Genomic DNA, 60,948 nt, shown 5'->3' on the forward strand with positions numbered 1-60,948 from the left:
AACTCTGTATGGTCCAGGTTGCAACCAACCAGTTTTTCTTTCGCAGAAAAGCAGGCGCAACCAAGCTCACCCCAGCCCCAAAAAGACGTTCGTAATCGCGGGGAGGGTGACAAGAGGGAAGGCTGCAGAGATCCTAACAGACCTCTGCCAAGAATATGGACTCCCCTCACTAAAACGCCTTCACAGGTGTTAAGCACTGAGAATGTCCAATTCAAAAGCCCCAAGCCACTACACTACAAGGGACCATTAGACAGTGGCAAGTACTGTGAGTTTCACAAGTCCACAGGACACAACACTGATGCATGCCACCACTTGAAGGATGCAATTGAAAAAGATGTGAAATCAGGCAAGCTGGCTCACCTGGTGAAAAACTCAAGACCAGGAAATGAACAACCAGGAGCCTCAGCCAGCAAAAAGTACAAAAGAATCTGTGTAGCCGAGGGAGGAACGCAAGGGCAAAGATCAAAAAATAGAAGCGCGCAAATCCAAGGAGATTGGCGCGAGCAGTAAGTAATCTTCCCAAGAATCAGGGGAGGCCCTTCAATCAGCAGTCCTCTTGTCATCACTACACACATTGCTCATTATGAAGTGTCAAAAGTCCTGGTGGACACTGGCAGCGAATCAGACATCATGTATGAGCAATGTTTCAGGAAACTGGATCCGGCAGACCAAGTAAGGCTTGAAATTTTGAATGCACCAATCTCTGGTGTTTCGAATGAAATCATTCATCCCCTAGGTCAAATACAATTTGAACTAACCATGGGGGATGAAAAACACAAGCGAGCAGAAGTTGTCAACTTCTTGGTCTTGCCCACCACTTCTTGCCACAATATGATCTTGGGTAGGGGAACGATTGCCCAATTCAACGCCATACCGTCGCCAGCGCACGGCGCGTTGGGGTTCCCAACACCAACAGGTGTAACTTTTGTATACCGAGATCATTTGTGTGCAGTGACAAGTACTCCGCGGGAAGGGAGAATGAAACTTCCAATGGCAGACAACGCGCCAGAGGAATGGATTCTCAACCCAAAATTCCCGGAGCAGACAATCACAATTGGCGATACGATATCAGACGACACGAGATTGAGAATGAAAAGATTGCTCACAGCATATATGTCGGTCTTCGCGTGGCAACACTCTGATATGACTGGGGTTCCGCTAGACCTGGCGCAACATTCTCTCAACACGTTCAAGTCTGTAGAGCCAATTGTTCAGAAGAAGAGAGTCATGGGGGATGAGAAGGCGAGGGCCATGAATGAGCAGGTTGAGGATCTATTGCGCACAAACATCATCCGCCCGATACGATACCAGACATGGGTAGCCAATCCTGTGATGGTAAAGAAAAGTAACGGGTCATGGAGGATGTGCATTGACTTCAAAGACCTCAACAAAGCATGCCCGAAAGATTGTTACCCCCTCCCAAACATCGACGCAAAGGTGGACTCTGTGGCGCCATTCAAGCTCAAATGTTTCCTGGATGCCTACAAGGGCTATCACCAGATTCAAATGGCACCACAAGACGAGGACAAGACCGCCTTCAGAACCGACAAGGGTGTTTTTTGTTACACAAAAATGCCCTTTGGTTTGAAGAATGCGGGAGCCGCCTATCAAAGACTTATGGATGCCGTTTTCAGCGAGCAAATTGGAAGAAACCTAGAAGTCTATGTGGATGATTTGGTGATCAAAAGTAGGGAGGAAAAGCAAATGCTCAAAGACATCGAAGAAACCCTTGGGCGCCTAAAGGAAGTTAACATGAAGCTCAATCCGAGCAAATGCACTTTCGGCGTACTAGAGGGAAAATTTCTAGGTGTAATGGTCACCAAGGATGGTTTCAAGGTGAACCCTGAGAAGGTGGAGGCCATCCTTGACATGCCCTCGCCATCCACCATGAAAGAAGTCCAGAAGCTGAATGGTAGATTGGTTTCAATCAACAGGTTCCTAGCGAACCATGCAAGCAAATCTACCCCATTTGTCAACACATTGAGGAATTGCTTAAAGAAAAGCCAATTCAAATGGACTCCTGAGGCCGAGCAAGCTTTCAGCGAGATAAAATAATGTTTGATAAATCTGCCCGCGCTCACAGCTCCACTTCCTGGTGAAACTTTGACATTGTACTTATCAGCAGGAGAGCGCGCCATCGGCGCAGTATTGTTGGTGGATCGCAAGGGAATCCAAACGCCAATATACTATGTGAGTCGGGTGCTGACAGATCCTGAGACGCGCTACTCCATCATGGAAAAGTTAGTTTTGTCACTAACACACGCGTCGCCCAAGCTTCATAGATATTTCAATGGTCATCCCATTGAAGTTCTGACTGGCTACAACATCCAGCAAATCTTGCGGCGTCCCGCGCTCTCAGGAAGGCTGACAAAATGGGCGCTGGAATTAGGAGAGCACACGATCGCCTATAAGCCCCGTCCAGCAATAAAGGGACAAGTCTTGGCTGATTTCGTTGCCGAAGTCCCCGAAGGAAAAATTGAAGAGGCTCAGCGCGAGGTAGACCCTCCGCGAGCCAATGATGAAGAAAATGTGTGGAGATTATTCACCGACGGAGCTTCAAACAACGAAGGATCAGGCGCAGGCCTCAAGCTGGTGGATCCAGAGAATCAGGAATATACTTACGCCATCAGGTTGGACTTCAAGAGCACTAACAATGAAGCTGAGTATGAAGCCCTGCTGGCTGGCCTGCGCATCGCGCACAAATTCGGAGTTAAAAAGCTGGAGGCCCATGTTGATTCATACTTAGTAGCAGCACAGGTCAATGGCCTTTATGATGCCAAGGAGAACACAATGCCTCTGTATCTAGAGCAGGCGAAAAAGCTCATCGAGCAATTCGACTGCTTCAGAATCATTCATATTCCGCGCAGTGAAAACAAATCTGCTGACGCGCTGAGCAAGATGGCATCAACCAGCTTCGATCACTTTGGCAAAGATGTCAGGGTAGAAGTAATGAGCAACCCGTCGGTGGGAGCGAAGTCTGTCCTTGTAACTCATACAACCCCTTCATCATGGATAACTCCAGTAATGGAATTCTTGAGGGAGGGAAAAGTACCGGACGATCGCGCACAGGCGAGGAAGATAAGACACAAGTCGCAGAACTATGAACTGCTTGATGGTACATTATATCGACGCTCTTATCTTGGACCACTCATGAAATGCCTAGATGCTGAGGAAGCAAGCTATGTGATCAGAGAGATACACGAAGGAATCTGTGGAATACATGCTGGCCCGCGCATGGTGGTTGCCAAGGCAATGAGCGCAGGTTACTATTGGCCAGTCATGTACTTGGACGCTTTAAAAGAGATCCAAAAATGCAAAGCATGTCAGAGCTATGCGCCAAACACCATGCGGCCAAAGAACAACTTGATTCCGGTGACCTCCGCATGGCCTTTCCACAAATGGGCAATCGATATTGTGGGTCCCCTACCGCAAGCGCAAGGGCGAGTAAAATTTTTGGTAGTGGCAGTAGACTATTTTACAAAATGGGTTGAAGCCAAGCCACTAGCAAAAATAACAGCCGAAGCGATGAAGCAGTTTATTTGGAGCCACATCATATGCCGTTTTGGCTTGCCCATGGAAATTGTGAGCGATAATGGCAAACAATTCACTGACAAGAAGATATCAAACTGGCTCAAGGAATTGCGCATCAACCAAATCTTCACTTCAGTATACCACCCTCAGGGGAATGGCCAAGTGGAGCGCGCGAATCAAAGCTTGTTAAATGGGCTGAAGAAAAGGTTGGAGGGAGAATCCCATTCTTGGGTCGAAGAGCTACCTAATGTCCTATGGGCACACAGGACATTAAGCAAAACCAGCAACGGCGAATCCCCGTTCAGCCTAACCTATGGAACGGAGGCAATGATTCCAGCAGAAATTGGATGCCCATCCCATAGAGTGCTCATGATGAGCAAGATTGATAACGAGCGCGAAAGAAGGTTGGATCTCAACTTACTTGAAGGGCGCAGAGAGGCGGCTATCATCAGTGAAGCCAAATACAAGAAAAAACTGGAAAAATATTACAACCAGCGTGTGAAAGAATGCCACTTCAAGAAAAATGATTTTGTCCTTCGAAACAATGAGGCTAGCCGCGCGATACCCCCGGGAAAAATGACCCCCAATTGGGAGGGACCTTATCAAGTCTCGGAAGAATTGGGAAAAGGCGCATACGCTTTAAAAGATTTGAATGGAAAGAAGATCCCGCGCGCATGGAACGCGGCACAGCTTAGAAAATGTTTCATGTAAAAAATCTCAAGTTTGTAATCAAGGCTTTTTAAGCCATTATGAATAATGATACGCGCTATCTTCTCTTAATGTGGATTCTATTACCTTTTGCATACATGTTTCACACTTCCCTTTATTAGTTTTGAGCAATATGGCAACATTGTATTGACATCAAAACGAAATAAAAACGAAGTAAAACATACATGCGCGAGCTTCAAGCTCAAACGCGTTAACGAGTCTTAACTCTAAAACGTCAGGGCCTTAGCCCAATTCTATTACCTTTTGCATACATGTTTCACACTTCCCTTTATTAATTTTGAGCAATATGACAACATTGTATTGACATCAAAACGAAATAAAACGAAGTAAAACATACATGCGCGAGCTTCAAGCTCAAACGCGTTAACGAGTCTTAACTCTAAAACGTCAGGGCCTTAGCCCAATAATGTGAGCCTTAGCTCAAATCACTCACAACATCCATCCTACATACTGCGCAGCCTGACCATAAAAATACCTAAACACAACTAAGGCAAAACAAATGCCAAAACATAGTTGTTAAGGTCTCAGGTCGAGGTCGCGCATGCAATTGTAATGGATATCTGAGCAACACATATTGATACGTAAAGGCTAAAAAACTCATAATTCCATATAATAAATGCGCGATAACGTCGCGCAAAAGAGGAATAATGAAAACGCCTAGGCACGTGTCAACATAATCAAGATATGGCAAAATCACTTACAATATGACAAGGACTAAGTATAATAATTTCCTTACAACCTTGTTCTTATTTCAACGTGCAAGCATATCTTATATTCAACAAGCAAACATGCAATATAAAGAGATGAATGGGGAATGCGCAAGATGCGAAGGAGGGAAAAACAAAATTTCATTCCAAAGCATTGAAATTTACAAGTTTACAAGATGATAAGATACAAACTACAAATAAAAATAAAAAACATGAAGGGCTTCTCAAGTCTCCACGTCGACGTCAGCCTCTTCATAGTCATCATCATCGCCCTCAGCACCTGGCGCAGCCCGCTCCTCGTCATCTCCAAACTGACCATAGTCAAGTTCTTCGTCTTGAATGGATTCTTCTATCACAATAGTGTCAGGAGCGGATCCTTTGGCCACGCCAGAGCCGCTAGCAACGCCAGCATTCCCCGCGCCATCATCTCCGCCGCCAGCCCCTTCGCACTCGTCAAGTAATTTCTTTAGCGCGCCGAGATCGGGCTGGTCAGCAAGCGCGGATATCTGCAAATCATAAGGAAAAATATGAGTACAAAAAGACTTGGAAAATAAGTCAAGGTAATCTCATTAAGGTTAAAATACCTGCGCAAGGATGGGAATTGGAGTATTCATATACTTCTCCCCCATCGCGGCCATGTCCGCGCAGGCAACGTCGCTCTGATAAGGGTACTCGGATGGGTTCTTCTTCAACATGCCATATTCATAGCCATCCGTAAACCCTTCAGCTCGACCCACCAAGCGCGCGGCAGCGTTGCAGTCCATCACAAGGGCCTGAAACTCGTCTGAGTATTTCATCGCGTAAGCGCAACGAGTCATGCCCGGTGAGATTAGCCATTGGCGATCCTGCGCGAGGGAAGCAACAGACGTCTCGAGGGCAGGAACCTGAGAGTTTAATAACTCAACAGTTTCCTTAGTCTGTTTCAGCTCCTCTTTGTCGGACGCTGCTGCCGCCAAGGTTTCTTCTTTTTCCGCTCGCGCAAGGTCGAGTGCTTCCTGGCTAGACGCTGCCGTCGCCAAGGCTTCGTCTTTTTCGGCCTGCGCGGCCGCCAGCTCCCTCTTCAGGCGCGCAACCTCACTCTCCAGCGATGATTTGTCAGTTATAGACTGGACAAGAGCTTGGTCACGCGCCTCCGCGTCCAGCTCCAAGTCGCGCACTCTACGTCCGTACTTGGCCGCGTCCGCCTCGGCTGCCTGAAGCTTCTCCCGCGCAGCCTGGAGCTCATGCCCGCGCTTCACAAAGGCGGTGTTGGCACTTGCCCTGTTCTCACTGAGCTCTGCTTGGAGCTTCTCAGCTCTCTCTCAAGCATCAGAAAGATGCCAAGCAGATACTTTAGCCTCTTGCTTGGCTTCCGCAAGAGCATCACGTACCTTTACGTAATCATAGCGAAGCTCTTGGGAGGCAGCAAAGAAAGCCGACCCAGCAAACAGATGATCTTTAAGCAAGTCATCGCGAGCGCGGGCCTCCTGAAACCTCCTTTCAGCTGAAGGCACAGAATGAGCCCAGAAGTCCTCACACACACCCATGGACTGAAATGAGCTGTCCTCAGTAATGTTCCATCTCGGGCGGTAGATGTGATCGGCTTCCTGCAAACACAAAGTAATGATCTAAGTCATCAAAAACTAATATGAAAGTTCGCGCAGCGGAGCAAAAACAAACTTATACCTGCGGAGACGAAGCAGAAAAGTCAGCGGCAGGCCCACGAGAAGACGGCGACGCGAAACCTCGTGGCGCTGCAGGGCTGGCGCGGCCGCCGTCGGAGTCTTCAGCATGAACCTCCTCATCCTCCTCTGAAATAGGCCTTTTCTCCTGCGACCTAGAATCAAAATCAGTCTCGCGAGGAGGGCTGTGCGCAGGAGGAAGTGAGGGAGGTCTCGACGCCGCCAGATCGGCGCGTAAAACGGCCTCCTGCTCCTTAGTAATCCCGATGAGGGGAGATTCATCGCTTGCAGGAGCAGGAGCAGAGCCAACGGCGCTGGCACCAGCGCCAGGAGTGCCGCCAGCAGCTTGTACGCCAGCTACGACTTCTATGAAAAAATCAACAAAAAGAAATGATTCATGACTTGATCTAAAAGAAAAAAGTCAGAAAATAAAAGCACAATACGTACCTTGGCGCAACTCCGTTCGCGAGGCAAACATCGCCATGAAGTCCATTCTACCCTTTTTCAAGGGTAAGACAGGGGACTTCGAAGCGACCTCCGGCGCTGCCTCGGCATCTTGTTGCGCTTGAGGTTGATCCACCAAGGTCGCCGGCTCTACAAACATTTGAGTGAGCAAAGATTCATCAGCAATTCTATCAGAATCGCGCTCAAAGAACAGTAAAAGATAAGCAAAGGATAAGCAAAGTATACCTGTCGAAGGCGCAACGCCTCTTCCCTTTTCCACCGCGTGAAGGGAGGAGGTAGTAGCACCATACCTCGTGTGGACAGGAGGTCTGCCCACTTTTTGAGGCAGGGAGGACAAGGAAAACTTGGGGGGAAATTCCTGGGTTTTCTCAAATCCCCTCGCCTGAGTAGGAGGATCCTGAGCAACAGGGGCAACATCTTTCTTCTGTTTCTTACAGGCCCCTGCGCCAGTTTTCCCCTTAGCTTTACGCTTTAGTTGGGGCGCCTCCTCCTCCTCCTCCTCTTCCGCGAGCTCCAGCTCGTAGTTTTCGAGCGCATCTACAATACACGCAACAGAAGTGTTAGCAAAATTTGGTATTATAAAAGAAAATGCATAAGTACAAAGGCTTACCAGGCGCATCGCTGTCGAAGACAAATCCCAGATCAACAGAGATGAACATGTCATCGAAGCGATCGGGGAAGCCAACCTCCCCAGCGCCCAGCGCGACGGAGCCACCCTCCATATGCTCATCATAAGCGGCGTGGACATACTCCTTGCTGACTGCACAAAAACAAGTCAAATGATATCAGCAAAAAGAATTATATTCGCGCATAAGTAATGCAATGAGATTAACTTACACAAGCCGTCAACTTGGATAACGGGCTCAGTCGCGCTGTCAGCCCACCTCCTGCTCATACCGACCCCCACCAGCGCCTCCTCACAAATTTTCTTGGCAGGGGATGGTTCGGCGGTCAACTTTTTAACCCAGGCGCCAGTTGGGTTCTTGAAGACACCCACATCCGCAGGCGCAGAAGAGATCGAGCGCATGGTCATGCGGATGGGGATCACACCAGCCCTGATGTAAAAAAACCTCTCAGACCAGTCATGAAGGCTCTTGAATGAAACAGTGGAGCACTTGACCTTCTGACTGCGAGGAATAAATGAGAACCAAGAATCTTGGATCTTGGGCTTATAAAAAAACTGAAAGCGCCGAGGGGTGGGCTCCTCGCGCTGAGATTTGCACATGAACTCAAAATGAGTCATGCGCACGAGTCCAAACGGACGGACTTGGGATATATGAATCCCATAAAACCTAAGCACCGCACCCACAAACCTTGTCATCGGAAGACGAAGGTTGCAGTGGGTGAAAAAATGGCAGTAAAGGGATATATGACCGGTAGGCGGGTCTGCCGCCGTTTGCCCGGCCCTAGGCAACATGCAGCCAAACTCAGGGAGAAAACCCTGAGAGGCGATAAGGCTGTCAAAATCGGCCTGCCTCAGTTTGCAGGGGATTTCATTCCACTTCTTCACGGCCTTGGTCCTCCCTACCTCCTCCGATGAGGCCTCAGCAGCCCTCTTCCCCTTGCCGGTCTTCTTCAATGTAGACATCACTAACGATTTCACACGGCGATGGATAGGGGAGGTTGTGTTGTCCGAGCTATCAGACATACAACTGTAAAACGGACAAAGGATGATCTGAAGAACAGAGACCTGGAAGCAGAAGACAGCTAATCGGAATAGAATGAAAGAAAGAAAAGCATTGAATAAACAAGAAGATGAAGAATAAAAACTCTAAGGGCTGGCTTTTATAGGCCCAGGAGAGAGAAAAATTGGTGCTGATCGGACTTCACGCGCCCCCACTCGCAGGTGTAAGCCAACGCGAGCGCGACACGTGTCCTTGACACTGTGTGAGGGGACACGAAAAGAAACTGTACAGCTGCTGCCAGAGTTCACGCGCCACCACTCGCACGAACAGACCAACGCGAGCGCGAAACGTGTCCCTGACACTATTTGAGGGGACACGAAAGGCAACTGTAGCACCTCGAGCACACGAAAGGTCTGACACGTCTCCATCACTGACGCATGTCAGCAACAACCAACCACGTACAGGGACGATTCGTTTTCAAACAAAAGGATAGAATTTCGCGCAACGATGAATAATAAGAAGAAAAAGACAAACCCCTACTAAAAGAGCAAACTATTAAGTCTAATATCTATCTTACCTCGCTCGCGCGAGACAAGACACACATTAGACTGGGGGGGCTTGAAGAGGTATGTACCCGCCTCAACACCGAGCGAGGCGGGTTAACCCACAAGATATGGACAAGAGGCTTGAAATCAAGACATTATGAAGGCACAAAGCCAAAACCTACGCGCATGGCGCATATCACATATGCTCACGCATATCACATATGCTCATGCATCACATGCTCAGGCATCATATGCTCAGGCACCACAGATGCTCAGGCATCACATATGCTCACGCATCACATATGCTCAGGCACCACAGATGCTCAGGCATCACATATGCTCACGCATCACATATGCTCAGGCACCACATATGCTCAGGCATCACATATGCTCACGCATCACATATGCTCACGCATCACATATGCTCACGCATCACATATGCTCACGCATATCACATATGCGCGTGGCGCATCTGCGCGTGGCGCATATCGCATGCTTGTGCATATCACATCTGCGCATGAAACATCTGCGCGTGAGAATAAAGAGAAGACCTCGCGCATCCTCAGGGTAGGCGCGTATCACGCATGCACGTAATCAACCTTGTCCTTATCCAAATCAGGATTAGGGCAACCTTGATTGTGCACGTCAGACAACCTTCCAGAAGGTATCTTTTTAAAGAATAAGAATATGCTGATGTTGACAGCTGCCAATGAAAGGTGGACAACTCAGCAAAACCCATGTGCTACCACGTGATTATAACCAATGAAAAAGCACCAGGTGTCCAGAGGACACGTGACGCAAAGCAATTGGAGGAGGCCAACAAGGCCCTAATTGGGTCTGAGCCCAATCATGGGAAACCCTAGCACTATAAATACAGCATCAACTCCACAAGGAGAGACACACAACAACACACAATACCATCCAATTACAGACAATTACACAGTATTCAGCTATTAAGCAATACATTCCAAATTCCTTACTCTCATATTATTATCTTCTCCTACAAATACTTATTCTCACACCGGAGGGTTACCCCAAAGAGGACCCCTCTGTCCCTTTCTGAGGGGTAAGTTCACGGTGCTGTTCATTTTGTAGGTGGAAGAACCCAGATCCAAGAGAACCATCGGTGAAATAGCATAATCACACTCGAGGAAAGTAGATCGTCTACCAGTGAGTCGATCCACGTTTCTTCAATCGGCTTGATAAGTAGCCTCGAATCTGCACCTCAAAATGATCCACCAAATCGTCCAAACATTCAAAAAGATCCTTGCATTTCGAATCATCCCACCAAGATCGACAACAAATTACTCGAGATTGTATTCTCGGGCAATTTAAGATTCAACCATGTCGAAACACCATTCCAAGTCAAAGATACAATGAAGCATTCCCTGAAAAGGTGATCAATTGATTCCAAATGGTTAGAACCATGGTTGTATAAATCGCGTTTACGCGCCAATTAATCGATATTTGGTCAAAAATCGGTCAAAGTTAAAAAGTTATATAGAAAAATTGGTGTATATATGTATACTTGAAAAGTTACATATAAATTTCAATCCAATTAGTCTTTACTTTTTAGTGCCTACCAAATCGTCCGACTAGTGCCTAGCGAGTTTTACAACACTGGTTGGAAAAAAATCACATATGTATATCGGTACCTTTGTTACAAAGATTTACTTTATTTGGCAAATGACTCAGTAAAAGTCTACGCACGCCATTATATTTACTTTCATGGATTTCCATTTGTTCCATCTAGTATGCGAATTTGCAGTAGGAAGAATGCATTGATCAATATGTTTGCTCACAAGTTTAACTTGGAAACCATCTTGTAAATCAAAATCCCAAACCCGCTCGTCTATCTTCCTAACCATTGAAATTTCTCCAACTTCATTAACGTTTTCGAATTTGAATAGTGTATGATTAAAAAAGCAACATTTTATTAGCATGATGATATAAAGTGTATCGTCTAGTTACACGGATGGACAGTTCATCCTTTGGAGTGTGATCATGTTGCAAAGTTTCTAGGTTGATACAAATTGACGAAAATCAAAAGGATGCAATATATCTTAAATATATATAAACGAAACCTTTAAAAGCTCTCGTTTTGCTTCATACATTCTCTCAAACCACCATATTGCTTTATTTGTGAATGAAGGTTTCTCATGCATTTAACCGGAATTCACGGGTATGGGTTTCACCAAACCCAGATAACTCTTAAATGGGTTATAACCTTTAAACGCTCTTAAATATGTTTGCAAACATATTCAATACATGATTAGCTTTAGGCTGATTAACATGTAATTTATTAATGTGCAGTATATAGGAACTTTTTTTTAAGAAAAATGGTATGGACCCAAGTAACATTACTTGTATCACAACAGCGTACTTTCTCGAACAACTTTCACAAATGGGGTTGTCACCCATGATACATGCAACGTATTGATCTTAGACTATCTCCGATGCAAGAGAAAAAGGAGGCCCTTAGTTGTCTTTGATGACGTGGCTTGATGACATGAATGAGAGAAAGTGGAAGAAGCCCTTAGTTAAGGGCATAGAACAAGTGAAAAAAAGGGTTTGTTGTGAGGAGAGATGGGGGACCCATATGTTATAAGATGCTTGTTACAAAAGAAGGGGGGAAAGTGTTGGGCAGATGAGGTGTCATAGGCAGGGGAGAAGGGCTTAAAATGTGTGATCGGCGAATGTCAGTTGTGAGGTGAAAGCGGAAATAAACTGCTGAAAGGGCGACAAACGTCTTGTTTTAAAGAGCATGCCCTGGTAGAGGCAATATCCTAAGGCGGTCAGATATATCTCCTTAAATGCGATGAACCCTAGCCAGGGACATGTAACGATCATTGAGAAGTCGCCCCTACTAAGGCTAATTTCTTAGTTTTTTTAGAATGATGAGACTTCACTAATATATCTTCAGATCTAGCCAAGTAAATGGTGAGTGATGACAGTCGGCTCCAAACTTATTTAGTAAGCATAGTAGCTCATAGGTCTAGCTTTGTGGACGAGTTATTTCAAAACAAAACAGATGTCGCATCTGTCATGGACGCTTTCTTTGCAACCTTTCATTTAACAATTGAGTTTACCATGTCATAGTTTTAAACTAATATAACATCCTGAACAAAAACGCCTTATGTAAAACACATTGAAGTACCCTTGTGAAACAAGGCACGTGCCCTACCCATTTTTATAAAAAAAAGTTTTAGATATATAGTCAACAAATTACATAATTAAACTTTGAATGATGGAAGCTTCAGGACTCTCAGCATCCATGGTGACTAATAACTGTGATAATCGTTCGCTAAGATCATCAACCTCCTTATGCAAGCTTCTCACATAGTTGCAAGTATCTTGTAGCACTTTTGAAGCAGATGCCTATAACAAAACTTTTATTGAGTTTATCTAATTTCCAAATCTATACAAATAAATAAACATTGAAGCATGCGGAAACACCATTCACACACACATATAAGGGTGGTCTAAAGTAAAAAGAGAGATGTTTTTAAGAAAAATAAGAATTGATTTAGGCCTTTGGATATGTGATTTAATGGCTGAGATCAATAGTTTCCAAAATATCAAATAGTTTCTTAGGGTATAGGATTTATGCTAAGTAGTTTCCTAGATAGGCTCACATATATAGTTTTCTAACTTCAAATTTAATGTCCTTTTTTTCCTGGAACGATCAACTAAGTAACGCCGGGTACTCCGTATGCGGCCCCCATTGGCTAAAGGTAGCCCGAGCTGGCCACGAGTCCAGACGGACAGAGCCCCTAGCGGTCCACCAATTGAGGGATTTCCCGGATAAAACCCGACTCCCACGCCCGCTAAACGGCACGACAGCGAGGAGCCGGTAAAACCGGGTGAGATCAGGACTTGAACCCTGACAAGCCAGGGTCATCCCTCATATCTCCCATATAAATTGGTGTCCTTTTCATTCTTAAGAAATCTCTTATTTTTATTTTTATTTAAACTTTTATAGACCAATTACATAACTTTTACAGTAATTAATTGTATTTTTTATTACTTACATCTACTTTCAGCTTTTATCAAATCACCTCTCTTTCTAAATTATCCATAACTTCTTTATATGTTAATATTGGATTTTCTTTTCTTAAGTTACATTATCTAGTCGAGCATTTTTATCTTTTATTTAAGTATAGTATTACTGTCTTAATAAAAAAAGTGATTAAATCAGCTTTTGAAGCGAGTGGGTACATGAATCATGAATGTACTATGGTTTAGTCTTTGTCTTCAATTCATGTGACTCAAAAATAGACAGCAGCGTAGTTGTTACAATCGACTATCACATGCACATTACTCTATTTACTAAATAACACGACAAGTCAAAAATATATAAATTAAATATCCATACTACTTGCTGTGTGTTAAGGTATTTTATTTTCCACTTGAACAATTCAATGGTGTACAAGAACAAAGAAAATAATAACTGCTTGTTCATTTTGCCAATTGATCAAATGCAGAGGTGGCAAATGTGATAGATTGAGTTGAATGAGTAAAGTATATATAATGGGTTAGAAATGGTCAAACTAAAAAAAATGATCAAAGCGGGTCAAAACGGGTTGACATTTCTTGAGAGGTTCTTTTTTTTTGTAACAAAACGGATGAAACTTTTTAGTTTTTTTAATTTTTGATTTATATTTCGAGTTATGATTTTTTTAATTATTTTTTTAATTTTTTAATAAGTGGTTTCTGAAATTTCAAAACATTTTTGATCCATTTCAAAAACCAATCATTAAAAAATGAAAAACAAAAATAATTAAAAATAATAACTCGAAATATAAATCAAAAACAAAAAAGGTAAGCAAAAAAAAAAATTCATCCGTTTTTCTCGTTCCATTTAAAAAAAAAACCCTTCGAATGTCAACCCATTTTGACCCGTTCAATTATTTTTTTTAGTTTAACCCATTCTGACCTATTATATACATTTTATTACAACTTACTCAACCCAATGAATCACATTTCCCACCCCTAATCACATGTAAAATGATTAACTTAATTGAGTACGTACAGTCTACATTATTTTGCACATCAAACAATATTAACGTTATAAAACAAACCATGACTCCTGTTTTACGTACATATATATGCATGATAGTAGTTTTCATGTGCAATTGACTATTAGTTTGATTGAACGGTTAATGAATAACTTGGTAAAGTAATTCTTTCTCATGTTGAGATCTCTTGTCCATAATATTATTTGAAGAAACACAAAAAGTTAAAAAGAGATGTCTATAACTTTTGTTTTCTTCTTCATTTCCATAGTCAAAAAACCGTTATATGTAAAATATCGTTTTTTTTAATATTATTGACAAATAAAATGATCCAATTACAGAGGCAGGTAACCTGCCAGTAAGCTGCGTCGCTACCCTCAATTAATGGTCAATCAAAATAACAAACAAGCAAACAAAGTGTTTTATGAATGATCTTTACCTTGTTAGAACGACGACGATTACGAACTTCAGGAAGAAGTTGTTGCAACTTCGAGATGAGTTCTACGATTTGCGCATCGGAGATCCTCCCGTTTGATGATTCTCCCGATCTTGTGCTTGACATTATGGTAGCGTTGAATGGGAAATTATAATTTTGCAAATGTGTTTGGTGATTGGGGACAATGGAGAATGAGGGTGGTAATGATGTACAAATAGAGATGTTTTGGCGAAATTATAGGCTTATAGGAGCTAGGCTCAACTAGAGTCTTATTCGACACAACAAAAATTCGATCACTCACGCAATAAAATCAAAGCTTATATGAGTGTGTGAAAGATGTTGAATATGAAGAAGACAAACCGTTAACGAAAGCAACTTGTCCACTATTTATATGGTCCCATTTGTGTATTTTATGTTGTTAATTCAATCAAAACATTAACAATTAACTTTTTTTATTTATTGTTCATAACTGTGATGAAAAGCTCTATTAAAGCGGTTTAAAGTTGTCATTCTTGAGATAGTAAGGTAGTGAAGATGTAAAATAGAGAGTCGCGGTTCAATTTTTGTACAGTGTAACATTTAGCGTTTTAAATTTAAATTTAAAATGGTTATATCAAAAACCGCTACAAAAACATGAAGAACCACTTCAAATCATGCGCATCTCGCTCCAATCAGACTTGATTTCTACAAATAACACTCATTTAAAGCGGGTTGATAAAACATGTTTTTTACAGTGGTTACCATAGAACTGTTTTTTTAACACGTATTTTATTACGATCCCAGAAAACCATTGTAGTTTCGTGAAGAATTTATAGTGTGTTATAAATACGTGTTAAGAAAAACAACTCGTACTAGAAATGAAGGCAATTAGAAAAGGAAGACATTTTTTTAGGATTGACCTTACTGAAACAGCTTGGAAGTTCAATAATGTGTGGATATTACGCATATTATGCAATAGTTTGTTGGGCTTATTAACATTTCTGGGAAAACTAATACGAGATTAATGTTCGTAAAGACATGATAGAAATGGGAATACGTGAAGAGCTTGCCCCACATGAGAAAGATAATCGTATTTATCCACCATATGCGTGCTATACCATGTATAAATTAGAAAAAACAAAGTTTTGTAAATGTCTACATGATATTGAAATTCCAACTAGCTATTCTACAAACATTAGAAGATTGGTGTCGGTAAAAGATTGCAAATTGATTGGCAATAAGTCTCATGATTGTCATGATGATGACGCATATGATTCCAGTTGCAGTTCACAAATTGCTACCAAAAGATATCTGACATTCAATCGGAAAAAAAAATTGTTTCTAACATGATTCACTCAAAATTTCTTGTTCCCGGTGTCTTGGATGAATGGCAAAAGGAAATTATCGTTACACTTAATGAACTAGAGATATACTTTCCACCATACCTTTTTAATATAATTGTTCACCTAGTATCACATATCATACAAGAGATCAAAGCTCGTAGTCATGTATTCCAACGTTACATGTACACTTTTGAAAGATATAATATACCTCCGAAGAGATGATTGAGTTATGCATAGGTAATAAGTATCATAACATAATTTAAATATTTTGTTAAATGTAATTTATATTGTAATAATTGATTTGCTCACAGGTTATTTGGAAGGTGTGAAAAGTATTGGTAAACCTAAAGCTTGTCATCTGGGTCGGCTTATCGGTATAGGAGTAGCTCTTACGAAATTAATTACCCCTGGTCATGATAATCTATAACTTGCAGGTTTTGTTGTTCTACAACATATGACATACCTTGCTTTGTATGTTAAAAAACATATTAAAATATTACGGTTGAAAATTTTGCACCAGCTAGAAAAATGATATACAACGAAACATAATGCGGAGTTTTCTAAATGGATGAAGTTGGAATTCACGCATTGAGGGCTTGTTCTGATTAGGTTGGACGTTGAACGTGGGCCTATTGTGGTATATTAAGTGCACCGTCTCTATCCTGTTTAATATGATAAGATTTATTTTGCCAGCCTGTCGTTGAACTAAACCGTAAACACATGCAGCCAATTAACCAACTCATAAAACATATACGAATCATTTGTTAAATAACAAAAACGGATTCACTAAATTAAATTGATTTATATAACAAAACAGTATCACACATATATGATACTAATAACTATAGGTTAAAATATACATCATATCTATATGAGATGTCTTTTTCAAATCTATTCAATAATTAGTAAGAATACACAAAACATTTAACAAGGTTGAATTAATTATACAACTCATAAGATTCAATGTATTAACAAAGTTAAACACATTTAACTTTGTGATGTCTTCTTGATGACTTGGCTGATCATTTAAGACCACTCAAAAAGATTCAATGTATTAAAACACACAAATGACAAGAAAAAAAGGACTTAATTGTAACTTTTAAGACGACATTTATACTTACTTTTTTTTTGTAACGTTTTAGAATTTTTTTGGACAACCGATAAATAAAGTCTGGCTATCTGGGGTAACCCAATAATAAAAGGTGAAACCCGTCGCCCAAATTCTTACTAAGGTGAAACCCGGTACGATCACAGATAACGCTGGATAACTCAAGCCCACCATCTTAAGTTTGGGAAACCCGTCACCCAAATTCTTACTAAAGTGAAACCCGGTTAGAATCGAATTCAAACTTACAACCTTACATCCTCTAACTTAACTTTTTACTCCCCCTTCAATACCAATCGAACTAAACTCATTTAGAGAATTAATATTGAGAGATGATTGTGTTGTAAAATTTATTTGGTCTTCTAGAGTATAAAATATCTGTTTTTGGGAATATAAAAAAAAGTTGAAACTAGAAAATTGATTTCAAATGGAAATCATCAACTTTCTCTAAACTTTATTAAGAAATTAATCAACCGACTTATTTATGATATTTGTCATTTGTGTCATAGTCATAATTTTTGAAAATGTCAATTAGTTTATGTAAACAGGAAATCAACTTTTCATAAAGGCTTAATATTATATTTTTTATTTTGGGTAACTTCACAAAACATTAACTAAGTTTTAAGTTTTAAAAGTATTCAAATTAGGTTACTCAATTAAGTTTTAAGTTTTAAAAGTATTCAAATTAGGTTACTCAATTAAGTTTTAAAACATTTAAATTAGGTTACTTAATTTTTAAAAGTGTTATAATTAGGTCAATTAATTTTTATATTTTATTTATATTATATGTTTTAACATGTATTTTTAACATTTTTTTTGTTTCAGTTAGGAAAACCTTTTTTTTTCTTTTTTTTATGATGATGTGGACTTGTGACTCCGATTTTAGATTTTCTTATTTTTTAATATTTACATATTTTTATTTTTTAGTGTAATTACGTATCTTAGAAATTCCAGGCCTTTGAATGTTCTCCTCCATTTCATTTTTGATACAAATATATTTCGATGATGGCTCGATCTAAATGTTTAGTGACCCAATTTGGGAGAGAAAAAAAATTACACAAGTGTCCTAATTGATTCAGATGAATGACACACATAATAAAATAGACTATTATAAGAGAATGAAGAAAAGTTAGTGTTTGGTTAGTGATGTATATATATTTACACATCTTTTCAGCACTATAATATCTCTAGGAGGCATAATATCAGCAATAATATTATAATAAATAACCACTAATTTTCATGATTTCTATTTCTAGGTAATAGGTAATTATAGCCTTAATGAATAAAATGAGTTGATATACGAAGAAAAATAGAGAAATCTGTGACAACCGACTTAACACATCCATATTGAAGCAAGGCATGGCCTATGTTGTAAGCATACAAGAAAAAGACAAAATTCAGAAGTCCCAACATAGCCTATGTTAATAGCGACACACCCCATGGTGAAAATACAAAAGGAAAAGACAAAAATTGATGAAAATACGGGCCATGTTGATCTCAACACGCCCCATGGTGATAGTACAAGAGAAAAGATAAAATGGAAGTCTCCGAAGCTCACCCTGGGTCGTGCCCAGACCCAACACAGACTGTTTTCTCTCACCTGCCGTATTTTCTGACAGCAAGCAATTAATATTATCCGACAAAATTCTCAACACGGGTCGTGTTCACTTAACACGGGTCGTGGTGAGACAACCTAATCAGCCTATAATTATCTTGTCATTCTTCATTGAATGCGTACACTTGATCACCATAAATACTCCATTAATTCACTTCACCCACTTCCTTCCACCACAATTAATAAGGGAATTATCTCATTCATCCATCTTTTAAAGATTAAGAAGATTAAGCTCTTGGAAAAATTAATTAGCATTAAAGATTAGCTATCCAAATTGATTAGATTGTTTCAATTTGATCATACTTGTATCTATTGCTTTGATGTATGACACTATGCTTATAAATAGCTAAACTTTCATAGTATCATTTTGGTTTATAATAAGTCTTAACCAAGGTTTAATAATATTATTTAAACATGTGAGTGGTTTATAAAAAGTAAAGATTATGTTATAATTATCACTTGATAAGGAATGTTATATCACCTTTAAAAGAGACACCAAGTGTCAATCTTGATGATAAGTCGATGAACTTCCATTCTTGTGAGGCCTTGGTTGAAAAAACATAAATTCTAATATGAACGTGGATCAAACGAAGTATTGGTAGTAATTAATCATCTTTACAATGGCAACGTTGACAATGATGTGAAAATAAGTTGTTAATGTTAATCCACTAAAATTGGCTGGTTACTTGTCAAGTGAGTGTACAACACAAACTATTTTAAACAGCTCTTTGGTGGTTATTACCAAGTTCTTAATTGTCCAAGAGTTTTGTAGGTTAATACTTGGTAATTCAAGGTTTATTATTCACAACTTAACTGATCTTAATTGGTATTTTAAGTATAACACAAAGGTTATTTTTACTAAAATATCAAGGACAATTCACTTAGTAATTTAAGGGATTGTCTTTTCTTTAAAGCAAGTTACCTCATAAATACTTAATATAAACCAACCTACTTACATAAAATGTTGTTTTTGTAAAGGTCATGAAGTTATGCATATCTCTTTCTTTAACTATCATGGAATAACATGACTTAGGAATGAGGTGTTTTCCCGCATTTAATTACCAAATCAAGTTTATATCACATGTTTACTAATTAATTGTTAAACCAAGTTAAGAGGAGTTTTAACGAAGATGGTACACTTTTATCCTTGATCATCTCTATAAAAATATAGAAATTCGAAAATATTGTCTTTAATTTATGTTTTTAAATTCCTTAAAACTTTACTTGTTAAATCAAAACCACTATGATGTTTACTCCCGGTTAAAATAAATACAACGATTTAGTAGTAAAAATCAAACAAATGTTTTCGTGAATCGATACTTGGTTCTTATCCATACTATACTACATAAATGATATATGCGCTTGTCTATTTGTATGCAGTCTAGTTAAGATAAAAATCATTTTATAATTTAAAAATCGACTTTGTGTGAAACAAACCTCTTTTGAAAAACTAACACTTTTTCTACACCTATAAGCACGCATCAGTTAGTTAATGGCATGAAATCGATTACCGATTACACTAAAAAATCTCATTCTCTAAAATCATTTATTTGCACCATCCTGCTTTCTAACATTCCATTCTTTCATTGCCACTGCAATTACATTGACATGTTTGATTAACCTTGTGTAATATATTTTTGTCAAAAAATTTTTTTATAGAAATAAGCACATAGTGACAAGTTAATTTTAAACAAAGTTTATATGGACGTAGATAACAATAAGTTAAAAGCTAGTTATAAAAAAACTAAAAAAGTAAATGTTGAGTAAATTTAAAAATAAAAGAAAAGTATCTAAGAAGAAATTAAAAAAACACACAAAATAAAGAGCAAACCTAACAAAAACTTCCGTGACTTTTCGCATATGGCTCGAGACTTGTACTCTATCACGCACAATTCTGTTTTGAATGAAATTTATGACGAAACATAGAAAAAAATAGCTATTTACTAAAATATGTGAGGTGAAAAAATTATTTTCTTAAATGGGTGATTTGAAAAGTATTTACCAAAGTGGGTGTTTTTTTCATTTATACCTTTACTAATCAAATATAACATCTCTTCTTTCTTTATTTTTATTTGATCCACCAATTATTATTATTTGCTTCTATTTTCTCATCAATCAGATCATATTAGACTTTATTTATTTGAACTAATTTGTTATATTTTTTTTATTTTTAATCACGCCCAGATAAAATAAAAACAAAATAATAAGCTAAATGAAGGTTACAAAAGAAATACACCTCCTAAAAGAAATACTTAACAAAACTTATAAATTAATGTAAATGTTTTAATGTTTTATTTGTCTCTCTTTAAACTAAGAAGTCAGAATAATCGACTTTTCATTTTAGCAAGCTAAGGTATAGTTTCTTTAGTTTATTTGAGATATAACTATTATTTAATCGTCTTTTTGCCTTATAATGTCTTTATTTTGTTCTTTTTTTAATATACCTAGTTGTATTATTGTTTTAGGATTAAATGCAAATCTAGTTCAGTAAAAATCAATTACAAATATTATGAATCAACATTTCATGAATATTCCTTCTAAATACTATTTATATCATGATATGGTTTTGAAAGAAAACTAAATTGGTCTTATTATTTAAGCACACGATTTTTTTTTCTTAGTTACGATAATGTTTAGTTCGGAAATAAGGTTTAAGGATATGTTATATGTAGGCTTTATAATTAAAATAAACAATCAGACAGAAATGTTCATTTTAAATGCGAAGGTGAAAATTTTTTCTACAGATTTCTAATGAAGTTTAATTATTAAGTTAAAAGAAAAGTCTAGAAGGAGTTGATTGAAGATAAAACAAAAGAAAATAACAATAATTGGTTGATTAAATTTAAAAAAAAGGTTAAATAAAGGATATTAGATGAGTTAAATAAAGGAATAAATGAAAAATATCTATTTTGGTAAATACTTTTTAAATCACCTATTTTGATAAATAATTTTTCCACCCCACTTATTTTGGTAAGAAAAACTCCAGAAAAAAAATAAGCACGTCACAACACTATATTTAGAGTTTTAAACATTATACTCTAAGGTTTAAGTTATCCTACGGAGTCTCCTAAATCAAGGAATGGTACAAAAACAAAATGAATCGCACAATATCACAAAATGGCGAGCAAAATATAACATAATGTTGAGTAATATAACACAATGCTGAGGAAAAAAAACACAATGACAAAAATAAACAAAAGACACAATGATAAATAAAATGCACAATGATCTGAACAAAAACTCTAAAATCTACAAGTTAGAAATCAAAAATCGAAAACCTAAAATCTAATATCGTAGAGTTTAACGAGATGGTTCCAGTATGACTAGTTTGAGTTAAATCGTAGTTCGTTTGATACCCTTCCTACAACTTCTTATTTTAGAAGGCTATGTATTTTAAACTTATGAGTAAAAAAAGGATCACAAAGAAAGAGAGAAGTAAAAGGTTGGTAGGGACATTTTTCATAACAAGTTGGTCCAAAAGAAAAGAAAATATACAAAAGTATAAGGCTTAAGTAGCAAGTCTTGTTAAATTCGACGGGTCATGTTGTAACTTCATTACGATCATAATATAACTTTAAAAAAACTCATCTTTAACTGACTTGTTAATTTATTATATTATGTTTAAACCACTTGCAAACTACTACTATTAGAAAGAAAAACAAAATAAACCTCATGTTTAAATATCTTATTAGATGACTCATAAACTACTATTCATACCAATATCATTTACAATCAATAGTGCATGTTTTTTCAAAAGTCAGGATTTATGTTTTTTAATAGACAGATTTTTAGCCTTGCTAAAAAAAGAATTTTTGTGATTGATAAACATTTATTTTTAACTTATCGAAGTTTTGAAAAGTCAATAAGTTTTTTTCAAACTTAATGATACTATAATAATTTGGGTAAGAGTAGCTATGTAGGTCACCGTTGTTATGGTATGGTTGATATATACTATATTGTTTCTGTGAGTAAACAAGGCCAAGTTGAGGGGTGTGTGACATGAAATACAGTCGTAGAAACAATTTTGAGTTTTGTACAGGGCCTTTCTAGTTTCTATTACACATCATCACGTGAGTCTTCAAATATATGTGACCCCCTTGGCCCCTTCTTTCTACTCTTCCCCACCACATGGCACTTTTATAAATTATCATACATAAATGACTCACCAAAAATATAATTCGTTAATTTAGTCCTAGACATTTCCGTAAAGCTTCATCACGGTTATATAGTTTCATGAAAGGCAACGATAGCCTAACATTCTAATTATGTCAAATGATTAGTGGTTGTTTTAGGTTAAACGTGTGAAATATACTTTAATTAACCAAATTTGACTTTTGTCCACAATGCTTACACCACCTCCGATCTAGTTTCTTTGGAACTCATCTTAGTCGCAAAATCAAATGTCATAGTTGTGTTTCTTACCGGACCAAATCACTAAATCTCATACGCTTTGGCTTCCAAAACTTCAATCAACGAACTAGGAGGTGATGATATAAGGTAATATTAGTACTACTCTATTTTCCTTGAACGGCTATATTGGTGCTACTAGACTTTCGTATTATCACACGAATGTATGGATTAAGAATTGATTACGATTTTTGGATTTTAAATTCTTTGTTTATATTAAGTTTTAGCATTATATTACGTTTATCATCAACAAGACAACAAATCCATGTTTTTTCAATCAATTTTATTCTTTAACAAATAGATATCACTCAAATATAGGAGTACAGGACAAATGTAGAACCAAATTGTTACACATGCTATTAGCATCCTCTTAGTATACAATCACTTTTTTTTTTCAAATTCTTTGTATCCATCTCTTTTGGACCATTTTTCAGTTGTGACACTTTAGACGTCTAGATAAGATAAAAAACTAACATAAAAGAAAACACGACAAGTTGATATCACTCGTCATACACAAATTGATCGTCAATGATTGATACCTTTCACGACAAACGTTTTTTTTTTCCAACCCTGTTTAACGGTGAATGGTGATATTTACATAATATTTTTATCTATCCTACGCTAATTCATTGTCGATATGAAAATGAATTACAAAATTGGCTCACCCCTCACACTAAAGAAAAACATATGAATAATCAAATTCTGAATTTAAGTATCAACAATGATTAACGAATTCTTGTTAAAATGATTCAGTCGTTTAGAGATTAATTACTGAGAAAATGTCGTATAAATTCTCTCTCAGAATTGATACATTGGTGGGTCCACAAAATGATTATAGTGTTAGAAATAACCTATTATGAGAACATAAAATAAAGATAAAGAGTTGATTGTATGTTTGGTCTATGAGGTTTCTAGATATTGCATATTTATCCATAGATTTAACTAATTACAAGCTTGATCCTATATATGGTCTTATGAATAAATTGAATTAAGTTTACCAATATGACAGCGGGTCCTCAGAAATTAATTGGTGAAAATAATTATAAATAATTAATACTTAATGAGACAATCTTGATTACCCTTAGATAAGTATTCATTGTGAAAGAGTTAAAGAGTTCGTAACTAATGATCAATAGGCATGAGGATGTATATTCAGGCATTTTAACTCCATATAGATTTTACATCACTCACTTTAACCAATTTCAGTCCACCTAACCCTAAAGAAATGGTTTAATCTGACTTTACCCCCTCTCAATTTAATTTTCTTATATTAAGAACCATTTTTAAGAAATCCATAAGCTTTTTTCTTCTAATGAATCATCATCCATCATATTAAGGTACCATAATCGGAATCAGACTTGGCATTATCCTTCTATATAAATATCACGATTCCCACAAGTAAGTCTTCGTAGTTTGATATCATGTTCATGTATGTGACTAAATAATTTTGCTTTTGGTTCGTATTCTAACCCATGCCTTAAGGACATAACTCAAATGTGGTATTAGAGTTATGTTGATTATATCATTCAATCATGAAATCTAATTTTGTTTCCTTGATAATGGTTGAATTTGCATGTAATTTTTCTGGCTAAAAACCAATTGTGATTTGAATGACACCACTTGTCAAATAAGATTAACACGACTCATTTTAATATCCTATGCAAATCCCACATCGAAAGTAGATAGGAGAGATTTCTTGGTTCTTAAGGAATGCTATGCCTCTTTAATCACAAGCATGTTTTGTGCTTACTTGGTTGTGGAGCATATGAAAATTTCATAATTAAGCATGCTCAGCTAAGAATATTACTAAGATGGTTGACCTATTGGGAAGTCTCCACTAGGGTAACCGAAAATATGTTTGTGAGTTCCTGAATGAGCAATCCATCGAGAGCAAAACAGACAATATTGGTTATACAAGGGCCGGATATTACAAATGGTATGAGAGCCACTCCTGTGCCATTCGGGAAGGTGGGGTAAATCTCATCGAGGACGATGAGTCCCTAACATAGGTATTTTTTAACGACACATAGAATATTAACAAAAACCATAGTAACACCCAAGGCAAATCTTACATCGGTCGTGAACATGAGAGATTTATTGGTTCATAAAGAATGTCATGCCTCTTAATCACCAATGTGTTTTGGTTTACTTGGTTGGAAATTAGATAAAAAAAATCCATAGTAAAGTGTGGTTGGATGCGGGTAATACTAGGATGTATGACCTCTTAGGAAGTTTCGACATGAGCAGACACTTCATCAGGGGCAAAAGAAGCAATATTAGTGATATAAGGGGCTGGATGTAACACCACTTAAATCTGTATTCAATTTCCTAGAAATTGATTTCATGAACAAATAAAAATCGGTAATTCACTTATATGATTATTCAATTTTGTAAATCTTTTGTTTTCTTGAAATCGATTCAAACCTTATGCCGCTTTTATGTGTGCGGCATTCATTGTGTGGCCTTAAATAAGACATGACTTATCATGGCCTAACAAATTGATAACTTTTATATACGGTGTCCATCAAATGAAAACAGTCCACAAGATCATTTTCAGATGGACTGCTATAGATTTGGAGAACCATTTATCACATATATAACTATTGGTGTGTTATATGAACAAATTCGGTCCATATTGATGCCAACATGTACCGATCCCGAATTTCTGAATTCCGATTTTCTTAAAAATCGGTAACTATACCGATATAAAATAAATGTTTGGTTCAATACCGGTATCGTTGGCAAAAAGTTCGATAATTAATTCGAGATGGTAGGAACTGAATACTCAATCTACATCCCAATTTAAATAATTGTTTTCGTGGGAATTATGGTTCCAATTTCGAGTGAGGCCCAAGGGAAATTTAAAGCCTATAAAATGATTCGTTTGGACTTGTATGGACTATGACCAAGTTAATTTGTCTAGGTAGTCCACCAAAACTAAAATTCCAGCAACACATGACTTGGAATTTATACTACAACCGAGCCGGTGAGGTGGTGACACATCCGAACAATATTAGTGAACAAAACCGTTTTTTATAACTAAACCGGTTTGGTTTTGCATATTCTAAACCGGTTTTGGTTAATCCGGTTCGGTTTAGAAACCAGTTTAAGCATAGAAGTAGCCAAACTAATCCAAATCGGTTTGGGTCGGTTTTAAACCGGTTTGATTGAAAAATACCTAAATGCTATACGACCTGACAGTTTGGTTCGGTTTCCGGTTAACCGATTCCAAACAGGTTTTTTTAACACCTCTACTTGGAATTATGTTTCATAAATTACTTTTCGTGTGGCTCACGACAATTGATTGATTTTGCATGCATCACTTCATATGAATTGAAGTACACATGCATCGTAATTTCACATGAACTTATTTTCGTGTGGTCTAAAATAACTTATTTTTATTTCGCATAGCCAAAGCTTTCGTAAGGATATTAACTTTCGAATGGCTGAACTTTCGTATAACTTAAACTTGTTGGGTGTCCAAAGCTTTCATCAAGGTCAGTTATGAGGCAGGGCCTAGTGATCAGCCGATCCCGGCTCAACACCCAGATAGGCCCGACTTTTTTTTAATATGCAGATAGATAGATAGATAGATAAAGGATCCGATACATTAATCCTTTATCGTTGCCGATCCCGGCTCAACACCCAGATAGGCCCGACTTTTTTTTAATATGCAGATAGATAGATAGATAGATAGATAGATAGATAGACAGATAGATAGATAAAGGATCCGATACATTAATTCTTTATCGTACAACAGGTGTGCGACACTGTAGAATGTTGATTTTTAGAAATCCTAGATCACAATTACACTCATCAACCCGTCCCTCTCCCTCAATCCATCTCCACCACCACTCGCCGGCATCAGCACACCTCCTTCACCATCACCGGAGTCGACAACGAGGGTCCGACAACTCGCCGGTAAAACACGAATGCCTCTCCCGTTGTTTCACAGGTTTTGTTTAGTTTTCGATAAGAATTGAAATTGAAGCTAATTGATCAGTTAATCTTTGAAATTGATTCAATTAATTATCAATTTGAAGCTTCAATCGATCAATTTTGAGTTTTGAGTGATGAGTTTTAACCTTGAATGTATCAGGATTTAAGCCTGGGCGTTTTAGGTTTTTAGCCTGAACGCTTTAAGGTTTAAGCCTGAACGTTTTAAGATTTAACCTTGAACGTATTTCGCATACCTAATGTACATTAAGCAATTATTGTACGCTAACGTACCCCTATATATATATATATATATATATATATTGAAAAAATATATATGTACTCTTAATGTTTAAACCCAATTACTCAACTAATTTAAGGCCCAATTTTTTTCACCTTCGACGCAAAAATGTTTCACGATTCTCGGAGACGGCTCTGGCGTTCGTATGGTTTACCTTTTGGATGGCCTAACTTTCGTATAAACTTGTGTACTCAGTACTCCACAACTTCGTATGAACTTATATTCGTATGGTTTACCTTTTGGATGGCCTAACTTTCGTATAAACTTGTGTACTCAGTACTCCACAACTGACGTTCGTATTGTTTACCTTTACTTAGTATGTATGTCCATAATATTTGAATTTTGGTCATAAACAATGCGAAGCTGAAGTTCAAGTAAGACCTTATATTCAAGGTATTTAGTGTTGTTTGCCTTAATTACTCATGAATTGGCTTAAAATAACTCTTCTGTGTATATCAATCCAACGTCCACTTTAATTCATAGCCTTGAAATTGAACTACTAACTATGGCAAACTTTACCGTATGAAGAGACTCGATTAAACTTGCTCTTGGAATGTTGGATCTTGATTATGCCTTGAGATATGACGCTCCTAGAGCTCTTACTGTTAAAGTTCAAGTAAAACCTTACTTTACTCCTTACATATGTTCATAAAATTTGAATTTTGGTCATAGCCAATGCGAAGCTAAATTTCAAGACCTTATATTCAAGGTATTTAGTGTTGTTTGAATTACTTGATTACTCGTAAATTTGTAACATTTCGGATTTTCTAAACCGTATTCGTCTACTCATAACCCGTACTGGGAATATTTTAGATCATTATAATTAATCAAGAATCCAATATTTAAGTTTCTAATGTTCACGTATTACCCCTCATGTTTTACATATTGTTTAAAACCTATTTAATTCATATAAAATTCAATAAATGACCAAAACATCAAACTATGGGGGCTAAACATGTAAATTTGAAACATGCACCCAAAATAGGCCGGAGCGCTGCGCGACCGCCATGGGTGGTGGCCGCCGCGCGGCGCTATGGCTTAGCTGATCGTTTCGTTAATTCTAGTTCGTTTCCTAACTCATTTATGGTATAAAATCGTTTATTTTAAGCATGTTTGAGTGAATTAAGGGCCAAGTAAACATCATATAACTAAAATATCATTCCTAATTCGTTTCCCTCTGCCCAAGATCCTCCTTACTAATATTTCATTGATTCTTTCCTTAAATCGTATATTCTTAACAAAACGAGCCAAAAGCCCATAATTAGTTCGTTTTATGTTTTTCTATATAAACAACCGTTAAACATATGTTGTAAAATTTAAACAAACCCTAAAGAACATCCTCCAGCCGTCCCTTACCTATGTTTATCCTCCAACCCTTCGGTTTTTGCATATTCGTCAAAGATTCAAGACTTGTTCGTTGACTTTGCAAACTCAAGGACATTTGACTTCCGTTTCTCATCATACCTTTCACTTTCCGGGTAAGTTGTACTGTAAAATCGTTCATACATATTCCCTAGTCAATAACCTTCAATCAATTTCGATGATTGAAGTGTGTTGACTGGTCAATTCGCTTAAAACCTGCTAAAGGGCAAAACAGTCAACAAGTTTGACTTTACTTTTTCTCATACTTCTGGTCGGATTCAACGTTCGGTCCAGAAGACTTTTATTCTCGTAACGTAATTTTAAGGATACTGCCCAAAACCTGACTTCTGACTCGCTGTTCGGATTCTGGTCAGTACCAGCTTGCTTAAATCTTAAATTCAACATAACTTGAATTCTAAACGTCCGTTTGGATTGATTCCAGCGGCAAAAAGTTTTTTTTTACTTATATTATCATATCCTAAAATATCAGATTCTGAATTGTTCATAACATTTGACGTGTAGTGGACGACTCGCTTATTCGTAGCTCGTTAACCGCATTTAGTAATCGCTTAAGGTGAGTTTTATCATTCCCTTATTTACTTGATTTTCATAAACGTTTTGGGGACATATACGTATATAATACTAAACATACTTATCTATATATACATACATATCAAAAATAGCAAACGTGTAATTGTGTGTGATTAATCAAATCTACTTGTAATGTGCTTATGTGTTATTGTATTCATTCGTTTGACATATCCCCTTGGAGAAGGTTCTCATTCTATTGACCACCGCCCAACTCGATTGGCAACGGTCTTATTCTTATTTGCTCATGGTTAATTTACTGGCGCCCGGTTCGCTTGGCAATGATTTAGTCGACAACTTACTTGCTTATGGTTGGATTTCATTACCGCATTTATTACGTTTTGCTTATTTATTGTATTAACATTATTTTTGATGTCAAAACTTGGTGGTAAACTCTCTCAATATGTTTGTTGACAAAACTCCATTTTCTACGCATATGCAGGTTGCCTGAGTTGAAGATGGACACTTAGAAAGACCTTAGGGTTATATCGAAGACAAACTTGAAGTTAACTGATTGTTTATATTTATTTGAATTTTATTGTTGTATTTGGATATTGTGCATTATTTGAATAAAATAATTAATTAGATATTGTCACATTTTATATATGATAGTATCTTCGAGCTGTGAGCAATCGGATCACGCCCCGGCATTTCCGCCTTAGGTTGGGGTGTGATAGATTGGTATCAGAGCCGAAAGTTATAAGATAGGTCGTTAGAAATTGCCCTAGACATATGATAGGAACCCTATACGTGCTTATCTAAACTGCCTTATGTGCTAATTAATTAATTGTTTACACCTTGCTTAGATTAATTATTTAAATTGTATTTCTCTTGTTTATTTATTGCACACATACACATATTCCGAGGTTATGCCTCAACTTTCAAAATATTTTAAATTCGCTTAATTTTTGGTAAATTATATTTTATTGTGGGAAATTCTTTAAGAATTCTCGTATTTTGCTCTTTCACCTTGAAGCATGGGAGTATGACAAATCTCATACAACCAAAACTTCAAGTGGTACCTGTAATCGGCTAAACGGTTGCGTGGTAAACATAACCGGCTAAATGGTTATACTTCCAAATTGTGTTTTAAACTATTTTAAATGCTTAGTTGGGTGAAAAATTCATAGAATTCCATGGGCACTCCAACTATTCATTTCATAAATAATTTTCGATTTGATTTTTGGGTTGGAACGTATCGTCCGGGGTGATTCCCGAGATACACCAACTACTTATATTTGATTCGTTGATTCGATATTTAGTTGAATCGGTTAAATGCCATGTAACGCTCATGGTCCGAACAACTCCATTGATTCGATAATTAGTTAATTAGTTGGGTCAATTAAATGCCATGTACACGCTCATGGGCTAACCAACTCAATTGTTTGTTACTCGTTATTTGAATTGGGCCAACAAATTGCCTTGGAACGCTCATGGGAGGCCAATTCACAAATTTTATATTGTTTTATTTAGTTGGGCCATTCAAATTGCCATGGAAAGCTCAAGGGAGGTCAACTCCTATAATATGCTTGGTTATTTTATTTTTGAAAAATTCTATAAAACATTATTTACTTAAATGCTCAAAACTCATACATATTATTTTAATTCTTGACTCGTCCTCGAGTCTTCACTAATACTAATACATATACATACGCATCCCCATTATTTCATATCAACTCATTCCCACAACTTACCTATCATTTCATTAAAATTTCATCCTTGGTCCTCGTAAAATGTCTTCCCTAGGAAATCATCGTAATCAACGCCGTTCACCTGCTTTTCATGATTGTTGTTCGACTACTAGAATCGCCAAGGAGTGCTAGTAACCAACCAACCGCCAACCTCGACAAAACTAAAATACACCAAACAAGAAAACTTATACTAACTCATATCCGTTAAAATATTATTTAAATTATATTTTTTATTTATATCCATATACTCAAACTATAAATTTCTAAGTATATTTAAATCCTTATCCTCAACTTTAAACTATAAATATTTTATTATCTCTTGTTTCCTTAATATCATGATAGTTTTCACAATTTATTTTCCACTTTATAAATCCTTATTATTAAAATTCAATTATTGTAAATTTTATTATTATTAAACTAAATTATGTATTCCCTAAATTTAATTTCCGTTTTTAAATTAAAATTTTCACATTAATTAATTTAACTTTTATTATTAAATTGACTTTTGATTGAACCTTCATCGTAAATATTTCAACTCCCTAGTTTGATTTTTGAAAGTTTTGAACGTTTTAAACTATAAATTCGTAGTTGTTAAAATAGTCATGGTGGTTCATGCATTTCTAGCCTCGCATTTATCTCAATTTATTATATGCTTCAATTTAATTTAGAATTTATTATTTATTCAAATTTCCATTACTGATAATTCAAATTACTTACTTCCTAATATTTATAACGATTTGATGAAAAAGGAAAAATCCACGAATTCTCAATTTAATCTAATAACGATTTATTCAAATATGTATATTTTTGTATTTTCATTAATAATTAAATTATTAACTACTAATCTTTATAATATTTTAGAATATCTTAATCGAATTAATCTCATCCCAAATTCACAATTTGAAAACATATAAACTTTACATGAACTTCTCTTTAAACTCATAAGTATTTAAATTAACCAAACTCGACTCACCAAAATTTTCGTTAACTATGTTTAAACTTCTGTTCTCGGTCTTAGAAACTTCATTTCTAAAAAATACAATCTTTAAGGACTCCGCATGACATTAACTATTTGTTATAAATTAAACCTTTGCGTAATTCATCCCCTGAGTAAAATTCCCTTATCGAAATTAATCTATTAGGATCTTGTATCTCCATCTCATTTCCCAATTCTTGATTATCACAATAACATCTGTTTCACCAAATCTATTTTCTACAATTTTCAAAATTTTACTTTTAAAAGCAATAGAGGTTTTCGAAATCTCACGATTTTATTAATTCAACTCGAACTTTATTAATTTGAAATTATATTTAGAATTATCAAAACAATTGTTTTCTCTTAAAAATTTTATTTAAAACGTTCTATAACCCACATAATGGAACGAATTATGCGGACCATCCGAAGATCTAAGTAATTATGGGTTGACACGCAATTACCAAAGTCCTCGCATGGAAATCATAATACGTAAAATTGTGTGTCATGATTTAGAACCTAAGGTAGCTTGGGTAACGGTACGAATGATGAGATGATAAGGACATGGTGGATACGCCGCTGGTACATCCTATATATAAGTGCCCTTAACGGATTGTCATTTGAAGCGTTGCTTTGGTTATTAGCAGTTCTATGTTATGATATTTTCCTTAAAAAGTTTAAATTGCTTTCAAAACGATAATGTTTTGGTTTACCTTAATTTCGGGACGAAATTCCCTAAAGTATGGGAGACTGTAACATTTCGGATTTTCTAAACCGTATTCGTTTACTCATAACCCGAACCGGGAATATTTTAGATCATTATAATTAATCAAGAATCCAATATTTAAGTTTCTAATGTTCACGTATTACCCCTGATGTTTTACATATTGTTTAAAACCTATTTAATTCATATAAAATTCAATAAAGGACCAAAACATCAAACTATAGGGGCTAAACATGTAAATTTGAAACGTGAACCCAAAATAGGCATGAGCGCTGCGTGACCGCCATGGGTGGTGGCCGCCACGCGGCGCTATGGCTTAGCTGATCGTTTCGTTAATTCTAGTTCGTTTCCTAACTCATTTATGGTATAAAATCGTTTATTTTAAGCATGTTTGAGTGAATTAAGGGCCAAGTAAACATCATATAACTAAAATATAATTCCTAATTCGTTTCCCTATGCCCAAGATCATATCCTTACTAATATTTCATTGATTCTTTCCTTAAATCGTATATTATTACCTAAACGGGCCAAAAGCCCATAATTAGTTCGTTTTATGTTTTTCTATATAAACAACCATTAAACATCTGCTGTAAACTGTAAACAAACCCTAAAGAACATCCTCCAGCTGTCCCTTACCTATGTTCATCCTCCAACCCTTCAGTTTTTGCATACTCGTTAAAGATTCAAGACTTGTTCGTTGACTTTGCAAACTCAAAGACCTTTGACTTCCGTTTCTCATCATACCTTTCACTTTCCGGGTAAGTTGTACTGTAAAATCGTTCATACATATTCCCTAGTCAAAAACCTTCAATCAATTTCGGTGATTAAAGGGTGTTGACTGGTCAATTCGCTTAAAACCCGCTAAAGGGCAAAACAGTCAACAAGTTTGACTTTACTTTTTCTCGTGCTTCTGGTCGGATTCAACGTTCAGTCCAGAAGACTTTTATTCTCGTAACATATTCCCTATCAGATTTTGAATTGTTCATAACATTTGACGTGTAGTGGACGACTCGCTTATTCATAGCTCGTTAACCGCTTTTAGTAATCGCTTAAGGTGAGTTTTATCATTCCCCTATTTTACTCGATTTTCATAATCGTTTTGGGGACATATGCGTATATAATACTACACATACTTATCTATATATACATACATATCAAAAATAGCAAACGTGTAATTGTGTGTGATTAATCAAATCTACTTGTTATGTGCTTATGTGTTATTGTATTCATTCGTTTGACATATCCCCTTGGAGAGGGTTCTCATTCTATTGACCACCTCTCGATTCGCTTGGCAACGGTCTTATTCTTATTTGCTCATGGTTGATTTCCCGGCGTCCGATTCGCTTGGCAGTAGTTTAGTCGACAATTTACTTGCTTATGGTTGGATTTCATTACCGCATTTATTACGTTTTGCTTATTTATTATATTAACATTATTTTTGGTGTCAAAACTTGGTGGTAAACTCACTCAACATGTTTGTTGACAAAACTCCATTTTCTACGCATATGCAGGTTGCCTGAGTTGAAGGATGGACACTTAGAAAGACCTTATGGTTATATTGAAGACAAACTTGAAGTTAACTGATTGTTTATATTTATTTGAATTTTATTGTTGTATTTGGATATTGTGTATTATTTGAATAAAATAATTAATTAGATATTGTCACATTTTATATATGATAGTATCTTCGAGCTGTGAGCAATCGGATCACGCCCCGACATTTCCGCCTTAGGTTGGGGTGTGACAAAATTGGCTTAAAATAACTCTTTTGTGTATATCAATCCAACGTCCACTTTAATTCCTAGCCTTGGAATTGAACTACTAACTATGGCAAACTTTACCGTATGAAGAGACTCGATTAGACTTGCTCTTGGAATGTTGGATCTTGATTATGCCTCGAGACATGCTGCTCCTATCGCTCTTACTGTTAAAGTTCAAGTAAAACTTTACTTCACTCCTTACAGATGTTCATAAAATTTGAATTTTGGTCATAGCCAATGCGAAGCTAAAGTTCAAGTAAAACCTTATATTCAAGGTATTTAGTGTTATTTGCTTTACTTGATTACTCCTAAATTGGCTTAAAATAACTCTTTTATGTATATCAATCCAACATCCACTTTAATTCCTAGCTTTGAAACTGAACTACTAACTATGTCAAACTTTACCGTATGAAGAGACTCGATTAGACTTACTCTTGGAATGTTGGATCTTGATTATGCCTTGAGACATGACGCTCCTAGCGCTCTTACTGTTAAATAGACCAATACTTAGATCATGAAAAATGGGAGTGGTCGAATGTCTTTAATGTTTATCAAGAATTCCATTGTGTACTTGAATTCAGTTGGAGAGTTGTTTGATGGACCTTCTAAACACAAGCGAGCACGCTAATTCTGAAGATGCTCACTTCAAAGTATGATGTGCTCAGTGGTGTGCATGAGTTGAGCGACATGTCCCATAAATTAAAGGGGCTAGACATGGAAATAGGCGACAACTTTCTACTTAAATAAAATATTTTTCTATCAGTAAAATATGCAGAGTACCAATATCGTACCACTTTTATACTTTTTATATCAAACATAGTTCGTGTGGATATAATTGTGACATTCGTCAATTTCGGGTCTTGTTTGTATTCGTTTTTGTATTTTTTTATTATGTAAATCGACCCGATTTGTAAACCGAAGCTTATGTTATAATCAAAATGATGGATTTATGTTACAATATTGTTTCACACTTGTTGGGTCTTGAAAACATCCTATTTTTATTTTTATTTATTATTTATTTATTATTATTTTTTTTTGTTTTGTGTTTTTGTCTTGATCCATTTTGCATGAAAACTCTTGTGTCTCACACCATATTTGACCACCAACATTACCCTATATATACACCACCTTTCTTCTTCATTTTCCCTTGCTACAACTCCAAAAAAAAAAACTCTCTCAAACATCAGAGATTCAAGGTTATCTTCTTAAGTGTTCTTGAAGGATTTTGGTCTTTCATCTTAATTAGTTTATGTAGCTTTATTAATACTTGTTTATGGTTGTGCAACATATATATATTATACACCCCTTGTTTACCTTTGGTAGTTACTTCTCTGATTCCGGTCGGTGAGGTTTCGGACCCCATAAGGCAAGGCTTCATGGAGGACTTCGTGTCCTTGATATATATACATCTATATAACTTGTTCATACATATTAATCTTGCTTATTTTAGTTTGTTGGTCATGTTTACAAGTTCCATGGTTATGGGTTTTTAAGAGTCTATGCTTCGGTTTAACCGTAAATAGCTCTAAACCGTAAACTGAACTTTGTTACTAGTTTTGTTTGTTTAAACATACTTAGTGTTAGATCTAAGTTTCTAAAATCATTTTTACAAATTCTATGGTTATGGGTTTGTAGAATCTTATCTCGGTCTTAACCCGAAACTCGATCCGAACCGAAAACCGAACTTTTGTTTAAAGACTTTATTGTTAACTTTTGGTATTTTTTTTATTTGTACATTATTATACAAGTTTTTAGTGTTTGGACATGTGGAAACCATCTATGAACTTGTTGTGAGATGGAAACCGAACCAAACCGATTATTGCTCGCTTAAGACACACAAGTGTGTTTTTTTTAGCCATCAAGACTTGTATCTTTCTTTAAAAATAGTTACAAATTGATTTTTAAATATTTTCTTAAGTACTTGGAAATGTTGGATTCAGACCGACAAAACCGAACACTCGCTTAACGTGCGTTGTTAGTTCTAAAACAATGGAACTACATACTTGGTTAAGTCTTATTAAATTTTATTGAGTTATCTCATAACATTCAATATTTTGGAAAGTTGACTTTGGGTTTGACCAATTATCAAGACCCGAACCGACAACCCGAACACTCGATAAAAAAAACCCGTTTTAGTATCTTTATTCCAAAGGGATTTGCATTCTTGCATTTTACCCACCTTATTACTTAACATAGGTTGAGTAAATATTAAGGTTAGATACTTTAACCCGGTTTCGAGCAAACTTACATTTTTAAAGGGTTATTATTATAAATTCTTAAATAGTCACATTTTAAACCTTGAACTTTAATTATATACATTTCTCAACATTTATTTTGTTTAAAGACCTTCAAGACAACCTTTCTAAATTCAAGACTTATTTTCTTTTTAGGCATTGTGCGTTAAACTCGTCGTTCCGACAAATCTCCAAATTATCATCTTTCAAGTTTACCACTTGAAGGTGAGTACTTCATACCCCATTTTCCATCTTTTATTTTGGGGGTGACATTTCATACTTATTCAACAAAATGCTTTATATTTGAATCTTAAACCACAAACGTAGTTGTATACTTTACCTAAATAATTGCTCGATTTGGTGTTCTATGCTTATATGCCTATGTGTTTATCGCTTTTGGTTGGTGGAACTATAAAATCCTAGACTATTTGGCATCCCCTTATAGCAAGGTGTCGTTAACGTAATGCAATTAACGATAACTATAAAATCCTAGACTATTTGGCATCCCCTTATAGCTAGGTGTCGCTAATGTATTTAGCGATATCTATTTATCCAAATTACCACTTTTATTTATCGTTTCGTATGCAAGTTTTGTGGCTATCTTTATTATATACTAATATGATTAAACTTATGAATTGCTCACCAACCTTTGTGTTGACAAACTTTATTTTATGAAATGTTGCAGGTTTGCATCTTGGTTGATTTATGATTGTGAAGAAAACGACATCAAAGACCTTAAAATATTAGTAAAAATGAATAATATCAATTTGCCATATTTTGTGATATCTTGTTTATGGTTATTTTATGGATAATTGTTATGTGACATTTTCGATGTTGTGAAATGAAATGAGTTTATTAAATACTGTCACTTTAATTAGTGTCATGTGCTTATGGACAATCGTTACACCTCGGAATGTTCCGCCGCCTTTGGTCGGGGTGTGACAATAATCTCACTTGAAACATGAGCTTGTGGATGGATCATAAAGACTTAAGAATTATCAAATCAAGTTCATGTTTAACTAGAAAATCAACAAGCCAAGTTAAAGCTCGTTAGCAAATAGCAATCCTAACCAAAAGCAAAATTGTAAGTAAGTTTGAGTTTAAACTTTCATTTCAAGTTTCATGGAGTTCAAGATTGAGATTAATATTTAATATAATATTATATATATATATATATAGGGGATAGATCTTGCGAGAATTCAAGTTATAGCGAGAAGTGCGAGAAATCAATCTGGACCATTGATTATCCGTAATCAATGGATTAGAAAAGTTGTGGCAAACCTGTAATTATGAAGATATTAATCTACCAAAATTTTAATGAAAAGGGGTAGTTTGGTATTTGTTTGGTATTTGTTTTTAGACTTTTCAAAGTGAAACTTAAGTCATTAATATCATTTATTTGTTGTTATTACTAACTAATTGTTTAATTTGTTATTTTTGAATTGATGTTATTAATCAAACTAATGTTAACATACATAATTTAATCAAATACTGTAATATCTTAATGGGATGGGATGCCCCGGGGAACGGAGACCATGGGTTGGTATGCGGTTTATCATCTGGGTATGCCTAAATCCTAAGTGGATTTATGTATATTAAAAGAGCTCAAAGAGCAAACCCGCAGTTTACCTGCCAATTCATAAGTCAATAAACATGATAACAAAAAGTGCTTTAAAAGTACAAATTCACTACTTACTTGATCATCCACGCTGTTAGTCATATGGGGTCCCAGTGCTCGCGTCTCATTACTATTAAGAAACGGACCACACGGGACACGTCATATGTAAGCCCTACAGATGAATTCGTGCCTACTCACGTTTGGTGATGGACTTCGGGGTATTGCTTGATAATGGGGATATGTCATGTAGTGGGGGCTATTTACAAGTTGGTTACCTAATTGTACCTTAATCATATCTAATGGCCATTTTGGTAGACTTTAATACTTAAGTTTGGGTTGTGGTTTCGATAAAATATCCAAGATTGTCTTAGCTATTACATATGGGCTTGAAAAATTGTACAAATGTGCAAAATTTTGATCGTCTAATCTTAAGGTTTAAGTCAAGTTGGGGTGACCTGGTTCAGTAAAACTATAATGAAGCATGGTAAGGCGGCTTCAGGGCTTTGAGGTGTGGGTTCCATTTTAATCATATGAATTAATAAAACTGTCGCACCTTATTTTTCCTGGTAAGTATTAAGGCGTGGGTCGCAATCGTGGTTTTTTTGTGTTCTTGGTGCTTAAATAAGATAATCTATGAAGTATTTTGAAAATAATCTCTTATTCTGATTCCATTGCAAAATCTTTTTCGGGACGAAAAAGGTTAAGTGTGGGGATGTGATGGTTGGGTAAAAGTTAGTTATTATTATATATTAATTAGTTAATTTTAGGTTAAATAAATGAATGAACATTGGTACTTCAAGCGTTGTTACGTGTTTTCAGGACATTGGAAGTTAATGAGCTTAAACGAGCTAATTCAGAGCCATCCAGATGAAGATTAAGCAAGCCCCGATATGATGAAAGGATGGGGAAACACGTATTGAGGGTTAAGAAGGATTCGGGAGAGGATTGGATGAGAAACCTGAAGCCGAAGTGAAAACTGAACAAGATGGGTTACCAGGAAAGTGTGTTTTAGTAAAACGGGCAAATCTTGGCCTAGAAAATGAGTTACGGAATCCATAATATATGAATTTCATGTTTCTCAACGAGAAAAATTCGAATATGAAGTCAGTTGCATCTTCTCGTATCACGAAGATGCAGGACATGCAACTTCACGATACGCGAAGATGCTCAATGTCGGCAAAAGTTAGAGTTTTTACTATATAAACGATTTTTCGACCCTATTTCGGATATATCGACTTCCAGAGGCAGAAGAGGTGTTCTAGGGAGATTTTCATCCATCCCGAAGCTTCCGGTTTGTCCTAAGTTCTTATGTTCATCAAGATAAGTACTTTAACGATTATGTCGATGTCCGACTAATCGTGTATGTTCGTTCTAGGCTAAGGTTTTGTGTGAAATACTGTTATGATCAATATCTTATGCTTAATGAATATAGCTTGATTGATTTTATATGAATTTGTCTTGCTTAATTAGTTATTTGGGTTATTAAAGTTTGTGTTTGCGATTATTGATTTGTGTAACGTTTGTTTGGTTGTTCATCAACATTTAGGGTTAGGCTCTTGTGTCCTTGAACTATAATCATCAAACCTTATCATTGAGTTAATTATCCTAGACATTGAATTGGTAATTGTGGTGTCCGGGTTCATTTGTGTCAACAATTCGGTTAGGGTATCGCTTGTCATCATAAATCAAACCATAGGACTAGCAATTATTATAAAACCAAAGAATAGAGAATCTGTGATTGACGTATGAAACACATAACCGAAACCTAGAATGAATGCTTTTTAATTAATATTGTTTACACATCTTTTTAAGTAATAATTAGTCTTAATTAAATCTTTTTATAAAAACCGATTGACATCGTCTGTCCGCTTAGGTTAAATAATTAGTTATTTAAATAAACTTGCACTTTCCTTGAGTCCCTGAGGAGACGACCTTACTTACCCGTACTTATTATAGGTATTTAAGTCTTAAAATTAATTATTTGAGTAGACCGCGACAGCCTACGTCAGTAGATTCATATATGTACTGTAGGTTAATTTATGCACTGTGTAGGTTCGTATATGTACTGTATAAATGGTATTTCGAATTGTGTATATGTAATTTTTATCGTGTAGGTTCATTTATGTACTGTGTAGGTTCGTATATGCACTGTGTATATGGTATTTCGAACTGTGTATTCGTAATTTTTATCGTGTGTATGTTCATTTATATACTGTGTAGGTTCATATATGTGCTGTGTATGTGGTATTTCCAATGGTGTATGTGTAATTTTTATCGTGTGTTTGTTCATTTAGTACTGTATAGGTTCGTATATGTACTTTGTAGGTGGTATTTCGAATTGTGTGTTTGTAATTTTATTCATGTGTATGTTCATTTATGTCATGTGTAAACTTATCGGCGCTATTGAATTTAAGAACTATTATATGGATAAAGGTATGAAATTCAAATTACGAGAATAAAAAAATAATATTGATAAATCAACAAAAATGAATTTGATAAAATAAAAAAAAACAAGAATTCAATATAGGTTGATTTGACTAAATTTTTAAAAAATATTAAAACAAATTAATTGTAACTTCTCCATGCATTATGACCTACCAAATATGAAAAATTGTATATTTTACTATAGCACCCCTGTCATTAAATAAATGATAAAATAAAAAAAAATGTGATTGGCTGGATTAATTTCTCGCACTTCTCGCAATAAGAAACATTTCTGAAATGAACCAAACCCTAAGTGTGTGTATATATATATATATATATATATATATATATATATATATATGTGTGAAACCTCTCTACTTTCTCTTAAGCCAACAGATTGTTTTATTTGTAAATGGTAGTTTCCCATGCATTTGAGCCGAATTCACGGGTATGGTTCTCACCAAACCTTGATAGTCATTAAATGGGTTATAACATCTCATTAAATTGTAAATTAATCTCACCAAAAAATTTATATGAAAATCCTATAAAATAGGGATATACTAAAAATTAATATCTAATTTTTTCTAAAAAAAGTATATTATTTCTAATTAAAAATACAATTTTACAGTAAAAAAATTAAGCGGGTCATGGGTCTCACCAAACCCATATAGATTTTAAACGGGTTTTAACATTTCATTTATTTGTGAAACCTTTTCATTATCAAACCCTAAGTATATTATTAATTTCATTAAAATAAATAAAATTAAAATCCAAAAAAATATATAAATATTAGAAACGAAAAATGTAAAACAAACCCATAATCAAACCCTAATTTAATTTCTCATTATGGATTTAGTTACATTAGCGATTCTTTTTTCTTTTAAGTTTAACTTAAATGAAAAGGTTCCCAAAATAATATCCAAATTATAACAAATGAACATAAGCAAATAAATATAAAAATCAAATAGATAATTTATTCAACGTTTCATTCAAATTGAACATAACCAACATAAATTAATTAAAATATATTCAGGTACATTATTAACTTCTTACAATAAATAAACTAAAATCCAAAAAAAATACATTCAAAATATTAAAAACGAAAATATTAGTAACGAAAAACGTAAACAGCCCCGCAATACTAGGATAAAAAACTAATAAGCTATAAGTATATAGGTTTGAATTCATTGAATATATTTAATAATTTATACTTGAATGGGATTTACCTTTTTAATACATCTTTAATTTTTTTTTAATCAAAGAGCCCAATAATTAGAAACATGAATAAGTGAATAACATGAGATGTCTCCAAATTATTGAAAAAAAGTGCTTAAAACTCACTGGTCTTAATCATTGCTTATGTGGGCCTTAAGCCCAAAAGGCAAACATGGTGCGCTGAAATTTAGATGAGGCGCACGTTCTAAAAGTAAAAATAACAAACACTTGCAAGCAAGCAAGCAGCATGGGTTGTGAAAAGGGGACTACACTGCTGCCATATATAGCAAATTCGGTACCGTATCGGTACCAAATCGGTACCTATTTGGTACCGTCGGCACTGAATCGGTACCAAAGTTTTGAGTTTCGGGATTGATATGGTATCAGTATTTCCTGAATTTTTACCTTCAATACCAGTATCTTACCAGTACCGGTACCGAACTGAATATTTCGGTACCGATACCAGTACAAAAAATTTGTGATGTTCGGGAACGGTATTTTCAGTACCGAACGTTGCACCGATCATCGACCGCGTCACCACAGTCTCCTCCGGTCCATTGCTCCGCTTGAAGTCTTTACCTTAAATTTGCTAGATTAGCTTTTTTTTTTAAGACAAATTTATTTTGCTTTCCTATAGGTTTATATCCGGATCTTTGGATATTTAAATGACTTTGTATTTGACACCGGGCTTGTAGTTGATTATTTGTTTGAATACTTTAATTTTTTGAATATCATAAAACTTGTTGATAAACTAATTATTAGATTACTAAAACTTATTTGTTCTTTGTGACCGAACCAAATCGAAGTTTCTTTTAGTATTTAGCAATAGACAAACCCCTATAAATGGGAGTTGATTAGGGGGCTGCTTATTAAATCAATAGAGTTGGTTAGTACAAGGGTTATGGATGCTCATTATTCCGTTTGAAACAACCTAAATCAAAAATTAAATCAACCTGAAACTTATTAAAACGAACCAAAATTATAAATTTAGTTTTCGGTAATCCAAATAAACCACATAACAAATAATATTAATGGTTATTTAAGATTTTTCATTTAGCCTCATTCAATTACAAATCTAGTCGAATTTATTTAGCCTAACCTAATTCAATAACCAATAATGGTAAACAAAGATATAAAAAAGGATTAAGAAAGGCAAATTGGAAATAAATAATCTCAGCTTTTGTATATTGGCCGATAATAATCTCACATTTAAAAATCACTACCAACAGTCCAACATTTCAACTATTTTTGTCTCGATTCTCCTCCGTTAAAAAAACAATTAACGCCGTTACGTTTTTTCCGAGTTTCAAACCGATGTTTTAGGGCTTATGATTGGAAGAAGGATACGAGTCAACTAATGCAAAACTTATCTCGAAGCAGTGATAAGTTTAACATAAGTTGACTCGTATCCTTCTTCCGATCAAAAGCCCTAAAACATCGGTTTGAAAACTTGGAAAAAAGCGTAACAAAGTTAATTGTTTTTTAACGAAGGACCATTTAAAAAAAATAGTTGAAAGGTTGAACCGTTTGTAGTGATTTTTAAAAGTGAGATTATTATCGGCCAATACACAAAAGGTGAAATTATTTATTTCCAATTTTCCATTAAGAAAATAACAAAAATAAGTTATTCAGTTGAAACTGAAAACCGAGTTGAATTTGACTTGATTATTCAGTTCAGTTTAGACCTTATTGACTTCAGTTTCGTTCAGTTTCAATATTCAGTTACAACTAAATAAAATTCCAAACCAAATAAACAAAATAACCGAAAACCAAAGCAATAAAACACCCTAAATAATTATGTAACTATAGTCTCTAAAATGATACCAAACATTCTTCCACGTGTCATTCAACTAAAGTAGCAAACTAGGATGCTAACTAATATTATTACCATTTATAAAATTACTAACAAGGTTACAAAATATTGTATTAAATGAGGTTTTTAAATATTTATAAATTATAAAATTTTATTTATTATTATTTATATCTTATTAACTCATAAAATATGTTATTACATATATTATTAAATTTAACCTTTTTATTGTATAATACACGGGATATATCCTAGTTATACGAATAAATAAACATATAGTTATAAGTTATATATATAACATTACAAACATTCAGTTACAAATCTCGGGGATGGTAAGTTATAACGGAACCAACTACCAGCCAACCAAACATATGAAATCTAACGATTGGAAACCAATCTACTATGTAAAAAACAACCATTTTATAGTCATACACGATGTTGTTGTAGTTGCAGGAGCCTAGAGTAAGCCCCTTCGGGTCGACTCACAAGCTCACCATGACCCCCTTGTTCCACGATTCGACCATCCTGAACAACACCGATACTATCAACCCCTCGAATCGTTGACAACCGATGCGCCACCAACACCGTGGTTCGGCCCCTCATTAGCCTCTCGAGTGCTTCTTGTAACACGCACTCTGACTCCGCATCTAGCGCACTTGTCGCCTCGTCTAGTAATAAAATACTCGGGTTTTTTAAAACCGCTCGGGCTATTGCGATTCTTTGCTTTTGCCCACCCGAGAGTTGATCGCCGCGTTCCCCGACCGGAGTGTTGTATCCTTCGCGTAACCCGCTAATGAATGCGTGCACGTTTGCTGCGGTTGCTGCCTCGATAACTTCCGCCTCGGTAGCGTTGTCTTTACCGTACGCGATGTTTTCCATTATCGTTGTGGCGAATAGCGCGGGCTCTTGTTGGACTAGACCGATTTTTAACCGAAGTGACTTAAGATTTAACTGTCGAATGTCTTTCCCGTCGATCATAACTTTACCCGCGGTCGGGTCGTAGAATCGCTCGATTAACGCAATCACCGAGCTTTTCCCGGACCCGCTAGCTCCAACTAGAGCCTGGCTCTGACCAGCCCGTATTCGAAGACTAAAGTCTTTGAACAGGAGCACGTCGGGCCGTGAAGGGTATGCGAAGTCGACGTGGCGTAGCTCGATCTCTCCACGAACCGTTTCAACCGGGTCGGCGTCTGGGTCGTCCGGGTCGATTCGGGTTGATCGGTCGAGTATTGAAAATACTGACCCGATGGCTTCACCGCCTCGGATGATCTCGGGTGCGAGGCTAACTGTTTCGGCTACTGAGTTCGCGGTTATGACGAGGACGATGAATACTTTGATCACTTTCGAGAAGGTTGAGAGGCCTTTGGTAACAAGGCGGCACCCGTACCATAGGATTAGAGCTTCGGACGCGTATAGAGCGAGTTGGGAGACGCCGAATATTATGCCCGATAGTTGACTTCGACGAAGGCTTTGTTTTTGTGGGACGCGAAGCTCGGCCGAGAATAATGAAAGGATCTTGCCTTGCGCGTTGAACGCTGCCACGGTTCGAATGTTGCTTACGCCTTCACCCGCGATCATGCTCGTTTTCGCGTGCGCTTTCGCAGTGTCTCCAGCAAAACCTTTTAGAGAAAGTTGCTGCAAAATGTAAAACGGATCATGTTATTTTCTTGTTAAGAAATACATGGTTTAAACTTTAAACATAAAATGTAGCATTCGGTCACTCATAGCAGCCAATATCATCAGTTTTGTTCACCGTAACTAAATAAAACGCACGTCGGTTCACTTGGGTATCTCAAATCAGTCAACGGGTCAATTTTGGTCTACTCAAACTAGTTAACATGTAATCATTATAAAACGTGTTAACTTAAATAGGTCCAAACGGGGTTAGCACCTTCTACTACGCTACTAGTTGCCACTGACACCATCGTCAGCGCCTCTACCGCTCATCAACACCGCACCGCCCTACCATTGCTGACATTGACACCGTCACTACCACTAGCCACCATAAGAAAAAAAAATATAGCGTGTGCACCTGTTTTGATACTTTTTACTAAAACGACACATTTCAGCACGACTCCATCTTGATCCAGACCAAATTGATAGCTTTTATAAAACGACCCGTTTTGACCCGATCAAATTGATTTTGCTCAAAATCTATACTGACCCGAACCCATTTTTACCCGTGCAAACCCGCTTATTGGAATTTGTGTGTGAAATAGTCATGTTAAGTTTTTAAGTGATTGTAAAAAAATTGAAAATGACATAGTGTATAGTAAAATGGTGAGGGGTTAAAAAAGTGAATAAACTTATTGGTGTCTGGGACCACGAAGTGTTGGAGAAGTAAATGAGTATGTGACAAAAGGACAGTCACAGTCACAGGCATGACTCAGATGGTTGAAAACCAATAAGACTAGTACAGTATTCAATTTGTGTGAAGAAGTTTTAAATGCAAGAAAACAAAACTCTTGGCAAATAATGCATCTGACAACCATGGAAATTAAAACTGAAACTTGATATGTTGAACAGAGTGTGGCAACGGTCACGGGCTAAAGAATCTATGCTGTTCATCTCATGTCTTGGTAAACATTGCAATCAAGTAAATTTCATGTCATCTTTTTCACCCCACTCTAAAAATAAGTTTAATTGTTAGACGCTGTCAAGTCGGTCAACTGAGGAGCTGCGAATACCCGAGAGTCTAGCGGATTTTTACAACATTGATTATTTTTCGATCGAATATCGAGCGGTTTTCGAGCGTCACTTATTTCTTTTTCACATTAAAATTTTCAATAAGAAACAAGTTTGAAGGCTATAAATAATATATTTTGTAAACATATTAGTAGTTAGGTTGTAAATTTTTATGAGAAATAAATATGAGACGAGATATAATGAACATGTTAACAAACTTCATGTATTCTAGAAACTTAAAACGAACAAATAAAACTATAAAATTAACAAAATTTTAAAGGGTTTAAAAAATTGTATACCTATATTTATGTGTGTTGTCTATTTATTTATATTTTTGTTCATATATAATTTTATATTATATATAAAATAAATTAAAAATATTTGAGCCGAACCGAACCAAGCAGACCTTTGCTCGTTGCTTGGCTCATTTACAAACCGAACTGAGCAGAACGGCTCGTTTACAATCGAGCGAAAAACAAACGAGCTTTTTTTAAGCAATTTCCAAACAAGCGGCGAACGGTTTGGACGGACGTAGTTCACAAGTTTTGGGTATCGGGTTTTTTTTTTGCTATCCCTAGATTATTTATTATTTGGTGTGAATTCCGGAAAGTATGAACAGGAAGCACATGCAGGGCACTAGATAGATTTACACAACTTTGAATATACGTTCTTGTCCTTTTATATCAAGATAATATTACCCAAAATCAAGATTCGATATTATGAAAAGTGATGCTTAAACTTTTATCAATTCTATGTTCCATCACTCGTGGTTATCTTGATTTCTTTAATATGTTCATATTGTTATCAAAATTCATATAACAAATGGAACATGAATATAAAATAAGATAAAGCGTATTTAATTACCTGAGCAAAATGGGCCAAAACAAGAAGAGGAAAGGTCCCAAGAATGAGGAGTGAAACCCTCCATTCCACAATAAACGCAACCACAAATGAAGTTAACAAAGATGTCATGTTCTGTAATATAACCGATATCCGCTCGGCTATAGCCGATTTCACATCCGCAGCGTCCGTGGCTAACCGGGCCGCAACCAGGCTCGAGTTATGCTCCTCTTCATCGAACCATCCCACTTCATTCCTCAAAATCGCTACAAAACCAAAACCAAAACATATCATGATATATAATGGTATAAGATTATAAACTATGACTGATAATAATCTATACTGACAATGTAAATATACCTGAAAGCATCATTCGCCTCACTCGTGTAGTAAGATTCTCTCCCATGATACTAAAGAAGTAATGCTGAATTAAATACGCTACAACCGCGTATAAACCCGCTCCAACGTAGATAAAAACATATTCTTTTGTCTTTTTTTCCATTTGAGCAGGGTTGTTGAAGTAAAAAACTTCAATCATATTACTCATCACAATCGCAAACGTCGGGCCGATGAACCCGGATAAGATGGACCCCACCGCGCCCATTATCGAGTAAGGCCATTCGGGTGCGTTCATCTTCAACAGCCTGAAAAAATAATTGCTTGGAGCATGATTCTTTCGATCCGTTTCAGCGTTTGATATCATTTCTATACGACCGTCTGCCCCGGTACTGTACGAGTAACTTAAGTTTCTCAAGCTTCCAGATCTTAAACTAAGAGACTTTGTAGACAATGAATGGCTTAAACGCGTCGAGCGCATGCGATGAGTTGACGGGTTTGAAAAGTCTCGGGTACCCGCCATTTCTTGAAACCTGATTAACGAGGCGTAAGCGCCTGGTTTGGAGATTAACTCCTCGTGGGTCCCGGTTTCAACAATCTGTCCTTGCTGGATAACTGCTATCGAGTTAACGTTTCTTATTGTCGATAACCGATGCGCAACCACCACGGTTGTTCTCCCGACCATTAACCGGTCAAGGGCTTCTTGAACAATGCTCTCGGACCCGGAATCAAGGGCGCTGGTGGCTTCATCAAGGAGGAGTATTTTCGGGTTTTTTAACATGGCTCTCGCGATTGTGATCCTTTGTTTTTGACCGCCCGATAGCTGGACCCCACGCTCGCCCACGTGGGTGTTGTAGCCGTTTGGAAGTGAGATAATGAAGTTGTGGGCATTGGCTGCACTGGCTGCAGCCTCCACGTCAGCTTGATTCGCATCGGGTTTTCCATAAAGTATGTTTTCCATTATGGTTGTAGCAAAGAGTGCAGGCTCTTGGTTCACTAGACCGATTTGATCACGCAACCATCGCAGATGTAACGTTTTAATATCCACATTGTCTAGCAATATTTGCCCTGCATAACACCTCAAGTTAGCTAACATTAACAAAATGTGTTACTTCCTAAAATAAGAAATTTACTTCAAAGTTCAAACTACCTTGACTTGGGTCGTAAAACCGTTCTATCAGTGAAATAACTGTGCTTTTACCGGACCCGCTACCACCAACAACCGCAACTGTTTTCCCAGCAGGGAATAAAATATTGAAGTTTCTAAAAATAAAGACATCTGGTCTTGAAGGATAACTGAAAGTTATATCCTTAAACTCAATATCTCCATTAACTTTATCCAAACACATCCCATCCGTAGAGTCTTGAACAATTGTCGGTTTTTGCTTAATAACTTCAAATAACTTATATCCAGCAGCTTTCCCTTTACTAAAAGCTCCAAGATTCGAAAAAGATTGGCCCAAACTCCTGTTAAGATCCATTAGTTTGAAATTCTTAATTACGAAAAATGAGTCACGACTCACGAGTGTGTGTAATAAGGAGTATGAATCTTACATGCCACCAACAATGGCGGAGAAGATTGCAGTGAACGCTTTGCCACCATCTGTTTGCCCGTTCCTAATAAACACACCGGCATACCAGAACACAAGTGCCCATGACATACAAGCAATCCCATATGTACATCCCAGTCCCAAACCCTTAGCCATTCCCGCCTTGTAACCGAGCTTAAGTGTGTGCTGAATTGCATCTGAATACGAGTCCAAAGCCTTCGTTTCGCCCACATACGAGTACACGGTTCTTACTTGTGCAATAGCCTAGTAACATCGATACAATGATTGAATTACTAGTTTATTAATCATTATCATTAATTATTAATAGTATGTATAGCATCCATGCCAAAGTAAATGATTGTGATCAAGATACACAAAGTTACGTGGAAATCAAACCAAATTTCAATAACATGATCACCTGTTCAGCAATGATGCCAGCATTCGCATACGATTCACGGCTCTTGGAAGTGAGGCCTGTGAGAGTATACGCGTACAAACCGCCTGCAAACGCGATCCCAGGTATCACCGCAACACTCAGAAGAGCTAGCTTCCATGCGGACACAAAACCAACCACCAATCCAGCCAAAAACGTCGAAAGATAATGAATAAAGTTTCCCACCTAATGTTAAAAAATTAAACCGCAGTGTAAGCAAGTGTAAAACTGTAAACAGGGCTGTCTCGTGGGTAGGCTAAACCAGGTCATGGCTTTAGGCCTCCAACTTTAAAGGGCCTCTATCTAAAATGCGAGTTATACTGTCTCGTGGGTAAGCTAAACCAGGTCATGGCTGTAGGCCTCCAGCTTTATAGGGCCTCTATCTGAAATGCGAGTTATGTATTCTCGGTTTTTTTAAATAGACTTTTTTTTAAGTAAAAATTAAGATGGAATGTCTCATATCCATTATCGCTCCATTATCCATATTTCATAATTCTTGGATACTCTTTAGTACTATACGTATGAAAAGAAGAAAATGCCTCAACATTTTGGTTAGTTTTAGGCCTCTGACTACATTGAGTCAACCCCAAACTGTAAAGGTAAACAATATTAGGTTAAACTGTGCCGTTACACCAGATAAATTCTAGTTTAAACTGGACCCCTACATCCCCATCATTAATGCATCACGCATAACCGATGATATTTCTTCCTAGAATTAACTCTAGACTTACTGTTACATCACATTTAATACCGAAAACTGAAAGGACATATTACGTTTTACAAATATACCTTCTCACTTATAGCATCTTGAACAAGAAGCGTGTCCATTGACATGCTAAAAACAATATCACCAGTTCTTGAATCTGTATCGTAAAACCCGACGTCTTGTTTCAAAACCGCTTCAAGATACTTCTTCCTCAACGCGCTCACTTGACGCTCGCCGGTATACATCCAGCATCCGATCTCTAATGATATATTAATCATCAGTTAAGTAAAGTATTAATAACATAATTTGAAAGTGATAGCAGCAGGTGGAGATGGAGACGGGACATTAAAAAAAATATTCCAATATTTGACCAGGTCCAGATAATAGGACAAAGATGGCAAGTGATCCACGTGCACCTCATCCTTGATGAATGGGCTAAAATACATACGTACCCACATGAAAATAATAATTTCATGAAGTCAGTGGTGAAGCTTGCCTAATATATCGGGGCAGACTAAAAAATTATACAAAATAAAACGGCTAAATTTATACTTCGTATAAAAAATTTTGGTCGAAAACGGCTAAATTTTATACCGCGTATAAAAAAGTTTCGGCCGAAAATGGCTAAATTTTACACTATGTATAAAAATTTTCGGCTGAAAACGGTTAAATTTATTTACACTATGTGTAAAAAAATTTCGGATAAATTTACCCAGCTGCGTAAAAAACAGCAGGGGGGGTGTCGGGGCCATCCAGGCCCTAACTAACGTTCGCCATTGCATGATGATGACGACTATTATTATTATTGATTGATTGCTATAATTAATATACGTACCTGCGTAAGACGATAAGCATACCACTATTCCGAGATAGACGAAGTACAAAGCATACTGCAATAATAATAATAATAATACATGGTAAGTAAATTATTATAAGGTAGATCTGAAACATGAAACAAGAAGAACAAGAAGAAGAATAAATTTATTTATAATGAATAATGAAAAAACACACCTTGGAGACTTGGTGAGTCATGGAGTTTAAGTCCGACTGGTTTTTACCGAAGCCGTTGACCATTTGACCGAACAGCAAGAAAAAAAAGGGCATGGAGGATCCGTGAATGATGGCGCCGATGGTACCTAGGATCATGAGGACGTAGTCGAGGTTGTCGGCGAATGAGAAGAGTTGATGAAACGGTAGAGTTTGTTCTTTCTTTTTTTCTGCCAGTGGCGGCATTGGTTTGGTTGTGTCCGGTGTGTCTGTCATTTTGGAAGCTTGTTACGAGAGATTGATAAGCATGAAGGAAGGAAGAGTGAGATCTAAGGATGAAGGGTGGAGTGGTGTAACGAGAGAGAGTGAGTGGACTGGTGGTCAAAGTAATAAGAGAGGGTGCGTGGGGTGTTTGGAGAATGTGAAGTTGGGGGTTAAATATATAGTAATAATAATTATTATTATTATTATTATTATTATAAAACAAGAGGTGAGTTTAAGTTTAACCCTGGTTTACAAAAGGCAGAAAAGCACCAAAATTCGAGTTAGAAATTAGAATAGAATCTAACTATTCTAATGTAATTTAATTAAGCACTTCACGTTCACGTTAAAGGTGCACAAACTGATTTAAAACTTAAAACCGGTTCGGTTTGATTAACAAAAGTTAAAATTGGTTTATGGTCGGTTTCGGTTCGGGTTGAAAGCAATTTCTTACCATGTTACGATCGGTTTCGGTTTGGGTTTTGATCGGTTTCGGTTCGGGTTTTGACCCGGTTTTAGCCGGTTTCGGTTCGGTTAACCGGTTTGGAACCGGTTTTGGTGAAGAAAATTACAAAGGGGTTTCGAACCTACGGTTTCAATCGGTTTCTACATAATCGGTTTCAAACCGGTTCGGTTTCGGTTCAGTTTTCGGGTCGGTTCAGTTAACTAGTTTATTTGCCCACATGACCCGCTTACCTATATTATAGCCAATGACCCATAAGACTTTACAAAATTTTGAAATTATTGTGTGATACGGGATTCAAATCCAAGATCTCATGTTTCAAACCAAATGTGCTTACAAACCATACTAAAGTGGTAATTGTGTTAGAATTTTTGACTTAACATATATAAATGTAATTTCTTTTCAAGTACAAAACCAAAATTATACTTAATTGTTAATATTTTCATAATTCACAATATCCCATTGTCTTCTAATATCTTTTTAGCATAGTCATTTAAGATTGTTCATCATTTCTCTTTTCATTTTAAAATATAATATAGTTTTATCTATTTTCTTTTGTAACCAAAACTTAGTCTTTGTAAATTTATTTTTTAAATCTGTGACAACATTTTGTTATAAATATCATTTTTATACACACAATATTTAATATAACAATATTAGTATGAATATTTTATTTTTACAATAAATCTAACACAAACGTTTTATTTTCAACTTAAAATTATAGTGAATAATATATCAAAAACTTATTAAAAAAGTCATAAATAAAAATTAGTATATGAAATAACTGAAGTTAAATATTACATATAATAATTTTTTATTTTAATTATATTTTCACCCGTGTAAAACATAAGTTCTAGCCTAGTTAATATATAACAATTTTGGGTCCTATTTAAATAAAATTTAAAAACAATAACCTACATTATCTCCACCCAATTTCAATAAAATAAATTACAATACCTAGAATTTCCCTTTAATTTTGTAATTAATTTCACTCAATTACTTAAGCACATTCGCTTTCTACGAACTTAGTAAATGACATTAATTATAAGCCAAAAAAACGTCACTAATGGTCTAATTGCCTTTGTCATATAAAGAACTAATTATTTTCGGTTTCAAACCGAAATAAAGCAAGACATTTTTGTATTAATAAATTATTATGGAGAAGGGCCTCGAATTTTCATTTAGCTTTGGATCCCCAAATTAGTTGGGCCGGCCCTGGACTCAACGATGTTAAAGGTTTAAATCGAAATGAGATTTCGTGACCCTTTTAAGACAACTGTGTCAAAAAACCCAAAATAAAAGTGCTAATAACCGGTCTTGAACCTGAGACCTACAACTAAGAAGCACAAATGTTTACAACTAGACCAAAAATAATTAATTATGTCTAGTTTGTCGATAAAAAATCTATATAGAATGTTTTTTTTTATTTGAAGGCGTTAATTAATTATGGGTCTAAAGCCCTACTTACATATTTTCGTCTAAAAACTTTTATATTGACACCCCCCCCCCCCCTTTTCAAACAGGGTCCAAGCTTAGCTACTGCTCACAATTTAATTCAGACAATTTTGAAAGAGTAGTAGACAGAACTGGTATCTATGGTTGTTAAAGAAATAAACAAAATGCCTAGACTGACAAAGAGGTTTGATTTTTTTCCAGTTTATTGGATTTTTACTCGGATCTTACTATTAGATGATCTCGAGCTCATATCGTTATCGTACTAAGAAAAATAGTGATGCATTTCGCAAGTTATGTATCGCAATTGATTAATTTGTTGACCAATACTTTATTATAATAAAAAAGATATACGTATTACAAAAGTTTGATCTGTATACATAAAAAGAACATTTTGTTTTTAGTTTCAAACTGTACATATAATTGGTCCACTTCTAACCGGACTAAACCGAACCATTTTGCTCAGTTGAGGCGTTTAACGTTTTTTTTATTTCATATATACTATTTGATATATTTTTAATAACATAACATTTGAAATAATTTTATTATGAACATGAAAAGGGGGGGGGGGGGGGGGGAGAAAACATTAAGAGCTAAAATGTCTATAGTCTACAAACCACATTTACATGTATTCGTAGAAGAAGAGGTAAACCAAAAGTCTGCACTATGTAATAAGAAGGCTGTTTGTTTTTTTAACTTTTGCAGATTGTTAAAAAATCCAAAGGTTGTTAATTTCACTTACAATCAACGTTGAAGTTCGGAAGAGACAGCAGGCGGAGGCGAAGAGCAGTGTGGACGAGAGATAACGAACCAACATAGTAGATTTATTCCTCGAGTGTTGGATTTCGATCGGTGGAGTAGGGGCTATGAGGGGCGACAACCAGTGGAGGGGAGACGACCGGTGGAGGAGCAAGGGGTGGTAGCTAGGGTTAAGAGTTTGTGAAGGAGAACAATAGTTTACGAGGTAAAAAGAGATTAAGCTAGATCTACACCAAGAATAGCCCGCTCATACGTTTTTTAAAGAAATATTTACGAGAAAACAAACACTCTATAGAAGCTCACGTCTGCATATGGTCTGCGTGACGCTGACAAAAGAGCTTGCAGAGCTTTTTTCAAAAAACAAACACTAACATAACGTATTTAAATTTACATGTGCACAAGGTTTATAAAGTTATCAATGAACATTTGAGTGGAGTTCTAATGAACTTGAAGTTAGCCTGCAAAGAAAATTTTATGTAATACGAAATGCAACTTTTATACATTTATCAACCAATAAACTAATGAAAGGAAGTCAATTTTTCTCCTTCTATATTGTTTTTATTGATTCTCTTTATTAGTTTATTTTAATATTTTAATTTGACAACATTTCGAATAGTGAAAAACAGAAAGAAAGAAAAAAATGGTTCCTTTTTATCTTTTCTATCTATAATAGTCATTTCTAAGTGTCCTATTCTTATGCTGTAATTGCAGTTTCTTAACCTAGAAGTACTATGTGAAAAGACATGAAGAAAGAGGAGGGCACGTAAGTAGGAACATTAGGTCAAATAAATATAACAACAATCATACCCAGTAAATACAATAAGTAGAAAAAACTATTAATATGGTCTGAAAATGATAAAATGTGAGCAGACCTTGCCTCAATCTCCCAAAATAAAGAGGTTGTTTCCAGTGGGACTCTCGACTCCAAAACAAACAACATAATAGTAGAAACAAATAAGGTAAAAAAAATTAAAATAGTATGGTATTTAGTATTCACAAAAAAATAATAATAATTAATAATAATAATAATAGTGATAATAAATCAAAATAATAATAATAACAACAACAGTAATAATAACAACAAATTATACTGAGTAAATAATGTTATGCCCATCCCCACTTGTAGCCTAGTGGTAGAAGGCTTAGGTTATTCAGGGAGACCCAAGTTAGAGTCCCACTTGTGTCACTTTTGGGCGGACATTAGCAATGAAATATTTAAGCTAGGGCTTGTGCAAAGGTTGCCAGTTCAAACTCTGAGCCCACTCGGGTTTTCGTCCCACCCTATGTTACGCCAGAGAGTTCTGCTCTTGTGGTGGCACAACGATTGTCAGGTGGCATCGGCGGTATGGTTTCCCGAGGGAACACTTAAGCCAAACTCTGAAGCCAGCGTGGGCCCGGTTAAGACAACATAGTCTGGCCAGATTGGGGCGTCAGGACTCTCTCAATTTGAAAAATGTGGTAGCCTAAATACAAGAAAGTCGCCGTTCTAAAAAAAAGCAGTGTTATGTAAGACATGTTTCTAATCAAAATTATATCCTTTTTTAAAAAATCATTAATCTTAATTCTACGTCTTCAAGACGTGCTATCATCAACCATATCCTCAGAGACATACAAGCCTATCAAATCATTAATCATCTCATCCTAAATTAATTTGGGTCTGCCTCTACCCCTCCCGCCTTCTATAGTAGTGTCTTCTGTTGATCTAATAGAATTTGTCATTTGTATTATCTTCACGTGTCCAAACCACATAAATCTCCCCTTTCTTATCTTATCGAATACACTAGCTGCCTTATCCTTTTCTATAAAACGTCGTTTCTTATTCGATTAGACCTTATATTCCCGCACATCCACCTCAACAATCTTATCTCTGCTACATCCAGCTTATGTGTATATCCCAACAATATATTCCTTACTAGGGGTGTTCATCGGATCGGATAACGGATTATTCGGTTTATTCGGTTCGGATTGTTCTGATTTGAAAATTTTGAAACCCTATCCGAAATCCGATCCGATCCGAATTAGGGACATTCCTATCCAATCCGAATCCGATCCGAATTGAATTCGGATAGATTCGGATCGGATTCGGATAATCCGAAATTATCCAAATAATCCGTATAACATATATACAAACTTAAGTTTTATTAAATAAACATAGAAAACTAGAAAATAAAATAAAACACTACAAGAACAAGGAAGTTAAGTAATGTTAGAGAGTATAAGACCACATTTTTGTCTATGGTGTGTTAGGTTGATTGAACGAATAATAAAGTTATAGTTATAAAGTTATTGTAAATGTTAATGGACTTTGCTATATACACTAATAACATGTTATATATTCGGATTATTCGGATATCCGAATAATCTGAACAATCCGGAATTTTTGAAATCCCTATCCGAATCCGATCCGAATTAGTTATTCGGATCGATCCAATCCGAATATCCGAATAAGAATTCGGATCGGATTATTCGGGTTTCGTTTTCGGTTTGGATTTCGGTTTTTTTCGGATTTCTTGAACACCCCTATTCCTTACAACATCGCCGGTCTAGCCACAGCCTTATAAAATTTCTCCTTTAATGTGTGATAAATATAACGACGATTTAAATATAATTCAATTAGTTCATATTTCTAAATATGGATTTAAAAACAAGTAAAAGGCAAATGCTATCTCAACTACTCGACAAATAAAAATGTAAATATTATATAATTAAAAAAAAGGTCGAATCATGTATTTATTCCTCAACTTAAGGCAAATGCTAATGTTTAAAATGATGCTTTTACACCAGAATTTTTTACTTTCTTTATATGTCTTTGTACTGACATTTTAAAATATACTTATTATTAAAAAAACAACAAAAAGTTATATTTTTATATTTATCTTTTAGATGGATATATATTTTTATGAGTTAAAGAAAGTGGTTATGGTTGTGTTGTTAGGACTTTGGGGGACAAAAGATTAGTTTTAGGAAATTATTTAAACCTAGAATCTTTGTGGTACCACGTACAAAGGGTTGGTATGAAGGGGCATGTGATGTGCTTTCTAGGGGATAAAACTTTGGGACCACTTCATGTTCAATGTAAAATTCATTTTCTTTTAATAGAGAATGATGGAAATAACAGATATTATGATACTTTAAAATCTTGTTTGTGTATTATGACTTAATAAAGATTGTAATAAGGCTATGTGTTAGGGGATAATTAGCAAGAGTTGCTTATCGCATCACATCGCTGCTACGTAGGATAACTAGTAGCCGCTACCTCATTAAAATAATAAAATTAATATACATCATAATTAAACAAAAAAAGAAAATTGGTTAGTAGGGTGATGTGGATTTTTTGATTGGTGCATACAATTGATTCATAGGCCAAAAAGTAGGGCGAGTAGCCATGCCGTCGCCACGGGGATGATGAGAGTGGCCATGCTCCACTTGATGAATTGTCTGGCACGGTGTGGAGGGCGCCATCATGCCCACCTAGCATGGATGACACCTCTACAGCGCAGCCTTACGTGTTTTATAGTATCTGGTAACTTGATCTTAATGTTTACTTGGTTTTGTCCTAGCTTGTTTCATAATCTTATATGTTGACAATCAATTAATCGACAACACATTTACGTCCTTTGTTCCATAGCCCTGGGACTAGTTACAACTATCAAATTAAGAATTCTCATATATACTATTGTACTAGTATCAGTAGTGCATCAAAGATGCAGTCATTGATTCTACTGAGAGGCCACATTTGCTGCGAGCAAACATATTAATGACGAGGAACGTGTTTTTATTATGCTATTAATACTTGTACATTCTATGCTATTCTAACCTAGCTTGACTAAGAATAGTAACGAGCACGTAAAACAAAAAAAATATGTTGACGGAGGACACGCTAAATCGTATACACAAATATGTATTTCCCAAAACTTTTTGAAAAATATTATAAATTTATTTATTAGCCCACACGACTTTTTTTCTAGGGATTTTTACATATTTCCCCTTCCTAAACCTTTGAAATTACATATTTTCTCAAAATACAAGTTTTTAATGCAAAATGTACAATGCTCTTTAAGTATGGTTTAAGAAAATATGTAATTTCAAAGTTTAGGAAGGGAAAATATGTAAATGTCTTTTTTTCTAAATAAAGGAAAACAATATATGGTCATCGTGCACTAACTTATTTTAAATTTGGCTTTAAAAAAATTATGTCAGTAATAATTTTTTACATCAAAATTTCAAGACCATCATACGCATACATACTTCCGTCAATATTTGAAGCCAAAAATGATGTTTTGGGTGTATAGCTAGTGTTTGACCAACGTAAGACATTACAACAACAAAAGATCGTTATAGGGTGGCATATGGCAACATTCATTGTTATGTCCACGTCGATTATATCATATCTTTTAAAATTTAAACCATTCAAATCTTCCCCATTCTTTACTTATTACTATTGATCACAAATTCGTCGTTCTTCCTAACTATCCAATATTTTATAAAGAAATTAAACATATTATACAATCAACTTGAGGTTAATGAACCTCATACATGACGTGAGGTCGAAGGCTCACTCAAATATAAACCAAATACTACTAAATAGATAGTGGTAAGTGGGTATCAAACACGAGGAGTTTGTGAAAAGTGTGTTAATAAGTAGCTCAACGATTAACTAATATAAATGTAAATGACGAAACAGTAATTTCCAAGTTGGTTTTGATTTAATTTTTTATCTAAAATAAACTAACACGAAAGTTGTAAACGAATAATTAAACAAGCATTCCTCTCGGGGTTCGGGTTATTACTCAACACTCTTGTTAACATTTGATGGATAAACCATAATATCTCGGTTTTGAGTACATGCAATTGTTTGTGATTAATCAAGAACTAAGTACTCAGATTCATAGAATACGAGGTTGTTGCTCAACAATCAATCAATACGATTATCCCTAATTCCCTCCACTAAATCTCGGTTGTCAACGACACCAAGAACACATGGTTCAAAACTAGATATAAGCGATAAAGACAAGCTACAAACAATCACACAAACATCATGACTATACTAACATAACATTTAGATAATCAATCCAAGTTCAAGAACAATAAACAAAAGTGTTTTGCGATTAACCTTACATCCCGAGAGGAATACCATAGAACTAGCCGCTCATACCTCGATAGATCATTGATGCATCAAGTATCTTGTTTATATCAATCCCAAACATAAACAAATGAGTACAAACACCCAAAATATGATTATTGTCTTCAAAAATCGCCTCTAAGCCGTCCCCAATTGAAAGGTATATGAAAAGACACCCAAAAACGTCCTAAAAAGTGGCCCAAACTCAGCTGTTACGAGTCGGCCACTGTCCATCCACGGTGCATAGAATGACCACGGTACGGTGAAAATTGTCCGATTGGGGCTGGGTTGACCATGGTCCACGGTGTTGACCGTGGGCCACGGTGGAGCTTTTGCTGATTTTCTTGTTTTCTTCATATCTTTCTCGTTTCAACTCCATTTTCTTCGCCGTTTTCGCCCACGTTCTCGTAATTTCATCCTATACCTCCTCCTACCTGCAAACATATGATTAACCATAGTCAACTAATTCCATGAAATTAAGTTGGTTAAGCCAATGCATTTATATCTTTTAACTCGCTTAACTGCTTCCCTACGAGTCACTCGTCAATACACACGTGAATCTAGACTCTTTCAAGGGGCGCATGGAAGCCGCCCATGTCTGGGTTCGATCTGGCTTTGTTATAGTTGGGAATTTTTTATTTTTATCATTATTGCTTCACTAAAATTTATTTGAATTTTAATTTTCGAATTTACACACATTAGGGTGTTTGGGTGAGCTTTTGGAAATGACTAATTTGCTTTTTAAAGTCAATAAGCCATTTGGAAAAGCTCTATTTGAATCAGAAACGAGTTTTGTTTTGTTTTGTTTTTTTTTTAATTTTCAAAAACTCACCCAAACACCCCTAAAATTCGAAGTAAAATTGGGTGGATTTCAGAAGCAATCGGGGAATTAAAATGAACACCACCAAAGGCAGTTTCCAACCTTAATCTTCATATACGAAAAATCGGTCAATTGGTTGTTCTCTCTAGTTCAAAATTCTCACACAAATCCATACTGAATTCTTGTCTCGTGTGAGTTTTATCTGATTGAGTGTTTAAGAATCACCAAATGATTTCAATTTAAAAGTGCTATACGACTCTCAGGTTATCCAAACGATTGTTACTTCCCCACGGCAAACCTACTACATTACTATTTTGAATTAAAGAATACTAAAAATGACTTATATCCAATAATACAAATATAAACAAATATAATATCCTTTTATGTGTATATATTTTCTGTAAATAGTATGAATGATTGGGGGTGATGATTAGTGAATCTTGGAAGAAGTTTAGAAGCTAATTATGAAGCAGAAGAAACTTATGGAAGTAATTATCACATACACCAACTTTTGAGTGAATTATGAAAGAAAGGAAATGTAGCACACAGCATGCAAACTATTCTAGTCCAACTAAGCTATAATGGTAAACCTTACCTAGTGGACCACAAGTCTTTCCTCGCTAATAAGCCCACTCACATTTTTATTTATTTTATAATTGCTTGGTGCTATTTTTTAGATGAATAAACTAGAGGTGTACAAAACCCGTTTTAAACCCAAACTGAACCGGTTTGGTT

General features: G+C 35.9%; 2 protein-coding genes across 2 annotated transcripts; both read right to left on the minus strand.

Annotated features, from left to right (window-relative positions):
- Positions 1-12,488: 12,488 nt before the first annotated feature.
- Positions 12,489-14,840, minus strand: LOC143584453 (transcription factor PRE1-like). The gene is made up of 2 exons (XM_077066508.1): positions 14,718-14,840; positions 12,489-12,641 (listed from the first exon to the last, which is right to left on the minus strand). Exons 1-2 carry the CDS (start codon positions 14,838-14,840, stop codon positions 12,489-12,491), a joined length of 276 nt encoding a protein of 91 aa, XP_076922623.1.
- A 29,372-nt stretch (positions 14,841-44,212) lies between these two features.
- LOC143584449 (ABC transporter B family member 19-like) lies at positions 44,213-51,627 on the minus strand. The gene is made up of 9 exons (XM_077066505.1): positions 51,361-51,627; positions 51,185-51,239; positions 50,433-50,608; positions 49,629-49,829; positions 49,215-49,474; positions 48,811-49,127; positions 47,685-48,728; positions 47,349-47,590; positions 44,213-45,434 (listed from the first exon to the last, which is right to left on the minus strand). Exons 1-9 carry the CDS (start codon positions 51,610-51,612, stop codon positions 44,226-44,228), a joined length of 3,756 nt encoding a protein of 1,251 aa, XP_076922620.1. The 5' UTR covers positions 51,613-51,627; the 3' UTR covers positions 44,213-44,225.
- Between the last annotated feature and the right edge of the window lie 9,321 nt (positions 51,628-60,948).

Source organism: Bidens hawaiensis, unplaced genomic scaffold, assembly GCF_021521415.1.
Source record: "Bidens hawaiensis isolate Kalapana, Puna unplaced genomic scaffold, B.hawaiensis_p1.1 tig00033131_1, whole genome shotgun sequence".
In the NCBI taxonomy this organism is placed as follows: Eukaryota; Viridiplantae; Streptophyta; class Magnoliopsida; order Asterales; family Asteraceae; genus Bidens; species Bidens hawaiensis.

Bases quoted from the DNA above. Each gene is read 5' to 3' on its own strand.
- LOC143584449 (XM_077066505.1), bottom strand. From the start codon at position 51,612: ATGACAGACACACCGGACACAACCAAACCAATGCCGCCACTGGCAGAA. The intron at 49,830-50,432 runs GTATATTTGTAA...TTTTAACATTAG, and splicing joins AAGATGCTATAAGTGAGAAG to GTGGGAAACTTTATTCATTA. The intron at 49,475-49,628 runs GTGATCATGTTA...CGATGTTACTAG, and splicing joins CTGGCATCATTGCTGAACAG to GCTATTGCACAAGTAAGAAC.
- LOC143584453 (XM_077066508.1), bottom strand. From the start codon at position 14,840: ATGTCAAGCACAAGATCGGGAGAATCATCAAACGGGAGGATCTCCGAT. The intron at 12,642-14,717 runs GTAAAGATCATT...GTTTTGTTATAG, and splicing joins ATCGTCGTCGTTCTAACAAG to GCATCTGCTTCAAAAGTGCT.